We start from the raw sequence: 72,089 nt of genomic DNA, 5'->3' as shown, positions 1-72,089 counted from the left end.
TGGATCTTTAAAAAATGTCTCTGAACTGCAAGACTTGATTTTATAATTTCTAAACTCTGGAGGCAGTATATTCAACATATGCTACTCAGACTTTCCTGTGACAGATTTTTTTTTAAACTGTTGCTAAATTACTACTTTAAAGCCAGTGAACATTTTCCCCATCACAATCATAATTACAAAATTATAATGATGTCAGAAGATAGGTGGCGAATATCTTAGATGAGAGAAAGGAGGGGTTAATAGATTGTCACATACATAAATCATTTTAAACTCAAGCTCTTCTGGAAGCTTGCTATTGGCCAGTAGAAGGAAAAGAAAAGAAAAAAAAGATTAGATAGAGAAAGGGCAGAGACGTTTATTTTATTTATTTTATTTTTATTTTTGGCAGAGACGTTTATAAGGATATAAGAATATCCTCTAAAGGTTATCCATTTTTGTCCAAGATACAGTCAACACAGTATCATGACAAACGTGTGCTTTTATTTTGGCTGGAGTAGACATCCAAGGTGGCATAATCTAACATGAGATATATGGCAGTAAGACATTTATGGTATTAGTAATACTTTTATTTGTGTAGATGTCAGCATTGGTTTCCAGGTACTTAGAATGTTTGGAGTAGCATCAGAGGGAAGCTAAAAGTTTAGGAAGCAGATGCCAGCTTTCTGGAGAGAGGCACTGATAAGACAGCTTAGTAGAGAGTCTAAGCAATGTTCAACCCAGCTGGAAATGAAGATAGATCTCCAGGGCCAGAAGTGATATTAAGTGCCAGGTAGGAACTGTAAAGCAAAAATCTAGTTAGATGCATTGAACTAACATAGCAAGGAGAAGAAAAAGCTTCCAGAAGCTATGGAAACTATCCAGTATATTAGAAACACAATGAATTCTTGAATTTCCCTTGCTGCTGAGGCTGAAGTTTCTAAAAGACTCCTGGATCTGAAAGGAGTCTTATTTGTGAAAAGTTTTAGGACTTAAAATTACTGTTTTTCAAGCTTTTTTTTTTTTTTTTTTTTTTAATGATCCTGTACTACTATCTCCTATCCACCTTCTATTCTCACTTTTTAAAGGAGCATCTTCCTCCCTCCCCACCAAACTAAATAAAAAAATAAAGGAGCTTCTTCCCTATATTTTTTTTTGTATTTTATAGTATTAGGTTGTATGTTTAAGTTTTTAATCCATTTTGAGTTATTTTTTGTGTCTGGTGTAAGATAACGGTTCGACTTCATTCTTCTGTGTGTGATTGATTATCCAGTTATCCCAGGACCATTTATTAAAGAGACTAGCCTTTCACCATTGAGTAGTCTTAACTCTCTTATCAAATATTAGTTGACTATATATACATGAGGGTTTATTCTGGGGATCTTGATTCTGTCCATTTTTATGCCAGTACTATACTATTTTGATTTCTGTAGCTTTGTAGTATAGCTTGAAATTAAGAAGTATAACACCTCTTTGTACTTCTTGGTTTTGTACTTCTTTCTTTAGATTTTGTCTATTCATGCTTTTTTTGTGGTTCCATGTAAACTCTAGTATTATTTTCTTTTTTTTTAAACGGTACCATTGGAATTTTGATAGGAATTTCTTTGAATCTATAGATGGCTTTGTGTGGTATGGACATGTAAAAAATATAAATTCTTCTGATTCATGAACATGGGATACTTTTCCATTTATTTGTGTCTCCTGTCATTTTTTTTAATCAAAGTCTTACAGTTTTTGGTGTACAGATCTTTAGCCTCCTTGGTTGTATTTATTCCTAATTATTTTATTGTTTTTGATGTTATTATGAATATAATTATTTTTTTATTTATTGTCTGATTTCAATATGTTGGTTTTTCATACTACCAGTTATTAAAATTTACTATAGTTCTAACAGTTTTCAGTTTTTGCTGGAGTATTTAGGATTTTTCTACAAATAAGTTCATATCTACAAACAAAGATGATTTTACTTCTTTCTGGTTTGGATGCCTTTTTATTTATTTTTCTTGACTAATTGCTTAGGTTAGTATTTTCAATATAATGTTGAATAGGAATGATACATCCTTGCCTTGATCCTGATCTTAGATAAAAAGCTTTCATCATTGAGTATAATGTTAGCTCTGTTCTTTCATTATTGAGTATAATGTTAGCTGTAGTCTTGTCATATAGACTTTATTATATTGAGGTAAGTTCCTTCTACGCTCAATTTGTTTATAGTTTTTATCATGAAAAAATATTGTATTTTGTAAAATTTGAGAGGCAAACTATTGTGAATCATATTATTTTCATCTTCTTTTTACTAATGTGATGCATCACATTGATTTGTGTATGTTGAATTATCCTTGCTTTCCAGGGATAAATCCAGCCTGATCATGGTGTATGATCTCTTTAGTGTGCTATCAAATTCAGTTTGCTAGTATTTTGTTGAAAATTTTTGCATTTATATTTATTAGGGATATTGGCTTTTAGTTTTCTTTCTTTCTTTCTTTCTTTCTTTCTTTCTTTCTTTCTTTCTTCTTTCTTTCTTCTTTCTTTCTTCTTCCTTTTTTTATCTGGATTTGGTATCAAGATAATGCTGGTCTCATAGAGTAAGTTTGGGATTATCCCTCCTTTTCATTTTTTTGGAAGAGTTTGTGAAGGTTTATAGCTATTCTTTAAATATTTGGTAGAATTCACCAAGAAAATTATTTCTAGGCCTTTCTTTGTTGGGAGATTTTTAGTCATTGATTCAGTCTCCTTTCTTATGATGGATCTGTTTAGGTATTATGTTTCTTCCTGATTCAGTGTTGGTCGGTTATATGTTCTAGGAGTTTACCAATTCCTTCCTGGTTATCCAATTTGTTGGCATAAATTTGTTCATAGTAGTCTCCTATGATACTTTGTTTTTCTATGGTATTAATCATAATGTCTTCTCTTTCATTTCTAATGTTGAGTTTCTCTCTCTCTCTCTCAATTTGGTTAGTCCAGCAAATATTGGTCTATTTTGTTATCTCCCCCACCAAAAAAACCCAAGCCTTTAGTTTTGTTGTTTTCTATTAATTTTCTTGTCTCTATTTCATATATTTCTGCTCTGCTCTTTATTATTCCCTTTCTTCTGCTAACTTTGGGCAGTTTGTTCTTTTTTTCCCCCCACCAGTTCCTTGAGACATAAAGTTAAAGATTTTTTTTTTTTTACTTTTTTCCCCCCCTTTTCTGAATGCAGGCATCTACAGTAACCAAACTCCTATTAGAACTGCTCTTGTTGCATCATATTTGTTTTGGTATGTTGTGTTTCCATTTTCATTTGTTTTAAAATATCTTTTAATTTTCCTTTTGATTTCTTCATTGGCTCATTACTTGTTCAGGAGTATGCTTGTTAATTTCTACATATTTGTGAATTTTCCAGCTTTCCTCCTGTTATTAATTTTTAGCTTCATACCATTGTGATTGTAAAACATACTTGGCATGATTTCAATTTTCTTAAATTTGTGAAGGCTTGTTTTGTAAACTAACATATCATCTATCCTGAAGAAATGTATGCCAGAGAGAAATGTGTATTCTTCTGCTGTTGAATGAAATGTTCTGTATATGTCTGTTAGATACATGTCTGTTAGATCCATTTTAGACCAAATGTATAGTTCAAGATCTTCATTTCCATATAGATTTTCTGTCTGGATGATTTATCCACTTTTGAAAGTGTGGTTTTGATTTCCTACTATTATTGTATTGTTGTCTATTTCTCCCTTCAGATCTATTACTCATTGCTTAATATATTTAGGTCTTCTGATGTTAATGCTTATTTATTAACATGTGTTATATCTTCACAATGAATTGACCTCTTTGTGATTATAGAACGACATTCTTTATCTCTTGTTACAGTATTTTTTTAACCTAAAGTCTATTTTGTTTAATATAAGTATAGCTACCCCTACTTTCTTTTTGTTCTGTTTGCATGGATATCTTTTTCTCATTCCTTCACTTTGAGCCTATGTAGGTCCTAGAGCTGAGGTGGGTTTCTTGTAGGCAGCATATAGTTGGGTCTTATTTTATTTATTTATTTTATTTATTAAGCCCCCCTATGTCCTTTAATTGGAGAACTTAATCCATTCACATTTAAAATAATTGTTGATAGTAAGGACTTATTATATTGATTGTTTTCTGGCTGTTTTACAATTTCCTTGTTCCTTTCTTCTCTTTTCTTCTTCTTTTTTAAAAGATTCTATCCACTTATCCATGAAAGACACAGAGAAAGAGGAAGAGACCTAGGCAGAGGGAGAAGCAGGCTTCTCTCAGGGAGCCCAAGGAGGGCATTGATCTCAGGACACAGAGATTATGCCCCGAGCTGAAGGCAGATGCTCAACTATTGAGCCAGCCAGGCATCCCTCTTTGTTCCTTTCTTTCTCTCTTGTTGTCTTTTTTAGTGAATTGATGATTTTCCCCAGTGAAATGCTTTGATTCTTTTTCTACCTTTTATAAAAAGGGAAAGGATGAGTGAAAATATCAGTGAGGGTGACAAAACATGAGAGACACCTAACTCTGGGAAATGAACAAGGGGTAGTGGAAAGGGAAGTGGGCGGGGAGTTGGGGTGACTGGGTGCTGGGCACTGAGGGGGGCACTTGACAGGATGGGCACTGGGTGTTATGCTATATGTTGGCAAATTGAACTCCAATAAAAAAAAATTTAAAAAAGATCTACCTTTGTAAATCTACTGTGGTTATTTGCTTTGTGGTTCCCATGGAACCTACATAAACAATTTAAAGTTATGATAATTCATTTTAAGCTGAATACAAAAACTCTACCCTTTTACTCCTCCACTGACATTTTGTTTTGATGTAATAATTTTCATCTTTTAATATTGTGTACCTATTAACAATTATTGGAGCTGTAACTATTTTTTAATGATTTTATTTATTTATTTGAGAGAGAGAGAGCAGGAGGGAGAATCTGAAGCAGACTCTCCACTGAGCACAGAGCCTGGTGTGGAGCTCGATCCAACACCATGAGACTGTGACCTGAGCTGAAACCAAGAGTCAGATGCTTAACTGACTGAGCCACCCAGGCACCCAGAGCTATAGCTATTTTTAATATTTTTGTTCCTTAACCTTTCTACTAGAGTTAAGTGACTAACACACAACCATATTACAGCATTGGAAGATTTTGAATTTGACTGTATACTTACCTTAATTAGAATGTTTCATATTCTCATGCTTTCATGTTACTAGTTAACATCCTTTAATTTCTGTGTGTAGAACTCCTTTTAGCATTTCTTATAAGGCAGGTCTAGTGGTGCTAAATTTCCTCACTTTTTGTTTGGGAAAACCTTATCTCTCATTTCTGAAGGACAGCTTTATTGGGTAAAGTAAGTATTCTTGGTTGGTAAGGTCATTGTTGTTGCTCTTAAGCACATTGTGTATATCATACAAATCTCTTTTACGTTGCAAGGTTTCTGCTGAGAATTTTTCTGATTCTTTGTGGGGTTTCCTGTATGTGAGGAATTTTTTTCTCTTGTTGCTTTCAAAATTCTTTTTCTGTCTTTGATTTTTAGACTTTTATTATAATGTGAGTTGGAGATCTTTTGGGGTTGAAACTTTGGGGATCTGTGAGTCATGAACTTGGACATCTAGAACTTCCCCATTTGGGAAGTTCTCAGCCATTCTATACTTACAGCTGACCATTCTCCTACCTTGTCCTTCTGTTTTCTTTCTGGGACTCTGATAATGTGGAAATTATTTTTCTTAATGTTATCCATAATTTATGTAGGTTTCTTCACATTTTAAAAATTCCTTTTTTTTCCCCTCTTGATAATTTCAAATAACTTACCCTTAAATTCACTGATTTTTAAAAGTCTGGTTGAATCTGCTGTTGACATTTTGTATTGAATTCTTTGATTCTGTCATTGTATCCTTCAGCTCTGGTATTTCTGTTTTTTTTTTTTAATTTAATTGTTTTTCCTTATTTGTTGAACTTCTCATAGTGTTCATGCATCATTTTCCTTTTATAGTTGTCAATTATTTTTAATGTAATTCACTGAATTTCTTTAAGATAATTTTCTTTTTGGTCTGGTAGTTTATAGACCTCCATTTCTTTAGAGACAATTATTGGAGCTCTGTGAGTTTTCCTTAGTCATGTTACATTTACTTGATTCTTTGTGATCCTTATATCCTTAGTATCTGTGCACTTAAGGAAGAGGTTTTGTCTTCCAGCCTTTTTCAGTGGCTGGGGGCAGAGGGTTGCCAACTTGTGTTCCTGCCCTAGTAGGCTATAGGATGTGCTGCGTAGCTATCGTGTCTCTAGCTAGTCTTTGGCAAAGCTGGAGGATATATGCTCAGCGTTGAGGGGAGCCAGTGATTTTCTTCCCTGTTCAGGTGGGGCTCTAGAATGAGCTATATGGCCAGGATGACCTGTCGGCTACAGACCCACATTGAGCAGTACTGACAATCAAATTCCATGGTCAGATAGAGCCACAGACTCAAGTCTGCAGATGAGCAAAGCTGCTTGTTGAGATATTTATTCAAATGCTGCTGCTAGCAGGAACACAGTCTACCAAGATGTATGTGCTGGTGGCTGTGAGTCCCATCCCCCTCTCCATCTCTGATTCTGCAGTGATCCCTGTCATGCAATATCCCTTATCATCTGCCATTGGGCCAGGAATCATAGTTTGAGGATCAAGACTATTCAAAGGAGATACTGATGAAGTTAGATCTGCCACCCCCAAAATTGGGAGCTTCTCTGGCTCTTCTAGGATCCCAAGATGCTAATTAATTTAGAAATATCTTCAAATTTTAGTGCAAGATTCTCATTATCAATAGTACTCAATTAATTCTTTCCTGTTAATATTTAAGATTTCTATGATAAGTATTTATCTATTATCTCATAACTCCAAATTTACCCTTCTCTAATATGCTCTATTGATATTGCTGCTAGTGCTGCATACATTTCCTTTCCTTTTTTAGCTAACTTCTTATTAGTTTCTGCCAATAAGATGCAGTAGAGGAAGATGTTAAGTAGAGCTAGGGAAAAGGGACTATCTTTCTGTATTTCTGCTGTTCTCATGACAGTAGCCCTAGCAGCAGCACATCTACTCTGGGCTCCAACCTTCAGCATCTTTAGGAATTTATAGAACAATCATCAGTGAAACACCAGAGGTATCCCCAGCAGTGTGTCTGCCCCCTTCCTAGTCTACCAATGTTAGGGTACAATCTCAGAGGATCTCTATGTTCCCGATTCTTCCCTTTGTTTCCCCAACTCTAAGAGCAGGAGCTGATTCTTTTTTTTTTTTTTTTAAGATTTTATTTAATTATCCATAAAAGACACACAGAGAGCAGAGACACAGGCAGAAGGAGAAGCAGACCCTCTACAGGGAGTCCCATTCAGGACTCCATCTCAGGACCCCTGGATCACAACCTGAGCTGAAGGCAGATGCTCAACCACTGAGCCACCCAGGTGTCCCATAGGAACTGATTGTTGAAGTTGTTACCTCTGTTGTAGTTTCCATTGTTTTGATAAGGCTGATAAATTATATTAGCATTTAGTTGACTTGTTTCTAATTATGTCTGAATTAAAGATTTAGGAAGTAAATCATTTTTGTCAACAAATTATCCTAGTCTAGGGAGCTGTGGTCCCATGTACATGGTTTATACATTACTCTATTTCTCTGCTTTGTATGTTTTAATGATTTTCAAAAACATGTAACAAACCATCTCTAGAGTAGCAATGTATCCAATTAGACTCAGACCCATGGTACTTGCCTGTAGGAAAAAAATCTTAGACTTATCTTGTAACAGTGTTTCAGTGACAAATAACTTCAGATAACTTACAATATATTTCAACAGTTATTTCAATTCTTCCAGAAATTATCCCCATGAATAAGTTCAGAAGCCATTCCATGGCACACTGGATCCTAATCAGATTCCATGGTTCAGGTGAGGCTGGCCAAATTCTTTGGAAGGATTAATGATGGTCTTTAATTTAAAAAGCATCTTTTTTCCTAGTTTTATTGGAATAATGTGAGCATAAACTTTAATGGGATGTACCAACTTGAACGAACTTCAAGAATGCGGTTTCCAACCACTATTAATATCCTGAATAACTAAGAAACAATTGCTTGGTTTTCTTTCTATCTGAAGTTCCTAAAAATGAATTTCAAATTTTAAAAAAGAGGTTTTAACCTACTTTGATTCCCTTATGTACTTTTTATTTTTTATTTTATTTTTTTATTTTATTTTTTTTTTTTTAAAACATCTTTTTTTTATTTTTTTAATTTATTTATGATAGGCACACAGTGAGAGAGAGAGAGGCAGAGACACAGGCAGAGGGAGAAGCAGGCTCCATGCACCGGGAGCCCGATGTGGGATTCGATCCCGGGTCTCCAGGATCGCGCCCTGGGTCAAAGGCAGGCGCCAAACCGCTGCGCCACCCAGGGATCCCCCCTTATGTACTTTTTAAAAACAGCTTGACTGAGATATAATTGATATCTAATGAACCGCATATATTGTAATTTGACAAATTTCGAGATGTTTATATACCGACAAAACCATCACCACAGTTAATACAAAAAGCACTTCTCATGAACTTCTAAAGTTTCCTAGTGTTCTTATGTAGTTCACCTCTTCCATCACTCCCATCCTCACATATTCACCTTACTCACTGTCATTATATATTAATTGATATTTTGTAGACTTTTATGTAAATAAAAATACATACATTAGATACACTTTTGCAGGGGAAGGTATCTGGCTTCTGCCACTTAGCATTTCTGTTTGGATAATTTCTCATGTTATTATATGTATCAATAGTTTGCTTTCTTTTTTTTAATTACTAAGTAGTATTTATTATGTTGTTATACCATGGTTTATTAATTCACTTGTTGGCTGTCATCTGGGTTGTTTTGTAGCAGAACTTTTAGCTTTTAATAAAACGTTTCAAATAAATAAATCTCCTAAGGACATTTGTGTATAAACAAGTTTTTGTGTGGAAATAGTCTTTAATTCCTTAATTTCCCATGTCTCTAGAAATGGAAATGCTATATCAGCATAGTTTTATGCTTGATTTTGCAAGACTCTGCTAGACAAGTTTACAAATTGTTGTACTATTTTATGTTACTGCCAGCAGTTGTTCCACATCCTCACAAACACTTGATATGGTGGATGTTTTTAATTTTAGCAGTTCAAATGAGTATTTTATGGTGGTTTAAATTTGCACTTCAGTGTTGACTAATGATGCTGAACATCTTTTGATATGTTTGTTTGTTTGCTATCAGTAAAGCTTCTTTGGTGAAGTGTCTGTTGAAGTATTTTGTCTTTTTAAAAATTGTGATGTGTGTCATCATCTCCTCCTCCTTCCCTCCTCCTTCCCTCCTCCTCCTTCTTCTTTTTTCTTTCTTCGTCTCCTCTTCCTCCTTCAAGTTTTATTTTAATTCCATTCAGTTAACATACAGTGTTATATTAGTTTCAAGTGTGCAAAATAGTGATTCAACAGTATCATAACAAGTATACTCCTTAATCCCTATCATCTATCCAATGCAGCCCCCTATGCCCTCAGCTCTGGTAACCATTAGTTTTCTATAATTAAAAGTCTGTTTCTTGATTTCTTTCTCTCTTTTCCCTTTGCTTTTTAAAAATTTTGTTTTTTATATTCCACATATATATGAAATAATATGGTATTTATCTTTCTCTGACTGGCTTATTTCACTTAGCATTATACTCCCTAGTTCCATCCATTTTGTTGCAAATGGCAATATTTTATTCTTTTTATGGGTTAATAATATTTAATTATATATAATATATATAATATTCTTTATCTTTTCATCAGTTGATGGACATTTGGACTACTTTCATATCTTGGCTGTTATAAATAATGCAGCAATAAACATACCGGTGCATGTATCCCTTTGAATTAGTGTTTTCGTATTCTTTGGGTAAATATCCAGTAAAGTGATTGCTGGATCACAGGGTAGTTCAATTTTTAACTTTTTGAGGAATTCCCATACTATTTCCAGGGTGGCTACACCAGTATATATTCTCACCAAGCGTGCAAGAGAGTTTTTTTTTTTTCTCCGCATCCTTACCAACATTGTTGTTTCTCATGTTATTGATTTTAGCCATTCTTACAGGTGTGACATGATATCTCATTGCGGTTTTGATTGGCATTTCCCTGATGGCAAGTGATGAGCATCTTTTTATGTGTTTGTTGGCCATCTGCATATCTTCTTTGGGGAAATGTCTGTTCATGTTTTCTGCCTACTTTTTAATAGGATTATTTGTTTTTTGGGTATTGAGTTTTGTAAGTTCTTTATATATTTTGGATACTAACCCTTTAGTGTTTATGTCATTTGCAAATACCCTCTCTCATTCCAAAGGTTGTCTTTTAGTTTTGTTGGTTGTTTCCTTCACTGTGTAGAAGTTTTTTATTTTTATGTAGTTCCAATAGTTTATTTTTGCTTTTGTTTCCTTTGCCTCAGTGGATCTATGGAGAAAAACAATTAGTATGGCTGCTGTCAAAGAAGTTACTGCCTATATTCTCATATAGGATTGTTACGGTTTATGGTTTTTACCTTTTTAATCCACTTTGATTTTATTTTTGTATATGGTGTAAGAAAGTGGTTCAGTTTCATTGTTTTGCATCCTGCTGTTCAGTTTTCCCAACACCATTTATTGAATGTCCTCTGTCTATTGGGTATTCTTTCCTGCTTTGTTGAAGATTAATTGATCATATAATTATAGGTTTATTTCTGAGTGTTCTATTGATCTATGTGTCTATTTTTGTGGCAGTACCATACTGTTTTGATTACAACCGTTTTGTAATATAACTTGAAGTCTGGAACTGTGCTCCCTCCATCTTTGCTTTTCTTTTTCAAGATTGCTTCGGATTTTGGGGATCTTTTGCGGTTCCATACAAATTTTAGGATTGTTTGTCTTGGTTCTGTAAAAAAATGTTGTTAGTATTTTGATAGAGATTGCATTAAATGTGTAGATTGCTTTTAATATAATATGTGTAGATAGACATTTTAATAATATTTGTTCTTCCAATCCATGAGCATTGGATGTCTTTCTATTTCTTTATGTCATCTTAAATTTCCTTCATCAGTGTTTTATAGTTTTCAATGTACAGGTCTTTCACCTCTTTGGTTGGGTTTATTTCTAGGTATTTTATTATTTTTGGTATGATTGTGAATGGGATTTTTTTTCCTTAATTTCTCTTTCTGCTGCTTCATTATTGGTGGATAAAAATGCAACAGATTTCTGTACACTGATTTTTTAAATTCCGTACTTTTACTGAGTTTATCAGTTCTAGTAGTTTTTTGGTGGAGTATTTTTGTTTTTTTTTGTACATATAGTATCATGTCACCTGCAAATAGTGGACTTTTTCTTCTTCCTTGCCAATTTGGATGCTTGTTATTTCTCTTTGTTGTCTGATAACTGTCTGATAACCTGCTAGCAGGTCTAATACTATGTTGAACAGAAGTGGTGAGAGAGGATATCCTTGTCTTATTCCTGACCTTAGGGAAAAGCTCTCAGTTTTTCACTATTAAGGATGATGTTAGCTATGGGTTTTTTTTGTAAATGACCTTTATTATGTTGAGGCATGTTCTCTGTATCCTATTTTGTTGAGGGTTTTTATCATGAATGAATGTTGTACTTTTTTTTTTTTTTTTATAAATTTTTTTTTTTTTTTTTATTTATTTATGATAGTCACAGAGAGAGAGAGAGGCAGAGACACAGGCAGAGGGAGAAGCAGGCTCCATGCACCGGGAGCCTGACGTGGGATTTGATCCCGGGTCTCCAGGATCGCGCCCTGGGCCAAAGGCAGGCGCTAAACCACTGCGCCACCCAGGGATCCCCATGAATGTTGTACTTTTTTAGATGCCTTTTCTCCATCTATTGAAATGATCATATGGTTCTCATCCTCTTTCATTTTTAAAAAAAGATTTATTTATTTGAGAGAAAGAGTGTGGGAGGGGCAACAGGAAAGAATTTTCAAGCAAACTCTGCACTGAACATGGAGCCCGACTCAGGGCTCAGTCTCATGACCTATGAGACCATGACCTGAACAGAAACCAGGAGTTGGAGGCTTAACTGATTGAGCCACCCAAGCACCCCTTATCTTTTCTCTTATTGATGTGATGTATTATGTTGATTGATTTGCAAATACACTTGTGACCCAGAAATAAATCTCACTTGATCATTGTGAATGATTTTTAAAAATAATTTTTATTTAAATTTAATTAATATATACTGTATTTAAGTTTCAGAGGTAGGATTTAGTGATTCATCAGTTGCATACAACATCCAGTGCTCATTACATCAAATGTCTTCCTTAATGCCCACCACCCAGATATCCTATCCTCCCACACCCCTCCCCTCCAGCAACTCTCCTAGAATTAAGAATTTCTTATGGTTTGACTCCCTCTCTGTTTTATGGTAGATTTTGGTCTATGGTGGGTTTTGGTTATGGTAGGTTTTGTTGAGGACTTTTGCATCTGTGTTTATGAGAGATATTGGCATGTTCTTCTCTTTTTCAGTGGTGTCTGTGTCTTGTTTGGTATCAGGGAAATCCTAGCTTCATAGATTGATTTTGGGTTTTCCTTTCTTTTCTATTTTTTTCTTTTTGGAATAGTTTGAGAAGAATAGGTATTAAACCTTTAAATGTTTGGTGGAATTTGCCTGTGAAGTCATTGGGTCCTGGACTTTTGTTTATTGGGAGTTTTTTGATTATGGATTTAATTTCTTTGCTGGTAATTTGTTTGCTCAAATTTTCAATTTCTTCCTATTTTAGTTTCAGAAGGTTATGTATTTCTAGGTACTTCTCCACTTCTTCTGGATCATCCAATCTGTTGGCATACGATTTTTCATTATATTCTAATTGTTTGTATTTCTGTAATATTAGTTGTTATTTATCCTCTCTCATTTGTTTCAATCCTTTCTTTTTTTTCTTGATAAGTCTAGATATATGTTTATCAATTTTGTTGATTTTTTTCCCAAAGAACCAGCTCCTGGTTTCATTGATCTATTCTATTGCTTTTTGTCTGTTTGTTGTTTTTGTTTCTATATCATTTATTTCTGTTCTAATCTTTATTATTTCCTCCTTTCTTCTGGTTTCATCTTTAGTTTGTTGTTCTTTTCATAGCTCCTTTGGGATTTTTCTTGCTCCTTGAGATAGGCCTGTATTGCTATAAACTTTCCTCTTAGAACTGCTTTTGCTGGGCAGCCCTGGTGGCACAGCGGTTTAGCGGGGGTGTGATCCGGGAGACCCCGATCCAGTCCCACGTCGGGCTCCCTGCATGGAGCCTGCTTCTCTCTCTGCCTGTGTCTCTGCCTCTCTTTCGCTCTCTCTGAATAAATAAATAAATAAATAAATAAATCTTTGAAAAAAAAAAAAACTTTAAACTTTTTGATTGACCCATTCATTGTTTAGCATCATGTTGTTTAACCTCCATGTATTTGTGGTCTTTCCAGGCTTCTTTTATTGACTGACTTCTAGTTTCATAGCATTGTGGTCAGAAAAGATGCATGGTGTGACTTTGATCTTTTTGAATATGTTGAGACTTATTTTTTGGCCTAATATATGATCTATTCTGGAAAATGTCCCATGTGTAGCTGAAAAGAATGTGTGTCCTGGTGTTTTAGGATGGAATGTTCTGGGGAAGGCTGCATGGCTCAGTGGTTGAGCGTCTGCCTTTAGCTCAGGGTGTGATCCTAGGATCTGCGATCAAGTCTTGCATGGGACTCCCTATGGGGAGCCTACTTCTCCCTCTGCTATGTCTCTGCTTCTCTCTCTCTGTGTCTGCCATGAATAAATAAATACATCTTTTTTAAAAAAGAATAGAATGTTCTGAATATATCTGTTAAATGAATCCGGTCCAGTGCATCATTCAAAGCCAGTGTTTCCTTATTGATGTTATCATCTGTTTAGATGATCTATCCGATGATGTAAGTGAGATGTTAAAGTCCCACTTAATATTGTTTTATTATTGGTTAGTTTTTTATGGTTGTTATTAATTGTTTTATGTATTTGGATGCTCCAATGTTGGTTGCATAAATATTTATAATAGTTATATATTCTTGTTGCATTGCCCCCTTATTATTATATAGTGCCCTTCTTTGTTGTTACTGTCTTTGTTTTAAATTCTGTATTTTTTTAATGTAAATATTGCTACTCTGGCTTTTGTTTGACATCCTTTGCATGATAAATGATTCTACATCCCCTCATTTTCAATCTACAGATGTCTTTAGGTCTAAAATGAGTTTCTTATAGGCAGTATATAATTTTTTTTTATCCATTCTGTCACTCTATATCTTTTGGAGTGTTTATTTATATTATTTACATTTATTTATATACATTACATTTACATTATTTTACATACATTTATTACTTGTTTTGTGGTTGTTTCTGAAGATTTTCTCTGATCCTTTCTCGTCTTTCTCTCATGGTTTGCTGGTTTCCTTTCAGGATATATTTGGATTCTTTTTGTTTATTCTTTGCATATTTATAAGTGACTTTTGATTTGTGGTTACCATTAGGCTTGTATGTAACATCTGCATATTGCAGTCTGTGTTAAGTTGATTGTTGTTTAAATTTGAACCCATTCTTTATACTTCTTCTCCCCATATTTTAGGAATTTGGTTTCATATTTTACATCCTTTTATTTTGTGAGTTTCTTGGCTGATATTTTACAAAAATATTTATTTTTACTGTTTTGTGTTTCTTACCTTCCTACTATCACTTTTTGTCTTTCTTTTCTAGTGAGAGTCCCCTTTAATTTTTCTTGCAGAGCTGGTTTAGTGGTCTTTAAAAAAAAAAGATTATTTATTTATTTATTTACGTATGTATTATTTTATTTATTTATTCCTGAGAGATACAGAGAGAGGCAGAGACATAGGCAGAGGGAGAAGCGGGTTCCCTGAAGGGAGCTTTATGTGGGACTTTATCCTAGGACCCCAGGATCATGACCTGAGCCAAAGGCAGACTGCTCAACCACTGAGCCACCCAGGTACTTCTGGTTTAGTGGTCTTGAACTCCTTTAATTTTTGTTTGTCTGGGAAACTCTTTACCTTTCCTTTTATTCTGAATGATAGCCTTGCTGGATAGAGTTTCTTGACTGTAAATATATCATGCCAGTCCCTTCTGACTTGGAAAGTTTTTGCTGAAAAATCCCCTGTTAGTCTTCTAAGGTTCCCTTGTATGTATTGTCTTATTTAGTCTTCCTGCCCTTAAAATGTTTTCTGTCTTATTATGTTTTGCCATTCTAATTATAATATGTTTTGGTGTAGATCTGCTTTTGTTGATTTTGTTGGGGTTCTCTGTGCCTACTGGATCTAGATATCTGTTTTTTTTTTTCCCCAGATTGGGGAATTTTAGCTATTATTTTTTTCAAATACATTTTCTTTCCCTTTTCTGCTCTCTTCTTTTTCTGGAACTCCTATAATGCAAATGTTACTACATTTAATGACGTAACTGAGTTCCCTAAGTGTGTACTCATTTTGCATGATTCTTTTTTCTCTCTTTCATTCACTTCAATTACTTTTCATTTGTTTTCTAAGTCGTTAATTTGTTCCTCTGCTCCTTTTAGCCCTCTGTTCATTCCATCAAGTGTGTTTCTCATTTCATTTATTGAGCTCTTTATCTCTGCTATGTAATTTTTTATCTCTGTCTTAAAGGTCTCATTCATGTCTTCCACTCTTGTCAAATTCAATGGGTATCTTTATGATCAGTATTTTAAATTCTCTTTTTTTTAAAGCTTTTTTCACGAATCTTTTTTTTTTAATTTTTAATTTATTTATGATAGTCACAGAGAGAGAGAGAGAGAGAGAGGCAGAGACATAGGCAGAGGGAGAAGCAGGCTCCATGCACCGGGAGCCCGATGTGGGATTCGATCCCGGGTCTCCAGGATCGCACCCTGGGCCAAAGGCAGGCGCCAAACCGCTGTGCCACCCAGGGATCCCCGGTATTTTAAATTCTCTATCAGACATGTTACTTATATCTATTTCACTTAGATCTCTGGCCTTGGCCTTTCCTGTTCTTTCATTTGGGACAAATTCCTCTGTCTTCTCATTTTGTCTAAGTGTCTGTGCTTGTTTCTCTGTGTTAGGAAGGTCAGATAATTCTCTTGTTCTTGAAGGTAACAGCCTTAAAAAGAAGAAGTCCGGGGTTGAGAGAAGCAGTGTTGGCAGGGTTTGGGGCCAGACTTCTGGGGATGGGGGCCTGCTGCACTGGAACTGATGCAAATGTGTCTGGGCAAGGGTGGTTCCACTGGAATATGGAAGGTGAAGCTTTGTGTAAACAAGTTAGATAGGAGTGTCAGTTTTGCACTTGTTCCTCAGCAGGTGGTACCTATGCTGAGTGCTAGGGGAGGGAAATAGTATAAGCTAGTGTCTTTCCTGGAGGAGTCTCTACATGAATGCTGCCTGTTTGGGACACACTCTGTGATGAGCAAATAACCTCCTCACTCTCTCCCAGGCACTTTTCATATTCCTGTTTCCACACTGTCTGTCTTTGAGCTGTATGCCTACCTTCTCTCCAAGAGCAGTAAAATGCCCTCTGGGCTTCTCTTGAGCCAAGCCCACTGACCTTTAAAACTTCAGGCTTTAAGCCCCACTGGTTGCAAGGACTCATGAAATTTAACCCCTCCCGCTTTCCAAGCCAATTGCTATAAGGATTTGTCTTCCCTGTGTGCTCCTTCCTCTGTGTTACTCTGTCTCTTGCCCTCCTTCATGACCTTGGCACCCTCCCCATGGCAGTGGCCAGGATCCATTTCTCTCCCAAACCATGTCTCTGCACTTCCTATCTTCTTCAATGTGGCCTATTCTCTACCTTTAGTAGTGGAGTTTGTTCTGCCAGCCTTCAGGTTGATTTCTAGGGTATTAGGATGATTTGATAGTTATCTAGTTGTATTCATTGGAAGAGGTGAGCATAGGGTCTTTCTACTCCACTACCATCTTCCATGGTCTCTGGGTGTCTTATTATTATTGAGTTATGGGAGTTTTTAAAAAATATATTCTGGACTCAAACTCCTTATCAGTTACATGTATGTCAATATTTTCTCCCAGCCTGTGGTTTGCCTTTTCATTTCCTTACGGAAGGGTGTTAAAGGGGTGTCTGGGTGGCTTAATGAGTTAAGCATCTGCCTTCAGCTCAGGTCATGATCTCAGAATTTTGAGATTGAGTGTCAGGCTCTCTGCTCAGCGGGGAGTCTGCTTCTCCCTCTTCCTCTGTGTTTTCCTTCTCTTTCAAATAAATAAATAAAACTAAAAAACAAAAACAAAAACAAAAACAAAACAAAAACAAAAACACAGGTAGCCCGGGTGGCTCAGCAGTTTAGCACTGACTTCAGCCTAGGCAGTGATCCTGGAGACCCGGGATGCAGTCCCATGTCAGACATGGAGCCTGCTTCTCCTTCAGCCTGTGTCTGTGCATCAATCCCTCTATGTCTCTCATGAGTAGGATAAATAAATAAAATGTTTAAAATAAATTTTTAAAAACCCAATGGATGTTAAAGAGAAGATGTTTATATTTTGGTAGAGTCCTATTTATCAATTATTTTCTTTAATGGATCATACTTTAGTGTTGTTGTTGTTGTTTTTCTGGTGTTTGTTCTTAATGTGAAGAACACTTTGTTCTTAATGTGAAGAGCACTTTTCTCCAATATTTTCTTATAAAGGTTTCACAGTGTTAGCCAATATGTTTAGATGAATCATCCACTTAATTATTAGCATGCATATGGTATGCATATGGTTTGAGGTATTGCCTTGCTCATGATCTTAGGAGGAAGTCATTAAAGTTTTACTTTGAAGTATCATCTTAACTGTAGGTTTTTCAAAGTTCACTATATGTTTGAGAAAGTTTTCTTCTATTTTTAGTTTACTGATAATTTTTATCATGGGTAGGTATTGAATTGGCTGAATGATTTTTCTGCATCTACAGAGCCAGTTTTATGGCTTTACTTATTTCATCTGTTAATATGGTGAATTACATTGGTTGATTTTGAATTTTGAATTAGTCATATATTCTTAGAATGAACCTTACTTGATTGTGATGTATCATTCATTTTTATATATTGCTGGATCAATTTGCTAGTATTTATTTTGAATTTTTTCAAATATTTTCATGTGGGTTGTTGATTTGTAGTTTTTTCTCTTCTTTTTTTGTTTTGTATTATCTGTCTTGTTTTGGCATTAGAGTAATTCTGGTCTCATAAAACAAATTGGTAAGTGTTCTCTTTTCCTTCATTTTCTGAGAGATTGTGTACAATTGGTATTATATCTTTTAACTATTTGGTAGGATTTGTGAGTGAAAATATTTGATTTTATATAGTTTTCTTACATGGAATGCTTTTAACTACCACATAGTTCAATGATTTTAATAGACTTAATAAATTCATGGACTATTTAAGTTATCTATTCCTTCTTTAGTTACATATAGTAGTTTTTATTTTCAAGGAATTTATCTATTTCTCTTATGTTGTAGAATTTATTGCCATAAAGTTGTTAGTAAAATCCTTTATTATCTTTATAATATCTGTGAGATCAGTAGTGATGTTCTTTTCTTTTTCATTTCTTATATTAATAATTCTTTCTTTCTTCTTTCAGTCTGATTAGAGGTTTAGCAATCTTGTTGATCTTAAAAAAAAAAAACAAACAGCTCTTAGTTTCATGAGTTTTCCTTCTTGTTTTTACCTTTGAAGTTTTGTTGATTTTTTACCTTAACCTTTATTTCTTTCCTTCTGCTTTCATTGGGTTAATTTGTTATTCTTGTCCACTTTATTATGTGTAAACCTACATCTTTTGTTTCAATTTATTCATCTCTTTTAACATATGCGTTCATTGCCTTGGATTTCTCTCTAAACATTGTTTTTCCTTAATCCCACAGATTTTTAATGTTTTATGTTTCTTTTCATTCAGTTCAAATATTTTCAAATTTCCTTTGTGGTAATTTCTTTGATTCATTTACTTAGAAGTGGGGTATTAAGTTTCCAAATATATGACTAGTTTTAAAATTTCTTTTTTTGTGGATTCTAATTTGCATTCAGTTATATTTGTAATATTTTTTATTTGTAATATTTTAATAATAAAATTTTACATTCATTGAGTCTTATTTTATAACCCAGAATGTGGTCTATCTTGGAAATTACTTCATTTATTTTTTTAAAAAATGTATATTCTGATTGTGGAAGTGGGATGATCTATAAACATCAATTAAGTCAGGTTGCTTGATAGTATTGTTCAAGTTTTCTATAATATTCCTGGCTTTTCTACCACTTCTTTCTATCAGTTATCAACAGAAGGAATTATAAATCTCTAACAGTAATTGTGGATTTAAAGAGATTTTTTCCTTTTAGTACTTTTAGGTTTTGTGTGAATGTTAATGTTAAGCAATGTTAAGTGAATACATTCTTAAGATACTTGCTTCTTAATGGATTTTTATTAACTAAATTGTCCCTTTTTTCACTATGCGGTAAACTGTAATTTTTATCCTGACCATAATTTGATAGTAATGTAGCTACTTCTGTTTTGTGTGAATTTATGTGTATATATGCATGGTATATTTTATATTTTTGACCTGTATGTCCCTTTATATTTAATGCCAGTTTCTTATAGATAGAATACAGTTTGGTCACCTATTTTCATCTAATCTAATTCTACCTTTTAATTGGTATATTTATATTACTCACAATTAAGCAGTTATTCATTATGCATGGGTTTAAATCTATCATCTTGTTATTTGTTTTCCATTTGTTCCATGTGTTCTTTAATTCTTGGTTTTTCTCCTTTTCTGCTTTCTTTTAGATCAATTGAGTATTTTTAATGACATGATTTTTATTTCCTTTATTGTTTTCTTTGTTTAGGGTTTATGTATATACAGTTTTTAACTTAAAACAGTCTACATTTTAAGAACAGTATAGTACTCCCTACATATTAGAAAATAATAAGATATTTTGTTGTGTACAGAATTTTATATTGACACTGTACTAGTTTTCTAGTAGTTTAACAGTATTACCTTACTGTATTCTGGCTTGTGTTGTTTCTGCTTAGAAGTCTGCCATCATTATTACCTTTGTTGTTTTGTGTGAAATGTGTCTTCTTTCTATGATTACTTTTAGGATTTTCTTACTCTGTCATATCAATTGGTTTATGATATGTCTTCGTGTGGTTTCCTTCATCCTTCTTTTGATTCGGGTTTTTTGAGCTTTTGGGATCTATAGGTTTAGAGTCTCCTTTAAATTTTGAAACTTTTAGGACAGCCTGGGTGGCTCAGCAGTTTAGTGCCACCTTCAGCCCAGGACCTGATCCTGGAGACCCGGGATTGAGTCCCAGGTCAGGCTTCCTGCATGGAGCCTGCTTCCCCCCTGCCTGTGTCTCTGCTTCTCTCTGTGTCTGATGAATAAATAAATAAAATCCTTAAAAAATAAATAAATAAATTTTGATACTTTTAGTAATTATTTTTTCAAGTTTTTTTTTGTCCCATTCTTATTCCTTTTCTTCTAGGATTCGAATAATATATTTGTTACACTGTCGATATTGCCCAAGCTTCACTGTTGCTCTCTTTACTTTTACTTTTAAGTCTTTTTTTTTTTTTTTCTCTGCGTTTCATTTTGGACAGCTTATTCTGATATGTCTCTAAGTCATGTGTTTTTGTTTGTTTTTCCTTCAGTAATGTCTATCATTCAGGATGCTTTTCATGTTAGAGTTTTTACATTTTAATTTTCAGAAGTTTAATTTGTGCCTTAAAAAATCTTCCATTAATCTTTTTATCATGCTCATGCTTCTTCCATCTTCTTGGACATATTAAGTTATATTGATAATAGCTATTTTAATATCCTCATCCACTAATTCTATCATATGTTCTTTCTGGATCTGCTCTTCATGATTAACACTCCTTGTTAATAATGATTTATGTTTGTTTCTTTTCATGATGGGCTAAGAATAATTATATTCCTGGTACTATAGACTTTATGTTCTTGGATTCTAGGTTTTCTTTTATTTCTTTCAATGTTTTTGCTCTATATTCTGAGACATAGGTAAATTACTTAGAAGGCTATTTTTAAGCTTTCTTATGTTCATCAAGAGCAGCTATTAGTTTAGGGCTAATTTGGTCTAACTACTGAGGCAATACACTTTTGATGACTCTATTCCAAGAGTTGGCAAATACATTTTTTTCATGGACTAGATATAAATATTTTATACTAATGGAACAAATGGTCTTTGTTTCAAATACTTAATTCTATCATTGCAGAATAGATAATATGCTATAGACATAGATAATATGTAAATAAATTAGCATGACTGTGTATGCCAATAAAGTTTTACTCCTCTCTCCCCACCCCCTCCCCCCAAAAAAACAGAAAAAAAAAAAAACAACAACAACAGATGCCTGGCTAAATTTGGCTTATGGTCATATTTTACTGGCTCCTGCTCTACTTAATGCTATGTGTCAGAAAAATCTTTCCATTATGGCTGTTGGGAACGTGAACTATTCCCATGTTTTGTGAGCTCTATGGAACATTCTTCTTGCTCTGCTCTAGTGCTTTCCTCTCTAGCTCTAGCAGTTTTTTAAAATGCATGCAAGATCAGTACTCAGTAGGCAAATCTTAAGAGAAAACTCTTGATGATTTTTGATGTTCACTCTCTCCTCTCTGGTAGTCTGCCTCATGAATTTGAGAATGCACAAAGTGCTTGAATCTTGACCTCTGCTTCTTCAAACTCAGGCAATTCCCAGGTTCTGCTTAGGCTTACCCATGTTATGCTGCAAACTTTTTCCAGGTGTAAGCTGGGGTAATTAGAGTACTCTTTTAGTTTGCTTCAGTAGTTTGACTCTTCAGGAATCATTTTTTATGATTTCACTTGTTGTCCAGTGTTTAAAAGCTGCCGTTTCCTATGTTTTGTCTGTTTTATAAGTCAAATGTATAAATTTGGTCCCTATTACTCCATTATACCTGGGAGCAGAAGTCATTTCCTTAGTACTTGTTACTCATAAAATCTCAATAATATACATATTCTCTTTCTATCAAGATTCCAAGGGAATAGATTCTAATATTTAAAAAAATAGGTTTTGCTCATTTTATTTCCTTTATGTACACTTTACTTACAACTTAAAATTTGGGAAGTCATTACTCACTACAACAAGCATTTGTTGAAGTTTCTGAATCTCTCAAGATTGTTTTCTCTAAGCTTATAAAACCTTTTAAATGTAAGTGGAAATTTGTTTTCACTTTTCATTTTTTCCCACAAGCATGTCTTAAAACTCATTCTGCTAAAACTACTCTTGATACCTGCCTTTTCTAATCATTTAATGGATTTCGATTGAGATCTATCCTGTTATATCCTCCCGGATTTTTACAAGGAGTAGTTTCCTGTCGAATCCTAGCTTTATGCTATAAAGAATGGAAGTTGAGAGGGTTTTGGCATAGCTTAAGCCTTGTAATATAATTTTAAAATTAAAACAAAAGAGTGGCAATTCGTAGAAATTTAAGAGAGGGACAGAAAGGCAAGCCAGATTGACATTATAATGTGGGGTTGCATACAAGGATGAAAGTAATTGGGAAGTGTGAGCAAGTAAATATCAAGATGTCCTTGGCTGGACAGCAGAACAAAATTGTGATTGGGCTCTTGGTTTCAGTCTGATCCTATTTGTACTATATATAGTAGGATTTGATATTTTTTTGAGTAAGGATTATACTCTTCTGATATTCACAGGTCTTATGTCCTTGCCCTTATTTTTTTCCTCCCTTTGGTTATTTTAGTCTACATATGACTTGGAAGGAAGAGAATGGATAGGGTCTGCACTTCAAGGGAAAAATAGAACCAGCAATTTTGAACCAGTTTAAAACCTTATAGGGTTACATATTATAAAACATTTCAGCTAATGTATCAATTAAACACTTCAGTCAATCAGTACGTACTGAATAATAGCTATTTGATAGACATTGCACTAAGTATGAGAATATAGGGGTGAATATTACATATCTACTATCTTTGTGAATATCAGTTTATTATTGGGAATATAGACATGTAAACAATCAACTGTACTTATTATCTTTAATACTAGGTATATATGTGAAATGCTCAGGAATTCAATAGAGCAATTAGCAATCCCTAGAGAATACTTTGGCTATAATACTAGAAGTCTTTATCACACAGTGTGCCATAATACTCCTATTTTAACTGATTACTCATTATTTGCATCTTACTAACAGAAAATGACAGTGCTATCTTCTCCCTGTAACTACCAATTTTTTTCTTCCTTTTTAAAAAATATTATGGGGTAAATCTTTTTTTTTTTTTTTTTTTTTGTATTTCCTTAACTCTGATCTAAATGTGTTTTGGAAATAGCACTTTTTAAATATAGATTTTAATATTCTAGTTTTTGAGTAGTTAGAAAAAATATTTCCAATTATACTTAGCCATGGAGGACTGATTGTAATTTTTAGCACAATTAAGACACAGAGAGATTTCCCCTATTTACTTACTAGTTGTTTAAAACAGACAGATGTTGACTTTGTAGGAAAGGATCATCAGATAATTTCAAGACTAGTTTCAGGTATTTTTTTCTGTTGTCAACTTATGAGCTCACATGAACCCTTTTTTCTCCTTCTGCCCCCTATTTCTTATTCTTCTTTTGGGCACATTAGATTAAGTTAGTCTGTCTTCTAAGGCACAGTAATGAGAAAGCTAATTGTTTGAGTCTTATGATAGAATTCATATGAGAGCATTAGGATATTTGAGAATAGTTTCTTTCAGAAAATACATCAAGAAGCTTATGTTTGCAAATGTCTTTGGAACTCTGGTACAGTATAAATTTCTGGGCAAAAGGATAAGCTCAGGTTTCTTCCAGAGTGGTAGTTGTAGGGTGTCAAACAGCAACACCTGAATTAAAATTACTTTGTGAGATGGAGTCTGTTTTAACAAAGGTACATATGAATTGCTGTGATAAATCAGATTACTCATTTATCCCCTATGACATTTGTTCTTTAATAACCTCCTGAAATGCATCTAGTGGTGTCATTCTTCACAGCATGTTCAGATGGTATGCATGCTGGGGTAGTGTACAATCAGACCAATGAGAGAAGCAACAGACCAAACCATGCTGCTGGCACCACACGGGCAATCAGGAAATCCAATGCTAAGTGGACAGGCATATTCTGCACAGTGTCAGCAGGCATCCACATTTGAGAAGGTTTAATCCAGCAGGTTGGGACTAGCATTAAAGTCCAGGGGACAGGGATCATCTGAAATTGGATGGTCTGCAATTGAAGGTATGAGGGGCAAAATTAGCCCTTCAGGGAGACTTTCAAGGCAGTCAGAAAACCTAAAGCAAAAAATCCAGGATTGGGCCAACACAGTGTGGGCCAAGGATATAGGAAGGCGCTTTGTGTGTATAAAATAGGACTAGGGGAAGGAAGAAATACACAAATATGAGTAGAACTCCGCACCCATATTAGATATTATTTTATGAAAGTGAGACAACTTTCCAGTGGCTACAGCTGATATATTCTTTTTCCATTTTGAGATAGGCTTAGAAAATAACTGGAGCTGAGATGCCTGGGTGGCTCAATGGTTAAGCATCTGCCTTTGGTTCAGGGCATGATCCTGGGGTCCTGGGATCCTGTCCTACATCAGGCTCCCTACAGGGAGCCTGCTCTTCCCTCTGCTTATGTCTCTGCTTCTCTCTGTGTCTCTCATTGATAAATAAATAAAATCTTAAAAAAAAAAAACAAAAAAACTAACCAGGGTTGGGCCTGCCATTAAAGCAACCGGATGTTGACTCAGTGCTCATGCCAAAAGAAAAAAAAGGGGTCCTACCTGCATATTTGATTTTGGTCATATTTATCATCTTCATTCCCTTTAAATCTTTATATTTCCTACTTTCTGCTTAAATTACATTTTGCTGAAAACTAATTCCTGTGAAAAGTAAAACTTCATTTTATCTTACAGAAAATTTAAAATAATAAATATCAGGAAATCTCTTCTAGTTCCAAACATCTATGATCTGGGCTCACTTTCTGTATATGTACATCCCATAGATGTACATATATGTACATATACAGAAAGAGGGAGTCAGAGGAGAGAATCATACTGATGTGTACACACACACATATATATAGAGAGAGAGACAGAGAGAGAGAGACAGAGAGAGAGATATCTAGAGCTAGATATCTAGAATTAGGAGAGATCTTACTGATTTACCGGTATCTATTAATTTCATAAATATAAGTTTTATATATATAAAAGTTGTATATATATTTTAAAATATTTTATTTATTATTTATTTGAGGGAGACTGAGCAAGAGAGAGAGAGAGAATGAGAGAGAGAGAGAGAGAGAGCACAAGCATGGGGAGGGGCATAAGGAAATGGAGAAGCAGACTCCCTTGCTGATCAGGGAGCCCAATATGGGGCTCGATCCCAGTATCCTGGGATCATAACCTGAGCCAAAGGCAGACATTTCACTTACTGAGCCACCCTAGTTCCCCAAAAGTTATATATATATAACTTTATAAAGATATATATATCTTTATATTTAATTTTTCATTCAACAATATGACTAAGTACCTACTACATTGTAAACACAGAACTGGGCTCTGGAATACAAAGATAGATAAGATATGGCCATGATTGAAGTCTTATAGCTAATAGCACAAACGTTTGACTTGTCTCCGTGTCTAGACCAGATGGGCCTCCTTAATTTATAATTAAAGCATCTGCTGAGGTTACCAATGTTGCCAGATGACCGGCAATCTTTGTTGCCTAATCCTGGGCTAGTCCCTAATGAGTCCAGTAGATGCTTATTCCAGATAAGATTCATATTTGGTTGATTTGGACAGATGATCTTTTCCTGGATGGGGACAATCCTTCTTTCCTGTTCAACGTGTCCTGGTTTCACCTAAAACTAGTCCCAGCTTGCTCTCTCTTTTTGGCTGGAAGCGCCCACCATGCCATGTGGTTTTAACAAGAGCTATATTAATAATAAAAAAAGATAAAATTTTATTTCTAGGCTATGAAAAGAGGATGAACATGTCATTTTATAATAGTTAAACTCATTTTTATTCAATACATGTATATTATTTCTTTTTTTGGTATTTGATTATTACCTTCTTTTCAGATTGAAGATTAAGACATGTGTCGGTTAGGGTTCATTCAGAGAAGTAGAGTCATGAGTGATAAAAGGCAAGAGATTTATTATAAGCTTTAAACCTTATGCAATGGTGGGAACTGGTGAAGGACTCTTTATAATGCTGGTATGAGCCTGGGTTGATCTTGAAACCATTATGAGTCAACCAGACTGAAAGGTGGGATGAAAAGTTGGACATGTATAAGAACAAGGAAAACTGGAACAAGAAAAGATGAACCCATAAGAACAAACTGAAGCCTATGTTTGTCTCTCATTTCTTAGAGCTGTTCCTTTCAATGACCTGCAGGAGATGCTGGCACCTGGTGACTTAGGCTGTGTGTGTTCTTGTTGCAAGTCTCAGAGCAACAGAAGATCTGGTAGGATCAAGAGTTGCTGTGGATTCAGGGGCTGCCACATACCAAAAAGGTGATCAATGCAATGTACGTCACTGGAAATGTAAATGCATGCAGCAGCACTTGGCCTCTCACTGATTTTCAGGGGATAGTAACAAAATGACTGTGGCTCTACTTTTACTTTCCAAATCTTGTGCAAATATTGGCTAACTCTTACTTGGAGCCATATAAAGAGGGAGTTCTGGGAGAGGTAGGTCTAGATTACCTAAACTGACATAGAACAAAGCTACCACAGTCTACCACTTGTCAAACTGGTACCCACGTACACTTATTTTGATCATATTTAACTCTGAAATAAAGTATCAAAACCATGTTTTCACTTATTATGATGCAACTCTTTCCTGTACAACTGGAAGCACACTAATCCTATCTCCAAGATAGGATACAAAATTCTTTTCTTCATTTTTGATATTCATTCCTTTTCTGAGTTTTGCTCCCCTTTCGATATTCTATAGGTTTCATCCTGATGTACAGATTAACTACCATGTACATATCTTATGTTAGATTGTAGGGAAGTGGAGGAGAGGAAAAAATTGATTATACATACAATTGTATTCACATGAAAATAAAAAAGAACCATTTTAATTATTAACAGTCTTCATTTCTGCAATGGATCATTTAGTTATAGCGGGTATCCATAACTTTCTTTTTCTACCAGCTATTTTGCTCTCAGCAGGAAATCTAATCCAATCCTTACTGGAACTGCAATCCCAGCCTTTATCGTTGAAGTATCTGAGTCTGAAGTCTTACTTCTATTAGATTGCTGCAGTTTCCATTGACTTCAATCAAGCCTATAGGAGTACAATCAACTCATCCAGGGGATCTCCCACTTTACAGACATAATCCTCAGTATTCCTATTATGTTGTAGTGGATCAATTTCTCCTTGATTTAAATTAACAACCCCAGCCAGTACAGTAACCTTCTCTTTATCTGTCTACTCACTGGAATGAGGAGCCCAAAGTGGCCTGGTGGTAGTTTTGACTTTTTGTTGAATAGAATTATTGCTGTGTCTCCTGATGGAAGCACTTCTACATGGTAATGAAGGTAATGAAGACCTCTAATCCAGCAAAACTCAAAGTTATAAGGATGGGGAGCAAATATTTTGTTCATGTATAAAACCTTAGAGGTAATAGTTTGACTTCCAGATCCATGAATCCTGACAATAAGAGCAATAATAGCATGATACATTGACCACTAATTTAGAACATGTATCATATTATAGTGACATTTCCCTAGCCCTACAAGGTGTTGCCATCCAGCTGACACCATGACTAAGTTTTTAAAAGGCCATTCTACTATTCTATCAGATTTTCAGAGTGATGGGAACATTGTAAGGCCACTGAATTCCATGCATATGGGCCATTGCCACACGTTATTTACTATAAAGTGATTTATTTGGTCAGAAGCTATGCTATCTAGAATATCATGACTGTGAATAAGGCATTTTATAAGTTCATGGATGGTGGTTTTGGCAGAAGTGCTGCAGACAGGAAGGCAAATCCATATTCAGAATAAGTGTCTGCTTTCTAGCGAGAACAAAGTGCTGCTCTTCTATGATGGAAGTGGTCCAGTATAATTAGCTTAGTAGCTGGCTACCAGGTAGCTGGCTAATCCTTTCTGGGAATGCAATACTGGAGGATATTATTGGTCTCTGCTGTTGGCACATTGGTCGCTGCCACTAGATCAGCCGTGGTGAGTGTATTAAAGTTCTTCAGAGAAGCACAACTAATAGGATATCTCTTAGGAAGAGCTTTATTATAAGGAATTGATCATACAATTGTGTAGACTGAGTAATACCACTGTCTTCCATCCACAAGTTGCAGATCCAGGAAAGCTGGCGGTGTAATTCAGTCTGAGTCTGAAGACCTGAGAGCCAGGAGCAAAGGCAACTTTGCAAAGGAAGGAAGAAGTTGATGTCCTAGCTTAGCAGTCAGGTAGACAGGACCAAATTCTTTTTTAATCCACCTTTTTTTGTTCTATGCATGCCCTCAATGAGTCAAATAGTACACTGGGAGGGCTATCTACTCCATCACCAGTTAAAATGTTAATTTCATCTATGAGAAACACCTTCACAGACACACCCAGAAATAATATTTAGCCAAGTATCTTGGCACTCTGTGATCCAGTCAAGTTGACACAAAATTAGCTATTACTGTACAGAGAGGAAGTCCAAGCTGCTAAGCACATGTACAATCTACATCATGCTGCCTTAGCTACTTTGTTTATCAGCATCCTGGGCAAGAAAAATGGTGATTGGCAATTAGTGTCCATAAGAAAGAATAGTTTTATCCATCTGATTATTAAGGTCCTCCTCTTCTGAGGGCATTTTTTGATGAGCATTCATATAGGACAAAAATATCTCTATACTCTTCCCATTTGGGAGGTGTTCTTTCCATGTATCTCTTTCTAAGATCTCTATGGACAGTTTTCTCTCTCTCTTTTTTTTTTAAGATTTTATTTATTTATTCATGAGAGAGAGAGAGAGAGAGAGAGGCAGAAGGAGAAGCAGGATCTGTGCAGGGAGCCTGACATGGGACTCGATCCCTGGGCTCCAGGATCGCACCCCAGGCTGAAGGCGGCCCTAAGCCGCTGGGCCACCAGGGCTGCCCTATGGACAGTTTTCTAATCTTGTTCCTTCAAAGTCTCTGATGGTTCAGCTAAGCCATTAGTCACTGTCCATGAATCAGATATATGGTCATCTCTTCTTGAGACTTCAGGATTTGCTTAAATATACTCTTTTATGGCACTTTCATTTGATTATGGAATGCTACTATGTAGTCCTAACTTTTTGGCTTTGTAGGTCAAACAACCCCAATAAAACATGGGCAACGCAAGTCATGTGGTAACCTAATGGCCCATGATTAGCATTCAGTCTCAATCAAGCTGCAGTAGTAAAAGGAGAAGTTGTTTCTAAAAAAAAGAAAGAAAGAAGAAGAGAAAAGAATACACATACTTTATGAAAATGTAGATTAAATATATATGGTAGTTTATATAACCACTGATATTCTCGGATACTGAAAGAAATTATTCAGTTTTTCTTTAAATTGTAGTTTGTAGGTTAGGAGTCCCTGTGTGGCTCAGTTGGTTAAGCATCTGCCTTCAACTCAGGTCATGATCCCAGGGTCCTGGGATTGAGCCCCACGTAGGGCTTTTTGCTCAGCTGGGGGTCTGTTTCTCCCTCTCCCTCTGCCTGTCACTCCCCCTGCTTGTGCTCTCTCTCTGTGTCAAATAAATAAACTATTTTAAAAAAATGAATAAATTGTAATTTGTATTCCCATATACAGAATGGAAGTGAATATATATAATATATAATGAACTATTTAAATTTATATTATATATACCACATTACATTTGTCATGTCTACTTCGGCTCCTCTTGGCTGTGACTATTTCTCAGACTTTGTTTTTAATGACCTTCAAAGTTTTGAGGTATACTGCTTAGGTAATTGGTAGAATGTTCTTCAGTTCAAACTTGTCTGACATCTTTCTTATGATTATTTTGAGGTTATTTTGGTGGAAGGGAAGATCATAGAAGTAAAATGCCATTCTCATCACTTTATCTCAAGGATACATACTATCAACATGACTTATCACTGTTAACATTAACCTTAATCATCTGACTAATGTAGTGTTTGTCAAGTTTCTCCATTATAAAGTTACTCTTTCACCCCCTTTCCATACTGCACTCTTGGGAAGTAAGTCACTATGCAAAGCCCACACTTAAGGTGTGGAGAATTATACTACCTCCTTTGAGGGTGGATTATTTCTATAAATTGGAATTCCCTCGAACAGGAATCATGTCTTTTCTTCACTTGTTATTTGCAGCATTTTATTGAAATTAGTATGTGTTCATGATTATTTATTTTATACTTTGGGTTATATCCAATACTATGTTTTGTTGTTTGTATTGTTTCATCTTTGGCCATTGGGAGCTCTTTCAGTTGGGAGCTCTTTCAGTTGGCCTCTTTGTTCCTTTGCCACACTATAATCATCATAGGTATTCTGAGTACTTCCTTACTTTCTGCTACTACAAGAGGCTCCATCTTGTGTATTTCCTTACTTGGTCCTAGAATCAGACATTTCTCCAAGGAGCCTTGCTTCCTTTTACTGGAGAATGGTTTTATTTTATTTTAATTTTTAAAAGATTTTATTTATTTATTCATGAGAGAAACACACACACACACACAGAGGCAGAGACACAGGCAGAGGGAGAAGCAGGCTTCATGCAGGGAGCCCGATGTGGGACTCGATCTGGGGACTCCAGGATCATGCCCTGGGCCAAAGGCAGGTGCTAAACCACTGAGCCACCCAGGGATCCCCCTGAAGAATGGTTTTAGAAACCAAGATCTGGATGGTAGGTATACTCAAGATTTTTGTGGCACCATTGTTTCTAAGCCCTCCCAACTGACAGAGCAAGAAAATACATGTGTGTATACTAAACTGCCTATATATGCATGTTAGTAAATATTTCTATATATAACCATCTGCATCTATAGTAATCTGAGTTCACACTAATGAACTCTAATCCATTACTGCACGGCTCATTTTAGCCTTCTCTTGCTTTTCTGTAAACACCCACTCCAAATATGAGAAATCTGACTTCTACTTGTTGTGATACATTTACATTTACCTAATTCTGTTCTAGAAAATGTGTGTGATGGATAGAATGTTTTCCTCTTTCTCTGTTTCTGCACACATACAGAGAAGAAGCCAGGTGAGGGTACCGTGAGATGGTGACCAGAGAGATCTCAACAGAAACCAACCCTGATGGCACCTTGATTTTGGACTTCTAGCCTTCAGAGCTGGAAAGAAATAACTTTCTATTATTGAAGTGATCTAGTCTGTGGTATTTTTTCATGGAAGCTGGAAGAGATTAATACATGTATAGTAGGTTCACCCATATTTTCCCTGGGCCAACTTTATCAACCAAAGTGCAGTGCTTATATCCGCTTTGCTTTAGTCTCACAGTTACTTAGGTCAGCATTTTTCTCTCCTACTCCTTTCAGTGAAGGAAGGAGTTACTCCATACATTTGTAATACAATTAATACAATTAGATTCTTTTGTCATAGTCTGCATTCCATTTTAGGATTCCTCAACATGGTAAATTATTTATATATATATATATACACACATATCAAGGTTTACTCTTTGTGCTGTGAAGTTCAATGGATTTTGACAAATGTGTAGTATCATATGTCCAAAATTATGGTATCAGACAGAAAGTTTCAGTGCCATAAAAAATCTCCTGTACTTCATCTATTCATAAGCTTCTGGTAACCACTGGTCTAACTGTCTCTATAGCTTGCCTTTTCCAGAACATCGTATACATTGAATCACAGACTGATTTTTCTCATTTAGCAATATGCATTAAAGGGTCATCCATGATTTTTCAGGGCTTCAGTGTAATAATCATGTTTCCTAGTTTCTGTTTTTGATGCTTCTACATTGTGGGCCCTTGCTGACTCTGGAGGAATTGCCCCTACCAGGGTTAGCTAATTCCTATGAGCAAACTAACCAATCCAGAGCCCATAACTCAACCATCTTCTTTGTCAGATTCTCACATTTAAGTGAGAACTTGGGGACAAGTACCAGACAAGGGGGGACAACCTTTATACCTCAGAGTCCACTGAAACTTGCTAATCTGCAACCTGATTAGCTTTTATACTCTTTCTTGTTCATTCTTTCTTGTGAAAACTGCTATAAAAGATTTTGACCATATTTTCCTCATGTTCCTTCTGCCTCTCTATCCTAGTATTTCCCCATGTGGTACCCCATAGCATGCCATGATCCCTCCCCTTGAGATCTGGTAAACAAGCTATCTCTCTTTTTTAAAAAAGATTTTATTTACTTATTCATGAGACACACACACACACACACAGAGGCAGAGACATAGGCAGAAGGAGAAGCAGGCTCCATGCAAGGAGCCTGATGTGGGATTTGATTCCGGGACTCTGGGATCATGCTGTGAGCTGACGGCAGACGCTCAACCACTGAGCCACCCAGGCATCCCCACAAGCTGTCTTTTTAATGGCAGTCATTTCCTAATCTGTTGGCTTTGCCATACCTGAATAATAATAAAACTTGCATTTTAAAAGACATACTTCACTCCATTTTATTATTGAATATTATTCCATTGTATAGATTCACTGCAGTTTATTAATTCATTCACCTACAGAAGAACATATTAGTTGTTTCTAGTTTGGGGCAATTATGAATAAAGCTGCTATTAACATTAATGTGGAGATTTTTGTGTGGGCATGTTTTTAAATCAGTTGGGTAAATATCTTGAAGTGCAATTGCTGGGTTATATGGTGAGACCATGTTTTGCTTTGTAAGAAATTACCAAACTGACTTCCAAATTGGCTGTACCATTTTGTATTTCCACCAGCAATGAATGGGAGTTCCTGTGCTCACATTTTGCCAAAATTGATATTTTTATTATTTTTAAAAACAGCCATTCTAATAAGTTTGTTGTTTTAATTTGCATTTCCTAATGAAAAATGACAGCATCTCTAATATACTTGTCACTTGTATATTTTTTTTGGTGAGGTGCCTGTTTATATCTTTTGTCCATTTTATAATTGGGTTGTTTATATTCTTATTGTTGATTTTAACAGTTCTTTGCATATTTTGGCTACAAGTACTTTATCAGATTGATGTTGTGAAAATATTTTTTCTTCCAGTTGGTGGTTTATCTTTTCATTCTCTTAACATTGTATTTCATACAGCAGATGATTCTAATTTTGATAAAGTCCAATTTATCAATTTTTTTCTTTCATGGATCATGTTTTCTTGTTTTATAACTAAAAATATCACCAAACCCAAGGCCACTTAGGTTTTCATCTAGATGTTTTATAGCTAAACATTTTATATTTAGGTCTATGATCCACTGGGGTTAATTTTTGGAAAAGTTGTAAGGTCTATGTCTTTCTTTCTTTCTTTCTTTCTTTCTTTCTTTCTTTCTTTCTTTCTTTCTTTCTTTCTTTCTTCCTTCCTTCCTTCCTTCCTTCCTTCCTTCCTTCCTTCCTTCCTTCTTTTTTCCTTTCTTCTTTGTTTGCATATGGATATCCAAATGCTCCAGTGGCCTGTTGAAAGGCCATATTTTTTTTCATTTTATTGCCTTTGCACCTTTGCCCAAGATTACTTAACTATGTTTACATGTACGTATTTCTGCTCTCTCTTTTCTATTCATTCTTCTGGATGTCCATTTTTTTTCCAATTTAACACTATCTTTATTAATGTAGCATTGTGATAACTTTTGGAATAGTGTCATGTGTGTCCTTCACCTTTGTTCTTCAGAATTGTGTTGGTTATTCTGTGCCTCTTGCCTTTCCAGATAGGCTTAAAATCAGTCTGTTGATATTTAAAATATAGCTTGCTAAGATTGTGTTTAATATATAGATCAAGTTGAGAAGAATTGACATCTTAATACTATTGAGTCTGTCAGTCCATGAACTTGGAATGTATTTCCATTTAGTTAGATCTCCTTGGATATCTTATTCTTTTGTTGTTAATTTCTTTCTCTTTCCATTTCAATTTGAGAAACTTCTAGTGACTACCTTTAAGTGTACTGATTTTTTTCTCTACTGTGTTCAATCTACCAGTAAGTTCATCAAAGTCGTTCATTTTAAGTAATATTTTTGTGAAATCTAGCATTTCCTTTGATTCTTTCTTAGAGTTTCCACCTCTCCATTTCCTATCAGTTCTTGTATTTTGCCCATTTATATCATAGTTATTTTAAATTCTTTGTCAGATAGTTTCAAAATCTGAATTGTATCTGAATCTGATTTTAATGCATGCATCTTCAAATTCTGTTTTTACTTGTTTTTCACCAAGCTCTCTAATTTTTTGTTGAAGTCTAGACAATTTATACAGTAAATAAAAACTGAAGTAAATTAACCTCTGGCCTAATATGTTAATCTATGTAGGCATTGGGTTGTGTTTAATATTTTCTCTAGCTGTTGGTGCCAGAGGCTTCAAATTCCTATAGCATCTTTGTTTATATCTTTCTCGTTTTCTTTGGGTTTAAGAACTCTGTTTTATTCTTTCAATTTTTTTAAAAAAATTATTTATTTATTTAAGAGACAAAGAGAGCATGAGCCTGGGGAGGGGCAGAGGGAAAAGCATACCACCTGCTGAGCAGGGAGCCTGACATGGGGCTTGATCTCAGGACTCTAGGATCATGACCTGAGCTAAAGGCAGATGCTTACCCAACTGAGCTACCTAGGCACTCCTAAGAATTGTATTTTAAATAGAGTTTATCTTTCAGTACTCTCTGGCTGTAATCCACTGCTGTTTATAATAGATAACTATTGTGTAAGATATGGTGTTATATAAGATGTGGTGGAGGGGAAGCATTCTATACTCTTATAATTAATCTTTTAGTGGGCCTGTCTCCTTGGGTTGTGACCTTCACAAGTCTTTCTTAGCTTCCCCTGCTTTAGGTTAGACAGTAATTTTTTAGAGGAGGTTTGAGTCAGAGAAATGGCCTTACCCCGTGTAGGACAGGCTCTGGTAAAGTCTTCTCTTCTGAATAGCAGGGTTTGCTGTGGAGAAGACCCTGGGTGTATTTTACAATATTTATTCTTTCTTGAATCCTGACAAGAGTAATCTTTCTTGGATGTTCACAACGAACAGGCATCTGTGTGTTTCCTAAAAATAAAGCTCAAGAAATTGTGGCACCCCTGTAAGCTTATGACTTCCAAGAGTCTCTCTTTGATTTTAGTCTACATTTAGCTTCCAGGCATTCTTGAAAGTTGTCATTTAATTGTGCCTACCAGTTTATGGCTACAGAGGCTCCTGCTCAGGGTAAAGAGATACCAGTCACAATTGTCTACAATTGTTAGCCTCCTCAGATTTTGTGGTGGCAGTTCACTGTGAAACTTGTCTTATGCATCCAAAAAAAGACATTGGTTTTGTTTGTTCACTTTTTAACTATTGTAAGGATGAGCATGACTTACAAACTCTTTATATGCCATAGGTAAAACCAGAAGTTAGTTCGATTGCTCATGCTTTTATTTTTGAAATTACAAAGTAAGGATGAATAACCATGTTTTTATTCCCTAAGGAATATATTCTCTCTCTCTCTCTCTCTCTCTTTAAAAAGTTAGAATCACTATATAGCATATATTTTTTTCTAGATGTTTTATTTGGTTTTCTGATTTTTAGTGAAAAGGATATTGCTTTCCTTCCCAAATGGTATACTTAGCCATTACCTTTGTTTGAACTGAAGTACTACTTATATCCAAGATGTCAAAAGTCTTTATCCTTTAGTATGCTTCTCTGGCTTGAATTATAGCTCTGGGAAGTGGCTACAAATTTTGGTAACTAAGTAAAGTGGCTTTTTCTTAAAGTTTTTTTTTTTTTTTTTTTTTTTGTTCTGTAAACGTTAGTGCTGTAGGAATAAAAGAGTCCAGAAAACCTAAAATCTAAAAACTGATCAAAATTATGATGGGAACACTTGACAGCTTCTTCTATGTGGCGAAGCATACATCTGTGTCTTTATTAAATGGAATTACTGTCCAGCAGATCATAAAATTACATGATATAATTTCCCCGTACTACAGAACTTCCTATGACTCACAGATATGAACTTACCTTGTGTTTAACTAGTACTTTTTTTCTAATACACACCAAGAGCCAAATTAGTTATTAAGCTTCCAGGAAAATGAACAAGATTGTCTTTGCTCTCATTCTGTCTCTTTAAAACCACAAATTGACTTGATGTTATTTCTTTTTTCTTTTCCAATAAGAATGCCTTGCCAATTTTGATAAAAATCCAAAGCAATTGGCAGGCATTGATATTTCCTCCCTCCTCTGCATGTCTCAGGAAAATGACCCACCAATATGGCTCTATGTAATTTACTTCTCCATCTCAGGAAACACTATTAGTAACATTAGCACTGTTTTAACAATAGTAGTTTTACCTGCTTATCAGCTAGCTTAGCAACAGTAGACCTGAAAGGATTCAGTATTCTTTCTGGTTACAAGAATTTTACTTTTATTGTATCCTTGCTTATAGAATATCAGACTTTTATGTATACCTTTAGCAGTACAATAACAATAGTCCTAATTTATCACACAACTCTACCTTTCTAGAAATTTTACTTGTATAATTTTCTTAATTAAATTTCACTTAATTTTATAAGTTATGGTACTAAGATGGTTGAGACTCAGCAGGTCCACCCTAGATGGATTGTTTTGAGCATCATTATTTACTTTAAAGATGAGAAGACCGTCTAGAGATTAATTATCTCTATTAATTGGAATAACAAATAATAATGTAATTTTTTAAAATAAAAAGACTGGAAGAGAGGAATAGATTACATTCATTTACTGGTGTATCAAAAGAAATGTAGCTAGTGATCAAAATCAGGGAAAGTTTCCATGACCGAGATTATGACTTTAGATTTCTTGGCTGATGAGAAATATGAGCAACTTTCTTGCTCTCTGAAGTTTCCCATCCTCTCTCTCCCTCCCTTCCCACTTCCTCCCTTCCTTTTTCTCTTTCTTTTTTTGCCCTTTTCTTTTCTTTTTTTTTTCTTTTCTTTTTCACTCCCTCTTCTCAGCTGACCCTTTATTTTTTCCTTAAACTGAATACTTATACACTTTTACATAGAACTAGCTCTAATTACATTATTGTAATGTTAACCTAATTCTTATATATCAAATTGGTTCCTATCAGCTGGTTAAGGTATTTTTGGCTTTTATTTTGTTTTGTTGTTTTTTACAGGAAGTGATAGGGGTTTACCCAACCCAAATAGGTTTGGTGTACCATATGTTTCCCTAGGGGTGGGCATGGGGGATGATGACTCCAAACACCATATGATATTCCATCTTCTACCTCTTCTATCCCAATTACTAGGTTGAATTTTGTGGAATTGTCATCTAATCTAATAGCACTTGAAATTCAAAAACAGTTTCATGAGATGCAACCTGACATATTTACATGACATAAAAGAAAATTTATATCCAGGATTGAAAAATTCTAAGAAAGTCTTGTGGACTGGAAAGAGGTTGAGTAATTCCTTATCTCATATGTGGTTGGGAGAATGGGTTGCAAATCAAACACTGATCTCTCTTACTGCCAGTAGGTGGAAACACTTTACTACTTTCTATTTTTATCTTGAGGCACAGGTCCCTGCAACATCTATCATGTATATCTATTCTCCAGAAACCCAGTGGATCAGAATAGATGTTTTTATTTATACGGTTATGGTGTTCTATTACAATGGCAAATGTATGTGTGGGTGTTCATTTCTTTAATTATGTCCTAAATTAAAGATGGAACATATCCAGATTCATTGGACATAATGCCCACACAATTTTCTGACCTAGTGCTATGAATCTCATATTGACTTCTTATATAAAATTAGAGGCAATTGAAATGAATTATAAGATGTTTCATAATATTCTTTTAAAAATAATTCTTACCTCTGTTTGTAATTTCTCGTAACATCCTTTCCCCTTCATCTCCACTCTGTGTGGGGTGATTTGTCACTGCAGATTTTCTCATATTCTAATTTTTTTCTTTAGTTTTCATTAATTCTGGGCTACCACTACTAGTTTAAATTGAGGTTTTATTTTTTCCTGGTTAAAAAAATAAAACAACATGTAAGGAAAGTTATCCATACAGATGACTTAATGTTTACAGATCTTTTGGTGGAGAGAAAAAATGTCTAGCCTGTTGGCATGGGGGACAGGGCTAGGGGCAGTGTTAACCTTGAGAGTGAAAAAGAGAATTTCTAAATTATTTTGTGCTATGGGTTCCTAGGGAGAATCAGTATGGGTTAGACTTACACAAAATCTATCTCTGAAGCTTTGCTGTTCATAGTCCAGATATGGTTTATGTGAACCAGATTTCTCAGTCAAGTTAGAGAAAGCTCTGAGCACTAGGTTAACCTATAGGTAATTTAGCTTTCCCTATTATACTCAAGTGATATTTAATTGCCTTCTTGTTCAAGGTTCAGGTTTTTATGCTTATGATTAAAATTCACATATGAGATTATTTATCATTTTGTCTAAAATGTACTATTTAACTGGAAAGCAGATATACTTATTGATTCATTGCCTTCCTAACACTATTGTTTAGAGCATAATAGACACTCCAGATACACATTTTAGCATTGTATATTAAGCACATGATATTAAATCGGATTTAGCAGGGTGTGGAGTCCTCAGTAAATCTCAGTATGGTCTTTTTTTTCACTCTAAATAGGCATGAAATAGTAGATAAAAACAAATGTTAAGGGCAGTCTATGTGAAGAAAAGAGGTCATAGAGAGTAGGATCTATAAAAGGACAGAGTGGTGAGGAATTCCAGCTCCAATTTTTAAAAATCCAAGTGATGTGTTAACTTATCAAGAAGCCGAAGTGCACAGTGTATTCACTGGCTGGGCCTTGGGGATTAACTTGGCAGCTTTGTCAGTCGACCTGCCCTCTGTCAATCTGAGAAGAAAATCCAACCATTACACAAGTAGACAAGGAAAATAACTTTATAGAATAAATTGAAAATGTTCAAGAAGTGTTGAGGGGAGAAAATTTTGACTTTTTTTTCCAAAACACCAAGTAACACATAATGTCCATGCTATTTAATCTATTTATTTTACCAAATCATTATAATTCAGATAACACCTTTTGGCAACAATAAATTATATATATGAAGAAAAATGCAGGTGAAATTCACTAATGAATATACAATCAATCTTTCATAGTAAGCACCAGGATTAACTAGTACACAGATTACTGAGAGTAAAGGTAGAAAAGACCTGGAATCTATTCTTCTTCTCAGTGGTGCTTGATGAACAGCCTCCTCTGGAGAAAGTTTTTTTTTTTGTTTTTTGTTTTTTGTTTTTGTAGCAGGAACAACCAGTGCAAATGCTAAAGATGTGTGAGGTTGGCTTTCTTATAGGTAAGGAGCTGTGGAAGTGGAGAGTAAGCAGGAGAGCAGAAGGGGAAGTCGGACAAACAACAGGGAACCAGAACTCAGGGGCCTTTGTGCCACTCAAGTGTGATGTCAGGACCAGCAGCATCCGTCTCTACTGACAGCATGCTAGAAATGCAAAATCTGATGTCTCACCTTGACCTGGTGCATTGTAAGCTGCATTTTAACAACGTCCTCCGGCAATTCTTAGACACATTAAAGTTTAATGTCCAATGTAAAACTTCAGCTTTTACTCAAGGATAATAGTTGGCTGCACATTGGTAGAATGGAGGCAGGAGCTTTTAAACATAATGATGCCTTAATCCCATAGCAAGAGATTCTAATTTAATTGGTTGAGGGTAAGACCTAAGTATTGGAATTTCTAAATGCTCCTTGTGATTCTAATGTGTGGTAAGGGCTGAGCATGGCTGCACCAAGTAACATAACATGATTTTCCATTACAAAAGGTCTTCTTGCTGTGTGTTAAGACTGTATGAGGGGCACCTGGGTGGCTTAGTGGTTAAGCGTCTGCCTTTGGCTCAGGTGGTGATCTCAGGGCCTGGGATTGAGTCCTGAATCAGGCTCCCTGCAGGGAGCCTGCTTCTCTGTCTGCCTATTTCTCTGCCTCTCTCTGTGCGTCTCTCATGAATAAATAAGTAAAAAAAAAAAAAAAAAATTTTAAGAAAAGACCATATGAGGACAAGGTTTTTAAATTAGAGAGGAATTATATGAAAACATTAATAAGGATTTAGGAAAAAATGAACAGAATAGAGATTCATATAGACTCTTAGGAAAGTTCAGAATGAAAAGATGTCTGTTCTGTTCTCAGTGAAATATTCACTTAATTCATTGATATATTCATTTAATTCATTTTTCACCTAGCTTCCAAAAGATTTTGTTGAAAATTTAAAAAATTCTTGTAATCCTATCTAGAAACTTAATATATAGAAAATAGGGACTTAATTTTGATAAATAATGAAATAGAGAAAGTAGTTTAAGAAGTTTTAAAACCTTCCATCAAACTTCAGTTGCTATTTCAACAGATGTATCTGTGGAGATACAGTAGAAAGTTGAGGAACAGACTCATAAGACTTACATAAGTATATATAAGAATTGAATATTTAGAAAAGTGATATTTTAAATTAATGCTTGGATGATCCCTTTGGGATTACCTTTGGGAGACTCTTTTTCCTATTGGATAATCTTTCCTGCTTTGTCAAAGATTGACCATATAGTTGTGGGTCCATTTCTGGGTTTTCTATTCTGTTCCATTGATCTATGTGTCTGTTTTTGTGCCAGAACTGTATTGTTTTGATGACTACAGCTTTGTAATACAGCTTGAAGTCTGGAATTGTGATGTTTCCAGCTTTGCTTTTCTTTTTCAGAATTGCTTTGGCTGTTCAGGATTAGGATTACCCTTTGGGATGTCTCTCCCTTATACATTGGAATAAGTTCCAGATGGAAGAATTAAAGACATATATGTAAAAAAAAAATTCCCACAAACAGCCAAAAATATGCATATGTATGTGTAAGTGTGTTTGAATGTAGATTAGTATTTTTTAAGCATGGTATAGGCACAAAACAAAAGAGAAAAAAAATTGCTTAGACAAAAGTAACCATAGTAAATGAAAATGCAAATGAGATTCTGTGAGAAATATTTGTTACATACGTGTTAGACTAAGGGTTAATATGATCACATATATAAAATATTATATGTTGTACAAATTAATAATCAAAATGATAAAGACTCTGATAATACATTGTGAAAAAGTTAACCCAAAAGTTTTAAAAGAAGAAATACAAATGGATAGTCAAATATATCAAATATTTGATATGTCAAACATCACTATATTTTCAAGAAATGTATGTTAAAAAGCATGATTTATCATTTTTTCCTGTTGAATTGAATTAAAAATATTATAAAATTATCTCATATTAAAATAGTGATACTTGATCTGGGAAAGGATAGAGCAAAATGGGTGTTCTCATACTTCTTTTTGAAATGAGTATACCATTAATTCAAGTGATAATTTTATGGAAATTTTTATTAAGATAGAAATCATGGCTGTAAATAAAAATTTGGCCCCTGATATATTTTCACAGTGTATTTTTTAAATAATAAAAAATGACAACATAAAAATTCTACAGTTATTTAATGTTCCAATAATTTAAGATAGATCCAAGCAATGTAACACCATATAAACATTTTGTAGGACATATGATGGAATGTTGAAGGATAAATATTCTATATTAATATTTGACATGCAAATATACTTACATATACATTAAGTACAAAACATATGGGAGGATAACGTATGCAGCATGGATTAAAGATATTTCTTTATAGAAAAAAATCTAGAAGTACCAACATTTTAATTATTTGAGTTATTACTTCTTCATGTTTTGCTTCTCGATAATTTCTATAATTGCATACTTATTACATACTTTTTTGAAGAAAAACTTTTAGTTTGGAATAATTTTAGTTTTTAAAAAATTGTGAAGATAGTCGAATTCCCATATACCATTCACATAATTTCTCCTAATGTTAACATATTATGTAACTATGGTGCATTTGTTAAAACAAATTGTTAACATTAGTACACTACTATTAACTGAACTACAGGCACTTTTGGATTTTATGCGTTTATCAACTAATGTTCTTCTTCTCTTCCAGGATTTAAGCCAGGGTACCACATTGCATTTAGTGTATTACTTTTCTAAAAAGAAAAAGCTTCCAAAACTCATTGAAAAGTAATAACAACACCACAGCTGAGGAACAACAACATAATTGAGGAAAACTATGGCATTTGAGCATAAAATGGGCTTTTTCTAGGCTTTCTATTGGCCAAAATAAGAGGAAAAGATAATAGGGAACATAATGATTTACCATCTGGTACTGTGTTCCCCCTGCATCCTTGAGGCAGGTAACAGATGGTGGTAAAGGAGTTGAGGGAAGATATCCACACCACTTTTCCAAGGATCCCAGTAGAAACATATTATTTCCCTATGTGAAGGGTATCCATAGCAACAGATCTTTGCTCTGATTTAAGCTATATCAACCAAGTATACTTTAATTCTGCTCAGAAACTCTGATTGGCTGTCGTATCTTATTTATAAGGAATTGAAATTTGGTTTATTAAACGCAGCTTGGTAGATTTATCTGTTCTGTGGAGGGAAATAAGAAAAGAGGTATTTGGTAGTTAAATATTTAGGGACTACCTGTGGCCAAGTCTTGCCTAAAGGTAATTGAGTTGTGCTAGCCCATTCCATTTCTCTCACTGGCTGCCCTGAGAGAGAAGAGCATATCTTTGTAAAGTAGCCAGACAGGACCCTTAAATTAAAGTTTTAAGGGTTATTCAGGTTTTACATATCTAAGAACTATGTTATTAATGCATTCAGGCTTTTACTGAATTTATTCAATACTAATACTACTACTACTACTACTACTACTAATAATAATAATAATAATAATAAAAGATGTATTAGTTCATCTCTTGTTGCCCAATTGTAGTCCTCTATGCTTTGGGATAGTGCTATTAATCTCCTCTATCTCAGGATTTATCTGCCTTCATGAAATAGAGGATTCAACTGGAAAAAATCTAGTCAATCTCATTAAGTTCGAGAGTTTTTCTTTCTTTCTTTCTTTCTTTCTTTCTTTCTTTCTTTCTTTCTTTCTTCCTTCCTTCCTTCCTTCCTTCCTTCCTTCCTTCCTTCCTTCCCTTCTTCTTCTTCTTTTCTTTCTTTCTTTCTTTCTTTCTTTCTTTCTTTCTTTCTTTCTTCTTTCTTTCTTTCTTTCTTTCTTTCTTTCTTTCTTTCTTTTCTTCTTCTTCTTCTTCTTCTTCTTCTTCTTCTTCTTCTTCTTCTTCTTCTTTCTTTCTTTCTTTCTTTCTTTTTCTTTCTTTCTACCAAGATTCTTTCAATTAGTGAGGACCATTGGAAATTGTCTTTGTGGAATCAGGCTAAGTGGTTGATGTCAGATGTATTTATTGTGTTCTCTGGTGCCTGCAACAAATCACTATGCAGATTTCTCTGGTGCCTCATCCCTTGTCATTATGTCTAAGCCTTTTTATATCTGGGCAGTACACTTCTGGGTAGAGCATAGATAGTAAACAATAGGCTTCTGACCCTAGGAGTGAGTAAGCACTGCTGAGGCAAAGGCATACCTGTAAAATCCATCTTGATGAGGAGGTCTCACTGTGTAATAGACCCAGCACTGGCTTTGGAATAAGGTAGAACTGGATTCAATTTGACTCTGTCACTTACTTGCTGTGGTGATTCAGTCTTGTTCTTTACCCTTACTCATCTTCCATTTCCTTGTTTATAAAATGGGGATCCTCATATCCTTCTTACAAAGTTATAAAGATTAAATGAAATCATGATATATAGAATATTTGATACATAGCAGTCATTCAAAATGGATACTTTATTCTCTTATTTGGTCCTGCTTATAATCCCTGAAAACCATGCTACCATGACACTAAAGATAAAATTCTTTTGCAATGATTTTATTTTGAAGCTAGGAAAGGGTGAAAAACCAAAAACAGAAACCCTTCAGTGTTTTCCAATACAGTCAAGTGAATTGAGAGTTTTGGATGTCAATATAAAGACATGCCTTTTTGAATTATGGGATCTCAGAAAGATAGGGTAAAATTATACTGTGGCTTGTGCTCCCATCAAACTGAATTTCCAGAACCAGTCACTCTGTAGATGCTTTGTGCCAATGACTCACTTTCTAGATTCATTTGATCAGTTCTCCCAATAAGCCAGAGCTAAATGAATCCCAAATGACTTTCAGCTATTCTAGGACAAGTGTCATTTTCCTTAAAGCCAGTCATTACATTTCTTCCCCTGATGTGTATTTCACATTTTCCTGCCAAACAATTTCTGTAATAAAGATTACAAAAAATGAAAAAAAGTTTATTTTCAAAATATTTCAAGCTATTTTAATTGAAAGAAGATGAGATACAAAAACATCTGATCTAAGCACACCCTAACATCAATACGATGTAATTAAAAGCTCTAAAATGATGTAAAAATAATTTGTTTAATAGCACTTTATTACAGGTAAGAGAATAACTTTGCCCTAGACGTGCACTTTTTAAAAAAACTAATTCACTAATTATTAATCATTTGTATGTCTGACCATTAAATGAGTTGCTTAATTTAAAATGTGAATTCTTAGGTTTCACTAATAAAGATTTTGAATTAGTGGTGCTGGGGTGGTGTCCCTGCAATGCCTTCAAGCAAGCATGCAAGAGAATCGTAGGCAGATTTTCTTTGTACAGTATTTTGTGAAACAGTTGGAGAATGAAATTTTATTGGTATGGAGGTATTTGATAAGTTCAGTTCCACTTGTTTACAATTCTGAACTGTTTCAATCATCATTACTTTAGCCTTCCATAATTCCCATATTCCAAGGAGTTCAAGATGCTCTGAACTTAAGAATGAATCAATAAACTTTAGCCAGATTTATCAAGAATAAAAGAGAGAGGACTCAAGTAAATAAATAAAAAAATGATACAGAATAAGTTACAACTGATACCACAGAAATGCAGAAGATTGTAAAAGACTACTATGAACCATTGTTTTCCAACAAACAGACAACATGGAATAAATGGATAAATTCCTAGAGACTTATAATCTTTCATGACTGAATCATGAAGAAATGAAAAAGCGGAATAGACTTTAACTACTAATCAGGGCACTGAATCAGTAATCAAAAACCTTCCAACAAACAAAAGTCCAGGGCCAGATAATTTCACTGGTAAATTCTGCCAAACATTCAAAGATTTAACACCTATCCTTCTCCAACTCTCTCAAAAAACTGAAGAAGAAAGAATGTTTCTAAATCTATTTTATAAGGCTAGCATTACACTGATACCAAAACCAGACAAAGGCATCATACACACATGCACACACACACACAGTACAGGTCAATATCTCCAATGAACATAAATGCAAACACTCTCCACAAAGATGCAAGGATGGTTTAACATCTGCAAAATCAATCAGTGTGAAACACTACCTAAACAAAATGAAACATAAACATTATATGATCATCTCAATATATGCAGAAAAAGCATTAGGCAAAATTCAATATTCTTTTATGATAAAAATTCTCAACAAAAATGGGTACAGAGGAAATGTACCTCAGCATAATAAAGGTCTTAAATGACAAATCCACTGCTAACATCATACTTAATGGCAAAAAGCTAACAGGTTTTCCTTTAACATAAGGAACAAGACAAGGATGCCCATGCTTGCCCCTTTTATTCAGTATAGTTTTGGAAGTCTTAGCCACAGTAGTTAGATGGGAAATAAAAGGCATCTGAATTAGAAAGGAAGAAGTAAAATTGTAAAATCTATTTGTAGATGAAATGATATTATATATAAAAAATCATGAAGACTCTATCAAAAATGCTTAATAATTGCATTCATAAAACTGCAAGATACAAAATCAATTTACAGAAAAATGTTGTGATTCTATACCAGTGGAAAGAGAAATATTAGAGAAATTAAGAATACAATACCATTTACAATTGCATCAAAAATGTTTAGAAATAAATTTAACCAAGGAAGTGAAAAATCTGCACACTAAAATTGGACATTGTTAAAATGTCCATACTACCCAGAGCAATCTACAGATCAGTCCAATCTCCATCAAAATTCTAATGGCACTTTTCATAGAACTAGATCAAATAATTCTAAAATTTCTATGAACCCCCCCAAATCCTAAATAGTCAAAGCAATGTTGAGAAAGAACAAAGCTAGAGGTATCATGTTTCCTGATCTCAAACCGTATTACAAAGGTATAGTAATCAAAATAGTATGCTATTGACATAAAAACAGACAAATAGATCAATAGGACAGAATACAGAGCCCAGAAATAAACCCATACATATATGGTCAATTAACTTATGACAAAAGAAGCAAGCATATACAATAGGGAAAGGACAATCTCTTTTATCAGTGGTGGGGAGTAAACTGGAGAGTAACATGCAAAAGAATGAAACTGGACCACCATCTTAGAACATAAACAAATATTAACACAAAATGGATTAAAGCCTTGAATGTAAGACCTGAAACCATAAAACTCCTAGAAGAAAACACAATTACTAAGCTTCTTGGTGTTGAAATTTTATTTATTTATTTATTTATTTATTTGTTTATTTATTTATTTATTTATTTAAAAAGCCTATTCACAGCAAAAGGAACCATCAATAAAATGAAAAGGCATCTTATTGAATGGGAGAAAATATTTTCAAATGTTATATTTGATAAAGGATCAATATCCAAAATATAAAGAACTCAAATCAGAAGCAAAAAACAAACAATCCAATTAAGAACAGGTCAAAGATCTGAATAAACATGTTTCCAAAGAAAATGTACCGATTTGGCCAAAAGACTCATGAAAAGATGTTCAGCATCACCAATTATCAGGGAAATGCAAATCAAAATTAAAATGAGCTATCATTTAACACCTGTTAGAATGACTATTATTAAAAAAGATGAGGGATGCCTGTTTGGCTCAGTTGGTTGAACATCCGACTCTTGGTTTAGGCTCAAGTCAAGACCTCATGGCTTATGAGATGGAGCCCCAAGTTGGGCTCTACTCTTAGCAAGGAGTTTGCTTGAAAATTCTCTCTTCAGCCTCTCCCTTACTCTCTCTCTCTCTCTCTCTAAAATAAATAAATCTTTTAAAAAAGAGAAGAAACAAGTGTTGGAGAGGATGTGGAGAAAAGGGAACACTTATACACTGTTAATGGGAATGTAATTGGTGCAGCTGGCTATGGAAAACCCTCTGGAGGTTCCTCAAAATATTAAAAAGAGAACTACCATATGATCCAGCTATTCCACTTCTGGGTATTTATCCAAAGAAAACAAAAATACTAATTTGAAGTTATATGCACCCCTATGTTTATTGCAGCATTTCTAGAAAAGCCAAGACATGGAAACAACGTTTCATAATATCCATCAAAGGATGAATGGATAAAGAAGATGTGGTCTGTATCTATACATAATTAAGTACAACTCAGCCACAGAAAATAAGGAAATTTTGCTACTTGCAACAACCTGAATAGACCTTGAGGGTATTTTTTTTTTCCTTGAGGGTATTATGCTAAGTCAGACAGAGAAAGACATACTGTATGATTTCACTTATATGTGGTATCTAAAAAACAAAACAAGGCAACAACAACAACAAAAGCAAAAGTCATAGATGCAGAGAACAGATTGGTCATTGGTTGGGGGATGGAAGGTAACTAGACTTGTGGCAATCACAAGTGTTTACAAATATTGAGTTCTTAATGCTGTATTCCTGAAACCAATATAATGTCATATAACAATTTACCTCAGTAAAAAAAAAAAATGTTCTTTAGCCACAGGTAATTTAAAAAGCAGTGGTCATCGCTTTTTGGCCTTTTGGCTAAGATCAAGTATAAAAAGCAGTGGTCAAGATCACTTTACTTGTAGGTCCTCTTTGTTTATAGTTTTCCTGCAGATGGCAATTTAAGATTGCTCAGAAAATGACTGCTTCTCTCATTTCTGACTCACACCATAGCTGTGGCCATGCCTGTTTATAACTAAATAAGAAAGATAAGGGGAGCTATTGATTATATTTATTTCATAGAACCACTTTATTCCAAAAAGGATTTAAGGAGGCTGGCTCAGGAACTGAGAAGGTTGATATGGAGTGAGTCTTTCTAAATTTGGAAGACATATTCTGATTTTATTTATTTATTTTTTTAATATTTTTTTAAATTTTTATTTATCTATGACAGTCACACAGAGAGAGAGAGAGAGAGAGAGAGAGAGAGAGAGAGAGAGAGAGAGAGAGAGGCAGAGACATAGGCAGAGGGAGAAGCAGGCTCCATGCACCGGGAGCCCGACGTGGGATTCGATCCCGGGTCTCCAGGATCGCGCCCTGGGCCAAAGGCAGGCGCCAAACTGCTGCGCCACCCAGGGATCCCCATATTCTGATTTTAAAGAAAGGTTCTAGTGCTGTTTGGATGAGGGGAGCCTCCTTCCTTTTCTCTCACCCTCTGACTGATGATTAGCAGATGTAAGCTAGCTTTGCTTGTCTCAAGTTTGGGTCCATATGAGTCTCAATTCTTAGGGGTTCTTGTTTTGATTATGTATAAATCCACTTGTCAGGTGGAACACAGAAAAAAGCTATTCTAAAATTGAAGTGTGAATCTCATTATGTATTATTTGCTGGTTGACCTGGCCTATTTGCAATTTATAACTCCAAGATATTAAATTTTGTGAAGAGAAACTTTACCTATTTTTTTTTTATTTTATTTATTTTTATTTATTTATGATAGTCACACACACACACACACAGAGAGAGAGAGAGAGAGAGAGAGGCAGAGACATAGGCAGAGGGAGAAGCAGGCTCCATGCACCGGGAGCCCGACGTGGGATTCGATCCCGGGTCTCCAGGATCGCGCCCTGGGCCAAAGGCAGGCGCCAAACCGCTGCGCCACCCAGGGATCCCGAAACTTTACCTATTAATACTGATCAGAAAGCACACATTCATTACGTCTGAATGTCATTCCTCATCCAGCAGTTGTACCATATAGATGAAGTAGGTGGTGGTAGGGAGTCCAAAGTCAAAACCAGTCTTTTTTTTTTTTTAAGATTTTATTCATTTACTCATGAGAGTCAGAGAGAGAGAGAGAGAGAGAGAAAGAAAGAGAGAGAGGCAGAGACACAGGCAGAGGGAGAAGCAGGCTCCCCGCAGGGACCCCGACCTGGGACTCAATCCCGGGTCTCCAGGATCACGCCCTTGGGGGCGGGGGGGGGGGGGGGGGGAAGACGGTGCTAACCTCTGGACCACCGGGGCTGCCCCCAAAACAGTCTTTTCAGCATTCATTCAATGCTTCTCATTAACCTACAATGGTTGGGCCGATAGATCTAAGTCCGAATTCTCTAAAAGATGCTTCCACATAACACTGCAAATATTATACTTTTCTATGGCACTCTAGTAATTTTTGTTATTGAAACCAATTACCACAGATTTACTGGCTTAAAACAAATATGTTTATTTTCTGTAATCTGGAATGAGTCTTAGGGGACTAAAATCAAAGTGTCAGCAGGTCGTTTTTCTTCTGGAAGGTCCAGGAGAGAATCTTGTCTTTGCTTCTTCCAGTTTTGGTGGCTGTTATCATTCCTTGATTTGTGGCTGCAACCTTCCAATCTCTGCTTTTATCATTACATTGCCTTCTTTTCTGTAGTAGTATCTCCCTCTACTCTCTTTTAAGGACATGTGTGTGCACACGTGTATGTGTGTGATTTTATTGGCTACAAATTTAATACTGAGGCAGAAAAATGGTTAAGACTATGCACTCTAGAATTAGACCATGTGGTTTAAAATCTGAAACACTGGGGCACCTGCGTGGCTCAGTGGTTGAGCATCTGCCTTTGGCTCAGTTTGTGATCCCAGGGTCCTGGGAGTGAACCCTGCATCAGGCTCCCAGCAGGGAAGTCTGCTTCTCCCTCTACCTATGTCTCTGCCTCTCTCCCTGTGTCTTCCATGAATAAATAAATAAAATCTTAAGAAAAGTAAAAATAAAACAAAATCCTAAACATTTACAGGATGCCTGGGTGGCTCAGTCAGTTAAGTGTCTGACTCTTGATTTTGGCTCAATCATGATATCAGAGTCATAAGATTGAGCCCCCTGACAGGCTCTGGACTGGGCTTAGAGCCTGCTTAAGATTCTCTCTCTCCCTCTGCCCCTCTCCCTTTCCACTACTGCTTGCTTGTCTGTTTAACATTGAAATGAACCTCTTCGCATCTTATTTACCTTATTTGTAAAATGGATGATGGTACCTACTTAATATTAAATGAATTCATTTATGCAAATAAAATAGTATCTAGAAACAGTAAATATTCAAAAAACATTAGCTATATCTTATTAAGTAAATGTTTATTGGCTCATCTTGTGTCTGGCACTGTGTGAGATCCTGGGGATTTTTTTCATATGAATCTTACCATTTCATACTGTAATAGTTGTGACTATTGAGGGTTGGCTTGCTCAACCTCTTTTCTACCTGCTACTTCTAACACATCTGCTTAGGTCAGGCTCCTCAGAGAGCAGATTCTGAGGTAAATACTTGTCTGCAGGAAGTTAATATTGACCATGAGATCAATAGCTGTAGGGAATGAAGGGCATAGGATTGGGCCAAGAGAGGGGTTGAATTGTAATGCAATCACAATGAAGGACTCAGTCAACTCCCTGGGGATCTCTGACCCTGAGATGACCTTCAGAGATATCTTTCCTAGAGGCAAAACTTCTGGTTCTTCCTACCCTTATGCAGATCTGTAATTAAATTTAATGTGCCCCTAGGGGAAAGGGCCTGGTTTTGAGTGGTGTAGCTCTCTTGGACAGTTGGTAATTCTGAGAGAAGCCTTAGCTGAGAGATGTTAGCCACCAATAATCTCAACTCAGTACAACTCAGTGGCTGGAGTAACATGGTGCCAGTCCTGAAGGAGTATATGGTTGACCCACCCAGACAACATTATCAACTGTGCCTTTCTAAGCTGGACATGCCAGAAGTCCAAACCTCAGGGTATTAAACTCTTCTGCTGTTAGAGAGCTGCATGTGATTTTGGTTCTAGCAAAGGAGGTACCCCTGGGGGATTTTGATTCAGAACTGAGTTAAACAGGGCAAAGAGCAGACAGTAAACATTCATCTTGCTGAATAGGAGTGTTGCACAGGCATGGTGGTTTTTCAGCTGGTGGCTTCCTAATATGGCACTTTCTTGCCCTGGTAGGAATGGCTTTCCTGCCATCATGGTGGAGGCAATGTGATGCTGGGGACTGGGAAGTGTTTCAGGAAGTCAGCCTAGAGCCAGCTTCTCCAGCTTTTCTATGGTTTTGTAAGCCACTTAATACCTGACAATAAATTATTTCTTCTTAGTTTAGCTGGAGGCTAAATATGTTGCAAATGTACTCCAAGCAATTACAATAATCTTATTGTTTTTTGTTTCATAGATAAGGAAACTAGTGTCATAGAGATTGAGTGATGTCCATAGGATCATACAACTTGTAAGTGGGAGAACCCAGATTCAAATTTAGATACACTGGCTCCAGATGCTCTGCTCTTCACTTAAAACAAAGTTAGAAAACACACATTATATGTAACACCAGTCAATTCTCCTCTTGTATACAGAAGTTGGCCTCACCATCCTTAGCACAAAGCTTCAGAAAGTCACTATGAATTGGTAGGGATTAACATATAGATAAAATCTACTTTTGATTTGGCTCTATAGCATACAAAATATAACTACATAGAAGTAGGAAAACCTGTTTCATTGTTCTACCTTCTATTTTTCTTTCCTCCACCCTTTACATATATTTTATGACTTCTTCCCAATCTTATGCTCTCAGATGTCAGCAGTTCTTCTCCATTCGAAAAATGTTGTCAGTCTAATGTTTCATTCTTAGGTCAACGATTTTGACACATAAAGGAGGACCTTCAGAAGAAAGAAGGCAGTGCTTAATCCTAAGGAAGGAACTAATCATAAAGGAACTTTAGGCTCCTTTGAGATGTTTCAGTAATTTCTGGGGACTGGCACTTCCCCTAATATAGCATTTTGCATCATTTGCTCAATAAATGTTTTTTGATTGGATGGTTTTCTAATTCATCTGCTAATGGCTATGTGGGCAAAAGCAGAAGACTTGGATTCAAAACAAAGAGCACTATTAGGGTTAAAATGATTTCTTCCAGGGACAGTTCCCAGGGTAATATTCTAGAGCATAAATTTAGCTTGGCTGATCTTTTGTGAAGGAAGTAGAGGAGTCTTTATTTATTTTGAAATGCAATAGCCAAGGATTAAGCCTTTGATTTCTCTCCAGATATGGCTGGAAGTCCTGAAAAGGTCTTCTGGGTGCCTTGATCTTGCTGCCTCAACGCGAATCTTCTTGGTGTCTCTCCTGGGTCGCTATGATCTGCCTTTCATCTCTCTCTCTCTATTTCTCTCTGTGTGTGTTGACATTTATAGTTGTGGATTTGTTTGCTTCCTTCTGTTTGCCCAGTTGATCCATTTTTCAGCTAAGGGATCAATAACTCAAAGCTATGACATTTGGTGGCAGTGCCATCCACTCTATTCTGTAAGTGAACACGTGTGTATTAAATAAACAGGGTGGCATTACCTTCATGGGGGAATTTTTGCCAAAGCTATATGTTTATTCAGATGTATTAAATGAAATGTTCCTTGGCTACTTTGGTGGTTTAAGAAGGATTTAATCTAAAAGTAACCATACTTAGGCTCCATCTAGTAAGAAATGGGTAAAGTAACTAACATTTATTGAGTCTTAATTATGCTAGACATTTAAAATAGGCACATTTCACTCAATCCTCACAATATTTTGGGAGATAATTGTTCTGAGGAGTTAGGCAACCTAAGGGAGGATGCAGAGATGTGAATACACTGTGATTGACTTCTCAGAACATCATTTTACCTCTTGGGGGTCTAGGTGATTCCAGATAGAAGTTTATCAGCTGGAGGGGGTGGGGGGACCATGGAATTCTGAAGACTAGGGATGGTCCTAGATTTTACCTTCACTTTATTTTTTTACTCATGGCCATGTAAGTGCAGGAAAAAGTCAACTGGGAGGAGAAATCATAAATTTTTGTCCTAACATGGTCATTATCTTCCTGCACAATGTTAGGTAAAATACTTCACTTGTTTGGGTGTCTTTATTCATCTGTAAGGAACAATTTAGGCTCAGTATTTATCATTTCTCCCATATACCTCTCCCAGGCTGCCTGGAAGTGGATAGAGAATGCTTTATGGATGTTTTGCTTGGTCTGAGTCTATGTAAGAGTTTACCAACAAAGAAGGAGAATAACTTTCCTGAGAAAGAAAACATTATATTAGCCTCTGTGTGCACACTGTGATAGATATATGCTTGTAGAATGGTGAGAAGCTAAGTATGTGGGTCAAGTGCACACTGAGATGTGGAAAGACATGAAGCTCCAGTAGTAGTTTGGAGGTCAGCTGTAAAGTGTCTTGGATACCAATTTAAGGAGTTTCAATTTAATCCTGCATATAGGAAATTCATCAATATTTTAAATTTGTGGAAGCCACTGCCAGAACTATTTTTTGGAAAGATCACTCTGATAGGAATACTGAGGATGGATTGGAGAGAGGAGAAGTGAGAGGGAAAAAAAGAAGAGATTTTGCTTAGTAATTGGCCAGGCAAAAGATGATGAGGGCTTAAATTAAGAATACAACAGAAGGAACAGAAAATAGAAATGAATTTTTAAAGAGATATCTGAGGGACAATATTTTCTCTATCATACTGACCTAAACTATCTTGAATATTTCATAGATTTTAATTGCATATTTAGAGTATTTTAAAACATTTTTGAAATTGAGATTCATCTTATTCTTGGTTTATCCTGATTTAATTGGCACAGTATTTCCTTTTATTTATAAATACATGGAAATAATGATTAATGAAACAATCTATGCTGTTTTACACATGATGAAATAAAGAAAATAATTGTTCAGTTATTCTAGGTACACCCTCTAAAGTCTTCTAGTCCAACTGAGATTAAAAACACAAAACAGGAGAAGCAAAAACAATAGAAAAAGCATTTCCTTTTCTTTGTTAAGTGGAGCAAAGTAAAAAAAAAAATCAATTTGACTGTCCTTAGTACATTATCAGTTGTTTGTTTAACATAAAAATCCACTATCTATTATAGCTATTTGTTTTTAGGTGAAGTCAATTTTCTTTATTAAATGAAGCAGCCAAATGATCAGATTCCTGTTGAAGAGAAGGTCAATGAGAAAAAAAAAAAAGTCAAAATCTCTAGTTTTGAGTCCTTCATTAGGGGCATTTGTTCTGTGACCTTAGGCAGGTCATTTAAACTTCTTAAGCTGTTCAGTTGCCTCACCAGTAAAACAGAGTTACAAGATTGATCTCATAACATTGTTGGGGAACTTAAATCAGAAAACACATTCAGAGATGATACAAGAGAGCTTTCTTTGTTGATCCGTTATCTTACATGAATGCTTGGTAAGTTCCAAATTGCTCTGCAGAACTTAGGTATTATTTGCTGGTCATATTTGAGTGCCCTCATGGATGCTCATAGCCCATCTACCTACACCTAGTATCTCAGACCTCCAGAAAGTCGTTCTGTCTAACCTGTTTTGTGATTTGGCTCAGAAAGCACATTTTGGTGGCGGATGTGGTATTACGAATGTTCTAGAGGGGAGAGTCGTTTGCCAGGAAGCATTGCCAATTGAAAGCAAAGTGAAAATTCAGAATTACGGAGGTTTAATTTCCTGCTGAATAATTCTCCACAAGCTGTGTAAACTTCTCTTCACTGAACAAATACTCATAATAAAATACCTTAGATGCTCTTTTCCTTTTTAATAAGAAAGTGTTCATATTATTTGAGAATGGAGCCAAGGGAAGAAGAGGGTATAGTCCTCCTGAGCTGAGTTTGTAGACATTGTCAGGAAGCCTGCTATGCCTTTGACCTGTGAAGTTTGAAAGTTTGGGTGAAAATGGCCATTATCTAAGGGCTTTTTCCAGCAAGACTCTGACAGATTATCCATTGACTAGTTTCTTGTAGTCTTTTTAACTTTATGATTCTGGAATGGAATAACCATTCATAGAAGATGCTTTAAAATAGTGCTTGTGCACCTATGATATACCAACCCTGGGGTAAAGTGAATAGTGAAATAGATACGGTCCCTGACTTGCCAGAACAGAGGAAAGGAGTCGATCAACAAGTGTTCACCTAAATAAATATGAAGGCAAAAACTGTGATAAATGTTGGTTTATATTAATGTATCAGAGAAAAAATATTTAAGAAAGGATGTTTGAACTGGAACCTAAAGTATAAGTTGGTGTTGGCTGACTGTCAAGTGCATAGATGGGTGTTTCAGTACATGCTAGTCTCATGTGCAAAACCTTTGATGGGAGAAACAACTTGGAGCATTTGGAAAGCTGAAAGGAAGAGGCCAGTATGGCAGGGCATAGTGACTATGAGTGAGAAAGTTACAAAATGAAGAGAAATAGCTTCCAGATATTCCCAGATAGTATAGCCTTCATGGACCTAAGTATAGTGGGAACTCACTGGAGCAATCAAAGGAATAACCCGATCAGATTATGTTTAGGAAAATCACTTTGCCTGCTATATGAAAATCTACTGAAGAAGAGCAAACCATAAGAGCAAGGAGACTAGTTAGAAAGCTCTTGTAGTTGAGGTACAATTTTGAGATGTATTTTAAAAGTCAGGAGTGTGTGACTTGGTTCTGAATTGAATGAGAGAAGTGAGGGAGGGGGAGTGGTCAAGGTTGAGTCTCAGGTTTCCAGCTTGAACACCAGCTGGGTTTATGGTGAAGCCATTTGCCAACTCAGTTATGCTGAAAGCGGCAGGTTTAAGTGAAAAGCTGTGGCGAGGCCTTGGCCACACTGAATTCCAAGTCTTCCAAGCCGAGTGCATGTTACATACATTTGGGGGCTTTCAGCAGAATTCAAGGTTGGACTTATAAATTGCAGTATGGATAGATAGTCTTCAGCATATAGATAGTCTTGAAATTCATTAGAGTAGATACAGTCTTGAAAGCCATGGAATGATGGGATTCCAGAGCACTGTCACTAAAAGAAGTATGGGCAGGTACATCCTTCTGAGCTAGTATGTTAAAATTAGTAGATGAGGTCAGATTCTTGGGACACAGGTCATGATCAAGTTCAGACTGATCACTAAGCAATGAAAGCAATTAGAAGTCAGGCACAGTCTCCTGTTTTTTGTGTGTTTTTATTTGTTTGCTTGTTTGTTAAAGCAGCTCTCTGATATAAAAGGAGATGATAAAATTCTGATTGAGCATGAACTGTGTAATAAGCACTATGCAAGGCATTTTATAAAACCTTTTCTTATTTCAACTTTAAAAAATATTTTATTTATTTATTCATGAGAGACACAGAGAGAGAGGCAGAGACATAGGCAGAGGGAGAAGCAGGCTCCTCACAGGGAGCCTGATGTGGGACTCAATTCCAGAATCCAGGGATCACAACCTGAGCCAAAGGCAGACGCTCAACCACTGAGCCACCCAGGTGCCCCTTATTTCAACTTTTTAAAAAAGTTAGTATTTTTGTAAAAATTAGGCATATTGCTTACAGAATTGGTTCTACAAAGATTATTATAAAAACAGCAGTTTCGGCTGCCCTACCTCTTTCTGTCTCCCATTCCTCATAGGCAACAACTTTAAATTATTTTAGTTTTTTCACTTGATATTAACATATATATCTTGATTAATATGTTTATAATGTTAATTATTAATTTAATTTTGATTTTTTGTTTTAGGCATTGTGTTTGGCTTTACATTATAAAAGATGAGAATTTAGCCTTTTTCATCAAGCCCTTTCCCCAAGAGAGGCGTTGAGAACACATACTCAGAAGCTTTATACGGTATAGAGTAGAATGCATTTTCAAAGCCTCCTCGGTGAAATTTGAATTGTTACCTGAGTCTTTAAGGAAGAGACAAAGCTTGATGGAAAATGAGGCCATAGCAGAAACATCTCACCTAGAGAGAAGTGGTGAAAGACAGACATAACAGCAATGGCCACAGCACCCTACATTTCAAACGGTTTACCTCTTCCCAGTACATTCCCACACTAAGTCTCTAAAGGCTGCCTGATATGCCAGTAAAGCTATAGGGTAGATATTATTCAGATTTTTGTACTCAGAGAAGAAACTGAAGCTTAGAAAGTTTGAGTAATTTGCAGCCAAAATGAGTAGCCATTAAGGTCACAGTAATGAGAGATAGAATTGGTAGATAAATATATTTACATCAAATACTAAATGAGTGCATGGGTAATGTTTATGTTTCTAGCCATCAAGAAATATACATTATATATGTATATGGCCATAATATACAAATAATATTTGCACATAATTATATACTTATATAATTTCATTCACTGTTAAAATATCCTGTGTGTGTGTGTGTATGTGTAGATGTTGGCATATGTATATATGTGGCATAAATTGGTGCAAACCTGGAGAATGATATGAAAAAGTGAAGTTATTTAATTGGGAAGATCAGACTGTGAATGATACCTAAAAACTGATTTTCCCCTACTCCATTATAGTTATCTTTTAAAACAAATTATGAAGTGGTAGGACTTAGTAGGAATTGAGACTAACTTCCAAGAGTTTGGATTTAACATTAGACATAATATAGGCTGTTGTTTAGAAATCCACATGAATAGAATTGTTTTAAAGAAACTAGAAGTGAGCCTAATTATGGTGTAAGAAAGAGTAAGGATATAGTCTTTCTTCGTTTTCCAGTATCCCCTTTCCAATCCTTATTTCCCTACATATTTTGACATTGTAATTTAGGGGGAATATATTAATCTCTAAATCATGATATCTATGAATCAGCCGTGTAAACGCTTGGAGGGATTTACCATTGTCCTTTCTAACATACACAGACATGTGCCCATGCTTTTGTCACAATGCCCTTCTGGAGGGCAGTCATGATAATGCTGGTTGGGAAAAAGAAAATCTGAAACCAGAGAGATCTGTTGCTGTGAATTCATCGTGGCAGTGATAGCTATCCAAATGAGGATATATATGGGTATGAGTAAGGCAAGAATTTGAAGATATATATTTTGCCCAAAGTTGATTGGGAAAAATCAGTATTCTGAAAACTGCTTAATATATGGTGATTTCTAAAAATCTGGGGCAGTATAGCAGGTATGCCGTTGGAAAAAATTAGCAATTAGAATAGAGTTGAGAACACTTAATCCCCTTCTGTGTGCACGTTGTGTCCATTGAAAAATGCAAAAATGGGTCTTTTTTGGATTTAAACATAAACCATCTAATCCAAAATCTTTTGTGAGAACATAACGCCTGTAAATGTAAAAAAAAAAAAAAAAAAAAGAAAGAAAGAAAAAGAAAGCCATGGAAGGCAACTTACTAGCGTGGTTAATAAGAGAGTGAACTGAAGAAGAAATAAAACCACCCTGCCTTATTCCAAAATACATTCAAATGGCAGCCCACACTCCGGGTCACACAGGCATAACTGATGCTCTAATCCCAGGTAAATGGCTGTTTCTACTTTGTTCTTTGTGATATACTTACCTCTTGCTGATAATGCATCAGCTATCTTTGTAATGCTATATGATTACTTAAAATAATTTTTTTCCTTTAAATAAGAATACTTCCCTACGTACTCTATTTTCTCCCCATGTGAAAATTTGATTTTGTGGAAAAGTAGCTTTAAAAATGTCTGAATGGAAAAAATAAGTTAGGGGTGCCTACATGGCTCAATCAATTTAGTGCCTGCCCTTGGTTCCTGTCATGATCCTAGGATTCTGGGATTGACCCCCATGTCTGGCTACTGCTCAGCGGGGAGCCTGCTTCTCCCTCTCACCCCTGCTACTGCATGTGTGCACTGTCTCTCTCTCTCTCAAATAAATAAATGAAATCTTTTTTTTTAAAATAAGCTAAAAGTTTAGAGTGATCAAGGAATTTTGCATTTTATTAATCTCTGTTGCCTTAGAGATAAATTTCCATCTACTTTGAATTAAAAGCTCTATGTCTTCTTGATAAATACTTTCCACCTTAATATAAAGGTGATGCAAAATATGCATGTCTTTCTTCCCTATGTTAGAGATTACTAATAAACACTTGTCAGGAACCATCAGATCAAGGGCATCTCTCTCTGGGGCTTATCCGTCCTCTTTCTCAGCTGTGCCCATGCCTTGTCAAGGTTTCTGTTTCACAAGTCAGTTGCCTGTAGTAAAGGAGGTAGAGGGAAGAATGAGAGCACTACACTGAATAAAATGGGCACAGAGAACTGTTAAGAATGGAATCAGCCACAGGCTCCTTGGATTAGACCCCATGACCTCCTGCCAGAACCGAAGGATGGTTTAAGTTTCTATGTCACTGGATTAGGGAAGATCGTGGTATTGCCCACCGGACAGTAGACAGGGGAATCTGCTTATGTTCACAACTGAACAACCCAAGAGATTTTATGGAAATCTGAACTATAGAACTGTCAAGTGTTCCTCATTAGACCTACGAAAGGATGATAGATTAAGGCCACTGTATGTTCAGTAGCATGACTTTCATTGGGGACGAACTTTGCACAGGCTTCCTCCACAACGAGTAAGTCTTTCTCCCTTTGTTTTACAATCATGGCAAAAGTCAAATGGTCAGAGAGTATTAAAATGCTCTCAGCACTTTTTTCTTAACAGGCTCTTCTAGTCCTCCATTTGTCCAGCCAGTACTATTTTTGGGGCAACATGTGTTTGTGCTTTTTTTGGGTTTAATATCCACAATCTGGCCTATTTCCCTGGCTATTAGCCCCTTCCTTCTTTGCTCTTCCAGCAGAAACAGAGCTGCTTTTCACCTCTTTGTGACTTCCTAGGGACAAGTGCCCAGCCACACTCTCATAGTCTATATTTCTCCACTATAGGAAAATTAAGATTTAATACACATGCACACACACAGAGACACACACACACACACACACACACATGCACATCTAACTCCTCGTTGCTTATCGTTGCAGATCAGGATTCAAGTTTAATTTTTTTATTTTCTAAACAACTCTCTTAGAAGGGATAATGACCAATTACTCAAAATATCCATTTTCTTGATTACCTACATGTGGCAATGTGCCTCTGTGTGTGTGTGTGTGTGTGTGTATGTATGTATGTATTTAAATTTGATGTGTGTGAATCTAGTCTTCCTGCCAAGGATGCCTTTGCACCCCTTCTCTTTTCTCGAATGCAACTTCGTACCACTTACCTCCAAGGATATACCTTCCTGCCCCTGACTCCACCCAGACTTGAGCAAAAGCTACTCAGCTTGGATTTGCCAGTGTTTGTAGATGCTGCAGGCTGTGACTTATTACACATCAATTACAATATAATAATGAACAACTTATTTTGGAGTCTAAAATCAATTAAGAAGGTAGGAGAGGAGTTTCTGGATTGGTGAGCACACAGAAATTTGAGGAGAGTGGCATACCTGGAAAGGGTATAGAAGCTCTGCACCCTTTCCTACATATCTTGCCCTATCCATTTCTTCCATCTGGCTGTTCCTGAATTATATATTTTTATAATAAACTGGTAATCCAGAAAAAAATATAGGTATGAACACAATTATAGTTCTAGTAGGACTATTTTCTGTGGAACCTAAGCAAACCTGAATAATTTGAAAATGGTTCAGAATCTGACCTTTGCCTTGCCAGAGTTGGGCTTCATGCTATTCATAAGAACACACACGGAGATGGAGGGAAGAAATAAAAACACAACTGATAATCTCATATAGGATGCTGAAGTTTGATTAATGTGTCCTCTCAGTCTAATTTTTTTTTCTTAAAAATTTGAATTATTTAGGGGCACCTGGGTGGTTCAGTTGGTTGAGCCTCTGACTCTTGGTTTCAGCTCAGTTCATGATCCCATGGGTCCTGAGATAGAGCCCCCACTAGGGCTCTTCACTGAGTGGAGAGTCTGCTTGAAGATTCTCTCCCTCTGCCCTCACCCCACTCATGCACATTCTCTTAGATACATCTTTTTAAAAAATCTGAATTATTTATATTTATGACTGATCCTCTTTATTTTAAAAGTAAAACACAGGGGCACCTGGGTGGCATTTTTGGTTAAGATGCCTGATTTGGGAGCAGCCCGGGAGGTGCAGCAGTTTAGCACCATCTTCCACCCAGAGCGTGATCCTGGAGACCTGGTATTGAGTCCCACATCGGGCTCCCTGCGTGGAGCCTGCTTCTGCCTTTGCCTGAGTCTCTGCCTCTCTCTCTCTCTCTCTGTCTCTCATGAATAAATTAATAAAATCTTAAAAAAAAAAAGATGCCTGATTTGAGCTCAGGTCATAGTCTCTGGGTCCTGGGATTTAGCCGTGAGCAGGGTTCATACTCAGTGGGGAGTGTATTTGAAGATTCTCTCTCTATCCCTCTCCTTATGCCTCTCCCCCCAGCTCACATACACACTCTCTCATTCTCTCAAATAAATGAATAAATCTTAAAAAAAAAAAAGCAACCACATTTGCTTTAGAACATTTGGAAAATATACTAAAACATTAAGAAGAAAATGAAAGTAATTTGTGACCCAAGCTTTAGAAACAATCACTGTTATTTTGATATATGTATTTCTGGTATATGTCCCTTATATGAAACAATGTTTATATGCATAAGTATTTGATTATACTGATACAGAGGTGTGTGTGTGTGTGTGTGTGTGTGTTGTATTTAGTGCCATTATTTTTTCACATTTTTATTCTTTTTGTTGGTAGTTTTTCTGTTTAAAACATCTTCTAGTTGTAGTGCTGCAGTGCTTTCTGCTGTTCTAAGTGCAGGAAGGCTATGATGTGCCTTATAAAGAAAACATGTGTGGTAGATAAGCTTCCTTCAAGTATGAATTGTAGTGCTATTGGCTTTGAGTTCAATGTTAAACATTAAAATAGTTATATATATAATTATCTCATATATACATATGGGATAAAGTATATTGAAACAGAGATACACATTTAAAAAGTTATATATTGATTAGTTAATGAAATGTGACTTAAGTCTTGCAGGAACTTGATCCTATATTTCCCCTAGGAACAGTGGTTCAGAATTCACAAGTTCAGTGTTTGGGGTAATTTTACAGAAAACAATTACCTCAAATAATGAAAATTGACTGCACATCTTTCAGAGGTGTTAATCTTTGGATGACTGAACACGTTCTTACTCTACCATTTTTCTTTCGTTTTTTAAAACCCCTTCCTTCCTTCCTTCCTTCCTTCCTTCCTTCCTTCTTCCTTCCTTCCTTCCTTCCTTTCCTTCCACCTTTTGGTCTCCTCTGAGAGTTTTGAAATTTGACTCCACACCATTGGTTCAATTTTTCTACAGCATTAAATCTGGCTTTTTACTGCTTCCTATGAGGATTATTAGCCTTCTGTGTTGTTATTGCTGTGAATTTTCAACTGTTTGTATTTTTCTGGCTATTAATATGAAGAATCAGAAGTCTTACTAGAGCTTACTAAAGAGATGCTATTTTGAATTTGAAGTCTGCAGATTATTTTGGTTTTGTTTTTACTTGTTTGATGTGTCATGATGCATAGCATACCATAGCAATATGCAGACACAAAGATGTTTTCTTCATTCAACTTGCTTAATGATTAAAAAAGGCTACCCAAGATATATCAGCGAGCAAGAAAAAGTGTGATTTTTCCTAAAATAGACATTTTTATACATCCTCCACTATGGTCCTACTTTTAGAAAATGAAAGCCAGTGATTATCCTTGAAATAAATCAATCTATAGCAACACTACTCCTCTTTGGGTATGGGGTAAGTTGGAGGTGGGGCAAGGAAGACAACCATGAGATTAGTATACCCAAAAGAACTCATTTTTATTGAACATTGTTAAGCATTTAAAACATATTATCTAAAAAAAATAAAAATAAAACATATTATCTTACTAATTACACAAACCAAATAGTATAGGCATTTAGATAGTCACTGAGGTAGAAGTTAGGAGCCAGGCTTTGGAGATTATATTTTAACCCTAGCTCTGTTACTTAGGAGAATAATAATGGGATCTACTTTATTAGGTTATTATGGAATTACATGAATTAATCCACTCAAAGCTCCTAAAGAGCTCCCAGCACATAATACCTAGTATCTAAGTATATCAAGTAATTTTTTGAAGATCACGCAGCAAATAAATGGGATCTCCAAGACTGACACCAAATTTATCTGTCTTTAGATTCCTTACCTTTCTTGTGTCAATTGCTATTCCTCAAGATAAATACTACAAACTTATATTTGTATTATAACTGCATGGGCTGCAGGATTTCAAGGAGGCAATGATCAATGCATTCTTCAAAACGGTCACTCATTTCTAAATGATAAAAATGACATATAACCATGCATTTACAAAGATTACTGACATTATGTAGATATGTACATCTGAAACAAAGTGCTTTTTACTAACTCTCCTCTTCACTGGTTTTTTGCCTGTCACCTACTGACTCTGGCATGTTGCAAGGAACTGCCATTCATTCTTGCAGTTGGGATCTCTGTGACCGCTTCAGCTGGAGGGATGCACTGAGTCATAATACTAATGGTTTTCTGTGCCATGACCTGTATTCCCTAACATATTTTGAAATTACTTGTGCTCCAAACACAGAAATTTGCTAGCTGTCCCTTACACATATTGTGAAAAAAATCTACTTGTGTATACCTTGAAGAATAGTTCTCAGACCCTAAAGTCTGTCTCAGTGTTTGATTTAACCTCTCTAGTCTTCAGACTTGATAGCAGAAGTATAAGATATTCAGAAGACTATGGTCTTTGGAGGCATTAAAATCATGATTCTGGACACTCAATAACTATGTGATCTTAGCATATTAATTTTTGACATATCAACTTATCATCTTAACACTAGCATAATTATGCTAATAATGATTTAGAACAGTTGCAGGATTTTGATGGGATAATACCTAAAAAACACACATGTCTGTGTCTATATGGTAAATAGATTCTTCTCTGTATACTTCCATTATGACTGTCACTGTCATATCTGTGTTCAGAGAATGTTCTCAAAATGTCTTATTTCTTGGGTCTAATATGAAGCTGCAGCCTTCAAATGGATTCAGTTAAGAAAACTGGATCAAGGAAAGAATTAACAGGTGTTCTTCCAAGCTAAAAGACTCTAAGGTAAATGATGGGATTGAGAAATTCTCTCTGAATATAACCATTGATATGTAACCCTGTTTTTCGTATCTCTGAAAGGAAGTTTTCTCCTGTTGTTCTGGGAAGATTGTTGTAACAGAGAAAGAGCACAGATGTACTGTATTTACCATCAGGTGTTTTAGGCTAATATAATGAGGCCTATGTGTATGTATGGGATAACTCATCAGTAATCAGTGAAGCAATCTCAGTGAAAATAAAAGTCAGATGAGTTTTTGGAATCATATAAACACTTTATCTTTGAAAAAAACCCAACTATTATAGCTTATTTTTGAAACAGAGATGTGATCTCAAAATAGTAGATGACAGGTGAAAACACCCATCCTTCAGTATAGTATCCTACATCAGGGGTATGGGAAAGAATCATACGTAGAAACCTAAAAATATATTCATGCCTGACATCAGATTTCAGAGGTTCTTATTTGATAGGTGTGGGTGGGGCATCAGTATCTATATTTTGTTATATAGATACCATATTGATAAAAGTCACAGACCATAGTATCTACCAAGTGGATTCTAGCATGTGTGCATAGCTTTAGGCAATAATTTTTATAACTTTTGTTATTTCCCCTGATTTTAAAGATAATGCTATACTGGATAGATTTCTTTTGCTCATTAATTTTTGATAACTACTCTTCTATACTGATTTATGATGGAGAAAGCTGATCTTTAGGATATTTATTACATCACTCCCTCCTTGCTAAAGATTTTAGTCGTTGAGCTACTTTTATACTCTGTAGGATGTGCTAAGGACTTCCTCTTCCAGATCTAGAGGTTATAGCTTTTGGCTGTTGCTAGCCCAGGATAGGGATAGTGTTTTTAGCCTCAGGCATTTGGTTTTCCTAAACTCAGTCAATCCCTTGTGTGGTGGTTAATCTTTTGTGTCAACTTGCTCAGACATTTGGTCAAAACATCATTCTGGGTGAGTCTTGAGGATGTTTCTAGATGAGATTAACATTTGAATCGGTAGATTGAATAAAGCAGATTGCTGCTTCTGTGGGTGGGCCTTATCTGATCAGTTGAAGGCCTGCATAGAACAAAATGGCTGAGTAAGAGGGGACTTCTCTTGCTTAACTACTTGATCTGGGACACCAGCCCTTTGTGGCCTTCAATCTGATATTGAAACAGCAGCTATTCTCAGGTTCTTTCTGGCTTTTGGACAAGAACTTATACCATTGGCCCTCCTGGTTCTCAGGATTTTTTATTAGAACTAGAAGTACACATTGACTCTCCTGGGTCTCCATCTTGCTGACTATAGATCTTGAGAGTTCTGAGCCTCCATAACTGTATGAGCCAATTCCTTATAATAAATTTCTTACCCCCCCACCCCATATATATATATATATATATATACATCCTTTTGGTTCTGTTTCTTTGGAGAACCCTGACTAATGTATGATGTATGTTGTAAATTACTCCTTTATTAAACTCTCCTCAATTACCACTTTTGGTGAGCCAGGATCCTGCCTGATACTCACCTCTAATCCAGTGAGCTATGATGGCTAATCAGTTATCCCATAACTGTTATTTTGACTTTTGACTATATTTTATGAAAAAATTTCCAGTAAACCTGTATGAATTGATATCATTGACATTATAAAATTGTTTTTCTATGGCAAAAAAATCTACTGAGGAATTTTATAGGCATTTTTAGAGGCATAGATTTCCATTAAGAGAGGACTTTTAAAGATAAAAAATTAGCTCCTTTTTCAAAGTATTTTGCCTTTTTGTAAGTTCCAAATGTAAGAGTAAATTTGCTTTGTCATCATTCATTTCAGTTTGTTTGTTGTCAGCTCTTCCAGTGCACTGGTATGTGTGGGTCTTAGCGAAAATAGTTTAATTCCCAATAGAAAGAGTGTCCAATTGTTTTAATTTCCTTTATCACAGCTGTTAAGTAGCTCTTTCATCTTTGCAGTGGATCAACTTTTGTTGCATTTGAAATCCTTCAGAATGAAATTTAGTCAATTTATGAGGAGAATATTGACCTTGGAACAAATGGGCACTGATTAAATGTGCAGGGTCGTGTAGGGAGAAAGGCTGGGCACTCTAGCAAGGACTCCAGTGATTGGAGTTGTTGATCTACTTGGAAAAGATTTTAACTGTCATCTGGAACTCTTAGTGAATAATTAACTCATTACTCTCTTTGGTTGAACTCTGGTTGGATAAATTCTGTCGAGTATGAATCCCCATTTATTTTCTTCATTCTCTTCCAGGACTGGCAGGATTGTTTCAAGCAGGGAAGGTGAATGATATTCTCTAATAAGCCTGAGGGAGACCAATCAGTAAGAATGGTTCTCCACTGGTCATCTGTATGATTGAGCAATTATTTTGGTCTGTGAATTTATTTTTTTCAATGTAAAACATAAGTTCTCTACCTTGAAAAGGTATATGCAAAGATAGATATAGACTCCAGATATTAAAGAAGGAAGTTTAAATAAAAACTTGAAATTTAAAAAAAAGAAAATATTTGAAGGCATAATAATAATAATAATAATAATAATAATAATAATTGACTTGGAAAAAAAGAAAGAGGAAAGAAACTTAGTTATTATCTAATTTAAAGCTTCTCATCTTGGAAACCATGGATATTAGGGATTTGTAAACCCCTGAAACTAAAAGTAAAATTTTATAATGTGTGCCATATTGAGGGAGAAGGTGAAAAAGCCATAAAAGGCAACTGGTTGGTTGCTTTTTCTCATGAGTAGCTCTCTTCAAATCTCCATCTTCCACACAGGAATTCAAGGATTTCCTGGAGAGAAGGACAGATTTAGGTCTCCTTCTCTCTCTCTCTGTCTCTCTCTCTGTCTCTCTCTCTCTCTCTCTCTCTCACACACACACACACACACACACACACACACACACATACTTAAAGATTAAGTCATTCATGTTCAAATGATATAGTCCAACCCATACGAAGTCCAAAGAGTGTGGAGAAACTGGTCAGTCTGTTTCTTATTCTGAAAGAAAAACCCTCTCTTTCAGATGTTTGAGGAAAATGACATGGACACATCTCCACCAATAGTGAGATCCTTACTTGTGTTCCATTTCCCTTCTCACACAGTTTTCTGCAAAGTTCTTGCCTCCTTGTGTGTTTTGGCATTTCAGCTGCTGGAGAGAGTGGGGTAACTCCAGGTGCTGCGCGTAGAGGAGTGTGAAAGGGAAGACTTCAGGATGTCTGGCCTCTGGGTGAAATATCTAAAAGCAATCACATACCAAATATCCTTGTTAGCCGGAGATTAAATTGTAAAAAAGAAAAATATTTTATTGTTAGTTTGGTCTTGGAAGGAGCCAAATGGAAAAGAAAACGTGCGAGAACTTCACCCAGCTCTGCACATTATTCTGTTGAGGAGGTTTATCTATCACTTTAATATAATTATCAAAGAGATATATGGCATAAAAGGATTTAAGAGTCACTTCTTTTTTTTTTAAGATTTTATTTATTTATTCATGAAAGACACACACACAGAGGGGGGGCAGGCAGAGACACAGGCAGAGGGAGAAGCAGGCTTATGCAGGGAGCCCCACGTGGGACTGGATCCTGGGACTCCAGGATCAGGCCTTGGGCTGAAGGTGGTGCTAAACTGCTGAGCCACCCAGGCTGCCCTAAGAGTCACTTCTTAAGTGGAAATTTATTATTTTATTGATAAGAAAATGGATGTTCAGGAAAATGGAAGGAGTTGCTCAAACTCATATAGGTAGGGGTGGAGCACAGCTACAATCCATATTTTCAGTCTCTCACTTTGATGCTCTTTCTAAGATACACCGATGATTCTAGTGTCCCATATAAAAGGAGGTTCTATAAAATTTTTCTCAAGGAAGATGACATAAAAACTCAAATTAGGGTTCTGGTTAACAGACAAACCAGTACTGTTTCTGATAAGGTCTAAATCAGAAACTCTAGTTGAGGAAAACAATTTTGGAACAGGTTTGTATTTTAGAGATGATAACTATGAATGATAGTTACAAGTGACCAGCATCCCAGTATCTAATCCATCATGGCAAAACAGGAGTGCTCTGTCCTGAGCTGGGGCCAAACAATGGTGGGAGGGAGAGGGGAGAAATTCACTTTCCTTTTCCTGGATTTAATCGCCATGGAAACAATTTGAAATTGATAAAATGTTCATTTCTTTTCCCTCCTTGACACATATGTTTAGGTTTTAATCCATACATATTAAAATTTGCACATATAATCATGGATATGCAATTGTTAAATTTCCTTAATAGTGTCCTTTAATTCATGGATCTCTGATAGATCATGGGTCTGTAATGCTCCTAAGGTTAGCTCTGAGGTACCTATCACTACTTTTTAGTGCCACACCATTCTACAACAAGGAACATTTTTTCCCTAGATTATAGTGTCCTTCTATTATAAAATCTCTTTGTGTGCATTAAAATCCCTAAACTAAAAACTGTTTACTCACTTCCCTGGTTCTTTTTATTTGGGAACCAGTTGGCTGAATAATATTAGAAATTTATCATAATACCTTAATTCTGTATTTTGGGACACAATGCATATGTGCAGAATGTGATTAGATATTGCTCCCATGCACATGGTTGTATATAGTGGGTTCAGGGCCAAGAGATGCACACTGGTCTCACTAAGCAAACTTATTTTGGGTAGACTTGAATGGTCTATGTATACCACTGCACCAAAACTACTTTGTCCAAAACTACGTTGATTCTTCCAGTTGCTTCCAGAAATTACATGTTTATCACATGTGAGCAATGTACCACAATTATGTAGATCACAGAGGGCCATCAAAACATGAGTTAGATATTCACAGAATGACTGAAGTAAGAAAGTCATTTACATGCTTCATAGGTCTCTTCCTCTACATATTTACTCCTTTTCTGTAGTCTCTTTAACATGGAGAGAAAGCCATAGGCCATAGCCTACTACTTTTGTAAGAGGATCCCGGGTGAGGAGTTTGGGAGGAAATCATTGCTGTTCAGAGCATTGTGTTCCAGGGTGATTTTATGATAACCCTAGGACCTCTAGATTTTTTTTTTTTTAGCATTTGTACTAGAGATTATAATACACATCTTAACTTATCACTCTCTAGCTTGAGTTAATAATAATTCTTTCACTTATAATGTATGAGTTTTACAGCAATATTTTTTCATGTATAGCTTTCCCATCTTTTGTACTATTATTATATATTTTACTACTATTTGTTATAAACCCTATGATATATTATTATTTTTTGCTTCAAAAAGTCAATTTCCTTTTAAAATTCTAAGAAAAGAAAGAAAACTAGTTTTTTATGCTTTTTCATATACCTACCATTTCTACTCCTTTTTATTCCTTCCTACAGATTTAAATTTCCATCTGATCTAAAAAACTCCCTTTAGCATTTTTACAGTGTAGAGTTGTAGAAGATAAAATTTCTAGACTTTTGTTTATCTGAAAATAATTATTTTGTCTTCATTTTTGAGATATTTGTTCCACGGATATAGGATTCTAGGTTGACAGTCCTCTTGTTCTAGAACTTTAAAGATTTTGTTCCACTGTTTTATGGTTTCCATAGATTCTGAGAAATCAGCTCAGCACTATCATTGTTTCTCTGTAGTAATGTGCTTCCTTCCCCCAGGAAATCTGTAAGATTTTCCTTTATTTTTGTTTTTTAGCTATTTGACTGTGATGTACCCAAGTGTGAATTCTTGTGTGTGTGTGTGTGTTTATCCTCCTTGAACTTTTTATATCTGTGTGATGCTCTTATTGATCAGATTAGGAAAAATTTCAGCCAACATGCCTTCAAGTATTTTTTATTCCCCATTATCTTTCTCCTCTCCTGAGATGATAGTTACATACATATTAGACAATTCTGTCGACTTGTCATTGATATACTATGCCTTTGTTCTTAAAAAAATTACTGTGCTTTAATTTGTATTCTCTGTTGACTTGTTTTCAAAGTCATTGGTATTCTCTTCTGTTGTGTCCAATTTGTTGTTACTATCATCCAACAAATATTTCATTTTAGTTATTGTATTTGTTAATGTTAGAATTTCCATTGGTTCTCGTTTATAGTTTCAGGATATGAAACAAAGGGTCAGTGCATGAAATTCTGTATCTCCTCTGAAATTCCCCACCTTTTTTGCTATTAAACCTGTTTTTCCCTACTAATTCTGTAACATATTTATTATTGCTACTTTAAAGTTCTTTTTTGTTTATTCAGTCTGAAATATTTGGATATTTGTACTTTTTGTTCCTGTTAACTAATTTTTTCTTCAGTATAGGCCATATTTTTTCTTTAAAAAATGTTTTATTTATTTATTCACGAGAGACACAAAGAGGCAGAGACATAGGCAGAGGGAGAAGCAGGGTCTCTATGGGGAGCCCTATATAGGACTTGATCTCAGGACCCTGATCACGACCTGAGCCAAAGGCAGAGGCTCAACTACTGAGCCACCGAGGTGCCCTTGTAGGTCATATTTTTAAGCTTTTTTGAAAATTTAAAAATATTTTATCTAAGGATTGTAAATTATATTAGATTCTGTAGGACACTATGAGAATTTAGATTCTGTTATCATTCTGAGGGGTGCCGAGGCTTGTACCAGGCTCCTTGGAGTCTCATGCATGTATTGTTCAGGAATCAGCAAAGAATTTGAGAGAAGTATATATACAAATTATGCAGCAAAGAATTTGAGAGAAGTATATATACAAATTATGCAGCTCCCCTTCTGTGATTCCTTTCTTCCTTTCTTCCTTTCTTTCTTCCTTCCTTCCTTCTTCTTTCTTTCTTTCTTTCTTTCTTTTTCTTTCTTTCTTTCTTTCTTTCTTCCTTCCTTCCTTCCTTCCTTCCTTCCTTCTTTCTTTCTTTCTTCTTTCTTTCTTTCTTTCTTTCTTTCTTTCTTTCCTTTCTTTCTTCTTTCTTCTTTCTTCTTCTTTCTTTCTGGGATTTCCTCCATTAATTTCCAGCCATTCTGGCAGCTACTGCTGACTCCCAAGGCTAATAATGTCAGATATAACTTTCTGTTTGAGTTCTATGAGTGCAGTGCAGGAATGTCTTCAGCACAGTCAGGCCTACGATAAGGCAAGAGAAGCATCTTAGATCCAGTATTAGAGGAAGCTTTCACTTTCAGGGTCATGCAAATGAAGGATTGGGACTTGGGAGCAAGAAACTCCTTACATTTTTTATCCCAGGAAATTCTCTTTCTCATTCCACTCCTAGACCTACCCGACTTTCAGGAAAAATGCTATATAAATTTAAAAATATTTTTAAAAATGGAGAGAGAAAATAATACTATTTTTATCACTACAAAGTAAGGTAAGAAAGGAGAAAGAAATCAAAGAAACCTTTCCATCCTGTAATAAAAACCTACTTTAAGAACCCTATTATATATACATATATATGAATTTAAATATATTACAAACATATATATATATATATATATATATATATATATATATATATACCCTTAAAGAAAAAAAGAGAGCTGAGGGAGAGACTGTGGGCCAGAGATGTCAGCAGATTTGCAACAAAGGAAAGCAGCTGGATGGGTGGGATCCGTTTAGCATATCAGATACAGCTGAAACTTAAAGGCTTATAGAAGAAATGCAAATGAAAGGCAAGGTTATTTGAGTCACAGAGCCTTAGAAAAGCAATAAGTTACCTGCACAGGAAGGAACCAGGGACATACCTAAACTCAAGGGATTGGAAATATGTATGAAGATTAGTTAAACCCTAGCAATCCCCCCTGTCCCAAACAACTACTTTCCCACCTTCCCCAACACTTCAGAGGATAGGAGGTTATTTCCATGGAGAAGTTGGAATACCATGCCTAGGCCAGAGGTTAGGTATTGTATAAAAAGCAGTTGAGGAGAGTGTATTTCAAGCGAGAATGGATGTCTGGTGGGGATATTCTTGGCTCTCTTTTGGTACTCTTTAGCTAGCGTGCTGGCAGCTAGTCTTATATCTCTCTTGGCAAAGGACTGGAAGATTCTTCTCTGGAGAAACTGGCTCAAGAGAA

The 72,089-nt window shown here is 35.5% G+C and overlaps 1 long non-coding RNA gene across 1 annotated transcript; it reads right to left on the bottom strand.

Moving 5' to 3' along the window:
* Positions 1–58,956: 58,956 nt before the first annotated feature.
* On the bottom strand, positions 58,957–69,590 carry LOC112670138 (uncharacterized). The gene is made up of 3 exons (XR_004817174.2): positions 69,403–69,590; positions 67,153–67,313; positions 58,957–59,154 (listed from the first exon to the last, which is right to left on the bottom strand). It is a non-coding gene; the product is annotated as an uncharacterized LOC112670138 (long non-coding RNA).
* Positions 69,591–72,089: the final 2,499 nt, after the last annotated feature.

The sequence above is a fragment of the Canis lupus genome, chromosome 25 (assembly GCF_003254725.2).
Source record: "Canis lupus dingo isolate Sandy chromosome 25, ASM325472v2, whole genome shotgun sequence".
Lineage (NCBI taxonomy): Eukaryota > Metazoa > Chordata > Mammalia > Carnivora > Canidae > Canis > Canis lupus.
The sequence above is the reverse complement of the archived record's forward strand: the minus strand, read 5'-3'. Positions and strand labels throughout refer to the sequence as shown.